The sequence below is a fragment of the Trachypithecus francoisi genome, unplaced genomic scaffold (assembly GCF_009764315.1).
Source record: "Trachypithecus francoisi isolate TF-2019V2 unplaced genomic scaffold, Tfra_2.0 Lachesis_group4, whole genome shotgun sequence".
In the NCBI taxonomy this organism is placed as follows: Eukaryota; Metazoa; Chordata; class Mammalia; order Primates; family Cercopithecidae; genus Trachypithecus; species Trachypithecus francoisi.
This window is the reverse complement of record NW_022681469.1, coordinates 73,342,369-73,406,931: the sequence shown is the minus strand read 5'-3', so window position 1 is coordinate 73,406,931 and position 64,563 is coordinate 73,342,369. Positions and strand designations below refer to the sequence as shown.

Sequence of the window (64,563 nt, the reverse complement as noted above, 5' to 3'; positions counted from 1 at the left end):
AGCCAAACCATATCACTTGTTATCTCATGGTCAGGCACTCAGTCTCTTTTACAGCTCTTTTTCAAACATCAACTTATTTTCTGCACAAAATCCCTGCTATTGCTCCAGAATCCTGGAGAATCTGCAATGTATTTCTCATATCAGGCCTTCCTAGGGACTCTGAACAGCATTTTAATCCACAATAAATACTTTGAGCATCATGGGATCTGCTGCGCCACATGGTCTAAATAGCAGAGCAGCTTACATCACAATTTGAATCTTCTACAAACCTCTTTATTTTTCTGGACTCCACAGACCATAAGATCCCTAAAAACTTCATTGCTGTGATAAATTCCCAGACTTGTTTGGTATATCTTCTAACCCTTTCGCATGTGTTTATCTTACTAAAGAATTCCAAGTACTTGCCACTTCCTGTCCTCTAGTCTAATTAGCATGATGTCATCAACATAGAGGACAGAGAAATAACCATTGTGAGTTTGCAGATGCATTGGACCCACTTGTGAGATAGACTTGTGTTAGAATTCTATTTATCTTCCTCCTCGAAGCACCCTACTACTCTAACCACAGGACTACAGTGGTGTTTTAGATCTTAGGCATCAGAGTCAGCTTGTGACCTATATATAACAGCCCTCAAAAGGTATAGGTAATCCTGTACTTTTGCACACTGAGGCAAATGAGTGCATGTCCCTGTGGGGAAAGATTGGGAAATTATTTATTATATTTACTTGCTGTGACACTGCAGAGGCCTTCCTCAAGAGAAAGCTCTCTTCAATCAATGGACTCTAGATCTATAAACTGGCTGAGATCTTCAAACTGACTGCAGTATCATAATTTTCTAATGTGTTGGCTGAAGTCTGCTCTCCAGCTCTTTGTCTTTTTGATTAGGCAAGTTTGGCTCTACTTGTCATACTGTTTTGGCTGCCTGTGCATCGTATTCCTAGAAACGAACTGTGACCTCTTAAAAATAACCACAGACCCCTGGTCATCATTGTGGTCTTGCTGTTCACTATTATTGTTTCCATCTTGCTTCTTTATATAAATGCTTCCCTTGGGACATTGCATTTCCAGAATGCATTCTCTAATGCAAATATCCATTTGTATGGAGCACAGTTCTTGGGTGTATCTCCTACTCTCTTTTTTATTTTATTATTTCTAACTTTTTTAGAGATGTGGTCTTGCTGTGTTGTCCAGACTTATCTCAAACTCTTGGCCTAAAGTAATCCTCCTGCCTCAGCCTCCCAAAGTGCTAGAATTACAGGCATGAGCTACTTCATCCAGCCATACTTCCTACTCTCAAGCTTGGCCTTCAGCAGATAGCCAGCACTGAGCTTGTCAAAGAGTCCAGGACCCTCTGCATCAGTACATTCCATATAGCCTTAAAGAAAGGAGTGCCCTCTGATCCTTAAACTAAGGAGTGTCTTATTTCTGGGAAAAATATGGAAATAGTGGGTTATCTGGGATCATGTAACAAATTTATTCTAAATTACTCTCTTTCCTGAACTCTGTGACATTCTTCCAAGGCAGTTCAAGCATTTATTTTATTTTAAGATATTATATCAGGGCCAGGATATTAAATCCAGAGTCATGAAAAAGTCTCCACTTAGCAATAAATTTCCCTATTCATATATTCTGCCCATTTTCACATCACTATCCACTATCACATTTGTCACCCTGGTTTCTGATGGTAAATATATAAGACAGGTCTTGCACTTTGTTGGGTATGTTTTCTCTAACTCTATTTTCCTGCTGAATCTATACTGAAAGCTGGCCCCAGTCTTATTGGTCTGAAGGCAACGAGAGAAGATTGAGGCAAATCTCAGAAAAAATAAGTATTGTCTTGTTCCAAGTGAAATCTGTACCAGTTCTCCTTGCAAGGAGAGGCCACCATCTTCTGATATGGGAAGAAGCTTATTCTACCAGTCCATAGGATTCAGGGGAGTACAGGTATGCCAGATTCAGACCTTTCTAGTCATATATCTCCACCCAGGTTCTGGGGTTCCACTGTTTTCCTATCAGAGCCCTGATTGACATCAAATACTTATAGAGGTGGTACACTCATATAAAGTTGACTACGTAGCCCTTCTACCATTAAAATTAGATTCTGTGCCTGATTTTCAGTACAGTCTTGTCCGGGAGCTTCAGAATTTTTTTTTTTTTAATACTACCATGTAGGCCTTCTGATTTCAGAGACAGTCTTGAATTTATAGTTAGCTAATATAAACCTGTCATTTGCTTTTTCAAGGCTGCTATAATCCAGTCCAATTTAGAATTCTTACACTGCTTTCTCAACACCATCTAAATGCTGAAATTACAGCATAAGCCAATGTTTCACTTTCTTTCTGTGCCTCATCCTGATTGCATGTCAGGAATTTTCACCAACAAACCTACCATGACTAATAGAGTCCTTATCACTACCTGACCAGTTCCAGAATCCCATGCTGTGAATCTGCTTTCTGGGCCCATTTTGGTGCCAACTGTATTAGCCTCAGTTTCCTCCCCACCCCCTCCCTATACTCCAGGAAATGGAGCTTGTATGCAGATAGTTTATTTTGGATTTGAGCCCAAGGAAAAGTAGTAGGGCCCTGGGGAAAGTGAAACAGGGAATGCTGGAAAACCAATACAAGAAATGTGTTATTGCTCTGGGCTCAATCTTGCCAGGACCTACTCAGGAGGTGGACAATGCAACTAAGAATTTTTCTGAGCTGTGAAAAGGAGAAAAATTTTCCACCAGCTTCTGTCCTCTATTAGTCAACTGTTGGTTACCCCTGTGACTTTTTATGCTCCTCACATTTCCCAAATGTTCATACATGAATACCACAGGGTTTCAGCAGTTGTCACCTATCATTCCTGGTGCCCGAGAAGCCTGGAACATAAAGTGAGATGTACACGGTCACTAAAGTAAGGTACTGTCAGGTCACATTTGCACAAAACTGGTTGTCACAGCAATGTTTATGATAAAAGATAAGCCAAAAGAAGGTAAAGTGGGGCATGAAATGTCTCTGATACATATAATGTGAATATTGAGAAATATTTTTCCATACCTGGTCCTTCATCTGAATATTCAATATCTTTCTGACTGTGGTTTATATTATAATTGCTGATTTCTGCCACACACAACCCATATTTCCAACATGGTCCCAAGACAATAAATTGGACACTTGCATTGAAAGCTGTAGATAATCTATACTTTTGTTTATTCAGCTAGCTAATGACATATTTTTACAATTTCCGGCCAGGCACTGTGGCTCACACCTGTAATCCCAGCACTTTGGGAGGCCGAGGTGGGCAGATCACTTGAGGTCAGCACCATACCAGCCTGGCCAACATGGTAAAACTCCATCTCTACTAAAAATACAAAAATTAGCAGGGCATGGTGGCACACACCTGTAATCCCAGCTACTCAGAAGGCTGAGGCAAGAGAATTGCTTGAACCCAGGAAGCAGAGGTTGCAGTGAGCCCAGATCATGCCATTGCACTCCAGCCTGGGCAAGAGAACAAGACTCTGCCTCAAAAAATAAAATAAAATAATACAATTTCCTAGTGTTACTGTATTATTTGGTGTGAGTTTGGTCCATGATAATATCAGACTTAAAGATATTCTATCTAAACTTCCCTCTTCCCAGAAGTCATCAGCATATTTACTTTCCTACATTTTCCCGTATTTTAAGAAGTTTCATGGTATAAGCATCAATTTCTTCGGTGTCACTTTTTCCTCCTTTCTCGTCTTGCTTTTACTATGCCAGAAAAGTATACTGAGCCAGAAAACTTTAAGACATTAAGAAGTTAATTTTCACAGATTCCAATTTCACTTAAGAGAACCTATGCTTTTTAGGAGTCTTTGAATTGCAAATAGACATCTGTAGAAGAAATGGCTAACTGTCTCCCAGTTTCTGTTCTCCTATGATATATAGTCATAAAATATTTAGCTGCACTGCTATATGTAACTGTGTGATTCTTAAATTTTTTGTGTCAATTTGAGTGGGGCATACAGTGTCCACATTAAACATTATTTCTAGATGTGTCTGTGATGGTATTTTAGCATCCAGAATAGGTGGACTAAGTAAAGTTGATTGCCCTCCCCAAAAGGGCTGGATATCATCCAGCCTGTTGAGATAATGAATAGAACTAAAAGGAGCAGAAAGAGGAATTCACACCTTTTTTCCTTCCTCACTGTGGGTCTCTGGTTCTCAGGCCTTCAGACTTGCACTGAATTACACCACTAAATTTCCTGGGTCTCCAGCTTACAGACAGCAGACTGTGGGATTTCTCAGCCTTCATAATCACATGAGCCAATATAATAAATCTCCTTATAGATAGATAGATGGATAGATAGATAGAGAGATAAGAGATAGAAAAAATATATATATATAAGATTTCATATATAGATATATACAATATAGCTAGATATAGATATAGATACAGATATAGATACATCCTATTGGTTCTGTTTCTCTGGAGAGCCTGAAGTAATAAAGATTTTGGTACTGAGAGTAGTTCTAGAGGAATAGAATTTTAAGGATAAGTTTTCTGAATTGGTTCTTGGCTTTTAGGACTGAATTGTGTGAAAATGGAAGAGAAGTTTGGAAAAGAAAGAGAAAAAGTCATTCATTTTATTCCAGACATTCTTGCCCTGGTTGTACACTAGAACTACTTGAGGAGCTTTTAAAGATTATTGATGCTTGCCCCTATTCCTAGAGATAATTGATTGTCCAATAGAGTTCCTGAGCACCTGCTTTTTTGAGAGCTCCCCAGGGGTCAACGTGCAATGTGGTTTAAGAATCACTGCTCTATTGTGGGAAAAAATGAGTTTGAAGATCTTGATACTGGAGCATGTGAGAAAACCCATCTGATGGCTTCAATTTTGTCCATTACATAGGAAGACATGTCATCACATGAGAGTGATGGAGGTCAAAACTGACAGGGGATGCACAGTTGAGAATCTCCAAAATATGCTTATTGAGAGAGAAAGACAAAGCTAAATAAAACCTAGATTACCAGGCACTGTACATTGCCTATTTGAAGTTATATGCTTTCGGGCCTGGTAAAGTTTCTCAGATATTAAATTTATATATTTTAAAATACCTATAGAAAAAAAGAAAGGTAGTAAACAATAGGAAATAGATATTGTATTTGGATAACATAGGTTTTCTCCCTTCTTTGAATATTCTGTATTTTTTAAGTTTGAAAATAAACTTGTATTATAGTCACAATTGAAGAAACAATGATATTTAGCTTTACCAAAGTATAATTGATGCAGAAAAACATTGTACACATTTAATATATGCATCCTGATATCTATAACCTCCAAAAAAAGTTTCAGTTTTCAAAAGAAAATGAAACCAATGGTGAATTAGCAAGCAGAAATTTAATGGCACTGTATTAGTTTGCCAGGGCTGCCATAACAAAGTACCACAGATTGAGTAGCTTAAGCCACAGAAATTTGTTTTCTCACAATTCTGGATGCTAGAAATCAAAGATCAAAGTGTCATTGTAACAGGACATGGATCCGGATCTAGACCCCAAGACAGAGTTCTTGGATCTTGTGCAAGAAAGAATTCAGGGTGAGTCTGCAGTGCAAAGTAAAAGCAAGTTTATTAAGACAGTACAGTGGTAAAAGGACAGCTACTCCATAGACAAATGTAGGACGTTCTCAAAAGTAAGAGGAGAAACGCATCCACCCTAAGTACAAGGCTTGTATATATGGGAAGATGTGTTTTGCTACAAAGGTTTCTGATAAAGAATTAATTTTCTTAATTAGTTTATTTTGCAAGGATCGATATTATTATCTTTAAAGCAAAATTAGGAATGACTTTGTTCTCCAGATATTGGGATATCTGGACACTCCCAAATTTGGGTCTGCTTAGTAAACATTATTAATTTGTTCCCTTAACTGTAAACATCTAGAGGCTAGGAATGCCTACCTTTCTGAGAATGCAGCCCAGCAAGTCCCAGCCTCAGTTTCCTAGCCCTCACTCAAAATGGAGTTGCTTTGGTTCAAACATTTCTGACATATCTCCGGCTCTCTTTACAAGAGGACCCTTAATCCTAAGGGTTGCAGAGGGATGAAAATCCATCTTCTGTAACTTCTTCAGCCTGAATGGGGCAATGATATTCCTGACTATTAGGGTCTCTCACATTCAGGGTAGAGAAAAACTCAGTCAGAGAGTGCTGATATGGTGAAGGTCGTTCATAACTCCGAGTTCTGACAAAAGGTGATAATAACCTCCCCCCAAAAAAAAACCTATAACCTCCAAAAAAAAAAAAAAAGTTTTAGTTTTCAAAAGAAAATGAAATCAATGGTGAATAAGCAAGCAGAAATTTAATGGCACTGTATTAATTTGCCAAGGCTGCCATAAAAATGTACAACAGACTGAGTAGCTTAAGCCACAGAAGATTAAGTGGAGATTAGTAAGTGTTCAATTTAAGAAAGCACTGAGTGAGCTTGTCTTGCATTCCTACACAGAAAGTACAACTGCAATATATTCCACAACAGCAAAGCAAAATAAGTAAAATCATTCCAAGCAAACTAAACAGAAAGGCTTTCCAAGAACTGGGAAGTTGTTGGAATCAAGTCAATATAGGGTCGACTGATAGTACATCAGTAGCAGAGATATAAGTGTTTAAAGCTTTCATAGTCTAGGTAATAGTCTGAAACATAATAAAGTCCCCCACAAACTTAAGTTGGCAGATTGAATATGTCAGAGCAACCCAGAAGTGGAGGAAAGTGGCAGTTCTCCACATACCCAACAGTTTGTCTGATTATGTAGAGGCTAAAGTCTGTGCCCACTGAGTAAATAAGTTACTTTCTGCATGATTCCAACTTATACCCAAAAGTAGATTGTCAATCTATATTTTTTTGTAACCCCTCCCTTTCATTTCTTCCAAACAGGAGCCAGAGGTCACTGATTCACTCACAGGAATAAACAGGATCAGTCTCTTGTGTTCCGTAGGTCTGTGTGACTTCGTAAGAGACAGGTTTAATTGGAGGTAAGTGGACCCAGCTGTTTATTCCCAGGAGTTTAACTGTAGTTGGGGTACTAAGGAATTCATAGAGCTGAATATATGTTTTGGGTAATTGTTGCTGTGAAAGATGGGCCATTATCACTCTGTAAGCTCTCAGGCAGCACAAATCTAGGAATTATTTCCTTTAGTAGGAACTTAGAAACCTCAATTGCCTTTCAGACCGGGTAGAAAAAGCCTCAATCCAACCAGTAAAGGTGTCAACGAATATTCATAAATATTTAAACCCTTTACATGGGAGAATCTGAGTACAGTCTATTTGCCAATCTTTACCAAGGTACATTCCCGTATGCTGAACAGGCCTTACTAGAGGAGGAGGTAAAGATTGGTTATTTGGGTTATTCTGGGCACATAGTTCACAGGCCTGAGTTACCTGCTTTGCTGTTTTAAGTAAGTCTTTTCCTACAAAAAGCTGTAACAATGATTGAAATAGGGAATCTCCTCCCAAATGAGTAGAGTCATGCAAATGCTTATTTTCCAGTGATTAGCACCTGGTATCAACAGTTTGTTGTCATTGATAAGCCAGCCAGAAGGATCTTCAATTAGACTCTGACTTTCAATAGACCTTCAGTCCATTCTTGTTCCTCTTTAGTATATCTTGGTTCTGTTATTATCATGGCTGGGGGCTCCTTTAACGCTGCAGCCTTAGCAGCTGCATCTGCAAAGGAGTTTCTCTTATCACAGTAAGGGAAGAGCCTCTTTTCGCAGCTCACTGCAACCTCTACCTCCCAAGCTTAAGCAATTCTTCTGCCTCAGCCTCCTGAGGAGCTGGGATTACAGGCACCTACCACCATGCCCGGCTAATTTTTTTGTATTTTTTAGTAGAGACAGGGTTTCACCATGTTGGCCAGGCTAGTCTTGAACTCCTGACCTCAAGTGATCTACCCCCCTCAAGCCTCCCAAAGTGCTGGGATTACAGGCATGAGCCACCGTGCCTGACCCAGAATTTCTAAGTGATGTTTTATAGGGGAACCCTTAGCAGTTAAGAGTCCCTATTCCTTCCAGATAGCAGCATGAGCATGAAGTATCAGAAAGGCATACTCAGAATCAGTGTAAATGTTAATTCTTAAGTCTGTTCCCAATTGCAGGGCTCTAATAAGAGCTATTAATTCTGCCTTTTGAGCTGAGGTAGAAGCTGGAAAGGCCTGAGATCCAATTACCTCCTGTTAACTGACAACGGCATACCCAGCTTTCCCATCTCCATGGTGCACAAAGCTACTTCCATCTGTAAGCCATTCTACCTCAAGATTATCTAGAGGCTCATCCTTTAAATCTGGACAGCTGGAATAAACTTGCTCCATAAACTTGTATACAAGAATAATGTAGGATGCCTGTGGGTTCAGGCAAATAGGTAGTTGGATTCAACATATGGCATACTTTAAGTGTTATATCAGGATGTTTAGCAACAAAGCCTGATAGTTATTCACAGGAAAGAAGAAGGAGCAATTTTAGTCTGCCTTGTGATTTCCAAAAGATACTACTCTTCGCAGCTGAGTTAACAAATCCCTCCCCAGCAAGGGGTGGTGCATTCAGGAGAAAATCAAGGTCCCTGAAGAGCAGCTTAAAGGATAGGTAAAATGGCATCTATGGGCTTGTCCATCTATTCCCATGACCATACAGTTCTGGAGTGACAGAGGCCCATCATAATGGGTCAGAACAGAATAAGCAATCCAGAAGGAATTAATGTCCTTACCTGCCATGTCAAGGGTTACCCAAGGCTTCTCCAGAGATAATAGCTAGTTGTCTGATGGGAGCTGTGCTGGGAGGTCTCAGACCCTGTCACTCTTGGGCTTGCCTGGCTATTTTGGCCATCACTGGTTTGGGTGCCAATGGCTCCCTTCAGAGTGCTGGGCAATCCCTCCTCCAAAGGCCAGCTTTCTTACAGTGTGCACACTGATTCATGCCCAAGGCACAGTGACTCTGACTTCTCACCTTTCAGCTTCCCTTGTTCAGGCCAAGAACCAGGAGGGCAACCCCATGTTGGAGGTAAGCTTAAGGCTGCAGCCAAGAACTGCACCTTGTGGGAGGTCCTTCCTAGTCTTTCTGCTTCCTCTGCTTTGTCCCTGTTATTAAAAACTAAAAATACCATATACAAAAGCTGTCCCATATGGGAGTCTGGGGACCCATAGCTGCTTTTTCTAGTTTCCTTTGGATATCAGGGGCAAACTGGCTTATAAAATGTACTCCCAAAAGGGTTTGTCCAGCCCTTGAGGCAGGATCAGTGTTAGCATATTTCCTAAGTGCCTCAACTAAATGCCCTTGAAACAAAGCTGGATTCTCATCTTTGTCCTGGAAACTTCCTTAACCTTTTCACAGTTAACAGGCTTTTTCATACATTTCTTCATCCTTTCCAACAAACAAATGACCATATGATCTCTCCTCCCCAAGTTGTCACTGCCCCTTTGATAGTTCCACTCTGGATCTTGATCTGGAACTGCTCTACCTCCTGCCTGATATGTATTATGCTTTGGGTTGTGAGCCAATGCCTCATCTGCATGGGCCCTAGCTGTACCCAAAATGCGTTGTTTCTCTTCCACTGTACAACACAGAGACAACAAAACATGCAGATCCTGCCAAGTTAACTATAGGTCAGAATTAATTTCTCAAACTCATCCATGAATCTTCCTGGGTCTTCAGAGAAATCACCAAACTTCTCTTTACACAGAGCCAATCAGACATAAAAAAGGGAACATGTACTCTCACAGTGCCTCCTTCCCTATTTACCACCTCTCTAAGTGGACAAAGGTTTCCCTTTAGAGGTTGACAGGAGGCTCCACTAGGGGTAGTACTCACCAGGCTAAGTTCCTCAGGGAGAGGTGGGTATAGAGTGGGACTAGATGGGTAAGGAGGAGGGGACGAAGGGTTCTCAAGGGGGATTAGAGGGAGAAAGGACAGACACATCTGAACCTTCAGAGCTGACAGAAAGAGGTTCTGCTCCACCCAAAACTGCCTGCTGAACCAAGGCTACTTGCATTAAAGGATCATCTAGTATGTCTGGCTCTTTTTCCTCTTTTTCTCTCATCAAACATGATTCACATTATCCAGATAACAAGTGAGCTGAGTCATGAATCTCAGATAAACCACAACATAGACTTTGACAAAAATGTTGAATAAGGCAAAGGAAATGAAGAGGATTTAGATGGGAATGACCAGAGCAAGCAGGTCCTGGGCAATAGTGACAGTGTGGAATGAACAAGCAAAGCCAGTTTGCTTGAATGCAAGAAAGGAAAGAAGTGTTTTTAGTGTGCAAAATGAAACAAAACAGCAAGGAGAAGAGTCCCCTGATTTCCATCCTAGTGCTTCTCGATCACACCTAGTCAGCATAGCAGCAACAAAACATAACCACATCTGTCTAATTTTATTGCTCATAGCTGTTGAATACCAAATCTCAATCAGCAATTTTAAAGATGGAGCCTTCAATGCTTTTTGTTCCCAAAGTTTCACGAGCAGACACATGGAAATCAGGAAGCACCTAGGAAAAGAGCAAGTTAAGATCCCTAAGACCATTTAGATAAAGTCTTCTGAAAATGACAGTGAAACACAGACAGCAACCAATAAATTGATTTATGCAGCAAGGAGGACAAGGCAGATTAATACAAAGAGCATAGCCTGCGGTGCCAAACCCGTTTTTAGCAGAGAGGGACTTTACTGAGAGAGGCCTCTAACCCCCTAAATCTTAGAAGGAACTCTAATCCTTTTAAGTTGGTCCTCTAACCCGAGGTCAGTCAAGCATCTTTGCTTTCTATTAAGAGGGGCCTCTAACCCACCGTGTCTTCAGATAGACTCTAATTTTCTTAAGTTAAGCCTCTAACCCAATCCCATTCTTTACCCAGGTACGACACCACTTACCCAAAGTCATTCAATCAGTGCTGTAGTCTATTTCCTTTGGGTTGGTGGGGAGGTTCTTCAGTATGGGTCCCTCATGGTTGCTAGAAATGTTACAGGACCGGGGTCCCAATTCAGACCCCTAGAGAGGGTTCTTGGATCTCGTGCAAGAAAGAATTCAAGGCAAGTCCACAGTGCAAAGTAAAAGCAAGTTTATTAAGAAAGTACAGTGGTAAAAGAATAATGTAGGATGCCTGTGGGTTCAGGCAAATAGGTAGTTGGATTCAACATATGGTGTACTTTAAGTGTTATATCAGGATGTTTAGCAACAAAGCCTGATAGTTATTCACAGGAAAGAAGAAGGAGCAATTTTAGTCTGCCTTGTGATTTCCAAAAGATACTACTATTCACAGCTGAGTTAACCAATCCCTCCCCAACAAGGGGTGGTGCATTCAGGAGAAAATCAAGGTCCCTGAAGAGCAGCTTAAAGGATAGATAAAATGGCATCTATGGGCTTGTCCATCTATCCCCATGACCATACAGTTCTGGGGTGACAGAGACCCATCATAATGTGTCAGAACAGAATAAGCAATCCAGAAGGAATTAATGTTCTTACCTGCCATGTCAAGGGTTACCCAAGGCTTCTCCAGAGATAATAGCTAGTTGTCTGGCTACAGAGTAGGACGTTCCCGAAAGTAAGAGGAGGAACACATCCATCCATACAGTGCTTATATATATGGAGAGATGTGTTTTGCTACAAGAGTTTCTGATAAAGAATTAATTTTCTTAATTAATATACTTTGCAAGAATCGATATTATTTTCTTTAAAGCAAAATTAGGAATGCCTTTGTTCTCCAGATATCAGGATATCTGGACACTCCCAAGTCAGGGTCTGTTTAGTAAATATTATTAATTTGTTCCCTTAATAATAAACATCTAGAGGCTAGGAATGCCTACCTTTCTGAGAATGCAGCCCAACAAGTCTCAGCCTCATTTTCGTAGCCCTCATTCAAAATGGAGTTGCTCTGGTTAGAACATCTCTGACACTATCAGGGTTGGTTTCTTCTGATATCTCTCTCCTTGGCTTGTAGATGGCCATCTTTTCTTTGTGTCTTCACATGATCTTCCCTCTATATGTGTCTGTGTCCCAATCTCCTCTTCTTATAAGGACACAGTCAGATAGAATTACAGTCACTCTAATGACCTCATTTTAATTTAATTACTTCCTGAAAGACCTTATCTCCAAATACAGTAACATTCGGAGGTACTGAGGATTAGGACTTTAACATATGAATGTTTGGGGGACACAATTCAACCGGTAACAGAAACTTAGATTGCACTGACATATTGATTTTCTCCCTGGTATTTCCATTCTCTTTGTCCTGTAGGTAGTTTTTTGAGTAGTTGGGTTTTTGTTTGTTTGTTTGTTTGTTGTTTCCTTATTTCTTAACTCTTATGACTTAAAAACCTGCCTGGTAAACAGTTTCTAAGCAGTGGTTCAAATTTATTGATATTTTTGGTAATGTTATTGATTTAAAAATATTTTAGATCCTTCTAAGCCCAAGAAAAAAGAACGTTCTAAAGTGAAACTGAAACTCTCTATACTTCAACTTCCTCCTGCTTCTGTACTGGCACTCTGACACACCCTCAGAAAGTCAGAGCACTGGGAGAACAGAAGACTTCACAATTTAATGCCTTGATTTTTAAAAAAGAATCCTTACACTCATATCTCCTAGCCATCAGATGAAGAATGAGACGGCAAAAGTTCAAATGGCCTGTTTCAAGTTTCTGATATAAAATAATGACTTTTTCAGAAAATCCCGGTAAGTAAACTGAACCATTAAACCTTTATTTGTTATGCCTTTGAGGCGACAGCTATTTTTTAAAACTTCAGCTGTACTTTTTATATAACTATAGGTTTGTCCATAAACCATTACTTATAAAAATACTAAAGTAACTAGAAAAATCAATGGATTAAATACATGTCAGTATATTTAACTGATAATAACTTTATAAGTGCTCTTCTAAAAAGAAACGTACCATTAAGTGTAATTAGAATGGTGGGAGGGTTTCTGATTGTGGCAGGCAGGCTTTGGAAAAGAGGACAGAGAAACGAAGCAAACAGGGTCAGGAATTTAAGCACTGAAGATTCTAAAGGAAAACCTGTGATCTTGTGTAATTACACAAAATTCTGTCTTCACAATGTAAGACATTAAAAGTTTTACATTTTATCAAAGGTAATACTCTGCAGAGGCTAAATATTATTCTATTAAAGTACTTCATTCACATATATCTTATACAGCAATCTGGTTGAAAACTAAGAAAAAAAATGCAAAGTGTTCTTCAGGAAAAGGAAACTAACTTGCTTGTGTGACTTCTGACTGCCAGACTATGCGAGGAGGGTGTGGGTAGAGCCAATCTGGGCTACAGCCAGATTCTGAAGTGTTTTTCCCCTACATCAGTTCTAAGAATCCTACAGAGCAGAACACCTCCCCAGGGCATGAGGGTCTTTCAAAGATGGGGTGGGCAGCTGTGCTTGTTCCTGCGAGTTTGCTGACTTGGTACTTCTTGCTGAACATAAAGAGAGAAAACGAGTGTTGAGGATGGCAACCTGCAAATCCTTTCTCAGTAACCAACGTTGCAAAAGATAAGATTTGTGCTCACCATTGTTTCAAAACAGGACACTGAGAGCCCCTAGAAAGCCAAGACTTATGTCAAGGCAATCACAAAATTTGTCCACACTAATCATGGTAATTTTGATTGTTACTTAGTTCCAACAGCATATATCCAGATGCTCTTAAAATTGTCCTGGCTAAAACAAAAGAAAAATTCTGGAGTCTGCTTTTTCCATCTTTAGGATTTCCAGAGAGAGAGAGTGACTGGTTAAATTTCTGAAAGAGGACACTGGCTAAAAGAAGGTATTGCATCTCACCTGAGCGGATTGTGTCTGTGGAAAACGTAAGCCCCTTGCCAGAAGAGCAGCTTCCCAGCAAAGGCAGTGGGTGAAAACAGCAGAGGTCTTAAGATACTGGGGACCTGGAGTCAAAAGGGACCTCCTCCAGGTAAAACGCAGTGTGAGAAATGGCCTCATTCGGTGACTGCAAGTGACACAGCAGAAAGTTGGTAAGGTGTATTTTGTAACTAGGGTATCTACAAAAACTGCAGGAGAAGACATATTCATTCATTTTGCTTTCCTTTTGGAAAAAAACTTCCTTTTCATTCTTTGTGACCAGATGATAGAAGCTGGAGTTAGTTCTGGCCTAACGGGTAGCACAGTAAAGCGATTTCCCCAGATTTCTATCTGGAGTTCCAGCCAAGTGAAATAATTTCCCTAGGAAAATGAGGAAGTCCTTTGACCCACAGACATTGGTAGCTCAAGGCCTTTCAAATATTCATTACTTTTAACTACTCTAAGAAAATGTGTTACTCATTTAACAGATTTTTGTTAAGAAGCTATTATGTGCTAGGCAATGCCAGATAATGAACAAAATGTAAAGAAATTTGTCCTTATGGACTGCATAGAATAATGGGTGGGACAGAAAAGAAATAAAGTAAATAGGTCAAAATATATAAAATATTTGCTGCTTGTAAGTCTTAAGTAGATAAAAAATGAAGCCAGAAAAGGGATAGGAAATGTTGGGAGATGGGATAAAGTTTGCAATAGGCTGGCCAAACAGTGCCTTGCTGACAAGGTGACATTTGACAAAAGATCTCAACAAAGTGAGACAGTGAACCCTGCTGGTATCCAAGGACATTCCAGGAAGGGAAAACAATTGTAGTGGCTGGAAACAGGGGCAGGTGCTTCCTTCAGGAAGCAACGATGAGGTCAGGTGACTGGGCCAGATTTAGAGGGAAAAATAAAAGACCTAATATCAGAGGGTTAACAGGGTACCAGACTGTGTGAGGCCTTGTCAGATGGAAAGCCACAGACAGGGTTGGACACAACATTGATATGATGTTATTTTCATTTTAACATGGTCACTCTGGCTGCTTTTTTGAGAAGTTCCTGAAGGGATCAATAACAGCAAGAGGGAACATGGCAAGGAAGCTATTCCTATAATCCAAGAGAGAGAAGAGGAGAGTTTGGACCAGGTGGTAGTGGTGATAGGTAGTCAAATTCTGGGTATATTTTGAAGATACACCCCATAGGATTTGCTCTACATTGAATGTGGAATGCTGGAAGAGAGATAAAGTGTGCCTGCCACATACTTTTTGAGGTTTATTTATTTTCTTAGAAGTATTTAAGTATACAAAGAGATGCTACCTAGGAGAAGGGTATTCTTTTCACTATTCTTTCAAATTTTCTGTGTGTTTGAACATTTTCATAGTAGGAAGTTAGGGGGGGGAAATCTGTTTCATAAACATTTCCTAAGCAGTCCAGTCTATTGCATTTTAATTGGTTGTGATATCATTGTTTTATGCAATACGTTCTCAACAAGTATATCCTCCAGCAAACTGAACAAGGGCCAAGTCTGTTCTGCCTACAGCTCTGCTTCCTCATAGCTGCCTTCCAGAACGTGACTTTGGCAAATCATCAAGAAAGGGGAACTAATCTGAGGAACCCAGATCAAACAGCCTCATGAAGACTTATTTCATGTTTCTAATATAAAGATAGAAGTTTTCAGAAAAGCCCTAGTAAGTTTCTAATCATTAAAGGTTTGTTTAATCAACTCTCCTTAAAAGCTGTCTTTAAAAACTAATTCTAAAAAGTAAAACAGAACTTTGAAAATGAACATATTTGCAAGTGAGCATAAGCTATTTCTTATAAAAGGAATGAGAAATATCACTACTTTTATATAAGAATCAATAGATGTAACTTGTGCTGATTGCAGAATTTTTAAAAAAGAAACTTTCCAGCAAGCATGGCGAGGGTGCAGCATATTTCTACAGGTGGAAAGCTCTGGGGGTGAGGCTAAAAAACCTGGGTAAAACATAGACCAGAAGATCAGGAATCCGAGCATACAAAACCGTGTCGAAAATTGTAGCCATGTGCAGCTATGCCATACTCTGTCCTATAAGTTACATTTAATTAAAGAATAAAACCCTCCAAGGTTTAGCCTTCATTTTATGTAAGACTTTTATGCAAAATAGCTTGTATAGAGACTATGGGAAGAAATATATAATTTGAACATACACTTCAAGAAAATAAAACTAACTTTTGCTCTGCGGTTTCAGTTATACAGAGCATCAGAGCAGAGGTGGGCCTGCTGGGCTGCAGCTGGGATTCTGAGCATCCTTTCCTGGAGGCACGGAAAGTGAGTGAGTGAGTGAGTCCAGTGAGGTGAGTGAGCCCAGGGAGGCCCAGCCTCCTAAACATGAGGGTGAGCACCAGAGCTTGCCAAGGGCAGGCCAGTTTGATCCTTCCTGCTTAGTCTCTAAAGAGAGAAAAATAATAGTCCTTAGGCAGTAGATCCTGAAATTTATTGTCTGTAGGGGATCCAATCCAGGACCTGCACAGATACCAAAACCTGTACATGCTCAAATCCCTGGTGTAAAATGGCAAGGTATTTGTGTATAACCTATACACATCCTCCTGTGTACTTTGAGTCATCTCTAGATTATTTATAATACCTAGTACAATGTCATATTATATGGTTGTTATACCGTATTGTTTAGGGAATAGTGACAACAAAAACAAGTCTGTACATTTTCAGTACAGATGCAATTTTTTTTTCAAATATTTTCAATCTGTGGTTGGTTGAATCCACGATGTGGTACCCACTGATAGGGAGGGCCCAGTGTACAAATAAAGAGAACTTTGTGTTTCAAAATTTTCCCAGAACAGAACAGAGTTAAAGTGAAGGTCTTCTCCCCAGCTCCAACCAGAGCAGCTACACCTTTACCCATGTTAGATACAGCGGTTTCAGGTGCATTTCTTTTGAAGAAGCAGAACAAAAACAAGCAACAACTAAGACAACATTAGTTCTGGTCCGATTTTCATATATTATAAGTGGGAAAACAGGCTCACTGAGAGGAGACATAATTTAATCATGACATCGTTTTTCTGATCACAACTCCTCCACCTTCCTACACACTATGTAGCTTCTTGCTAAACATGAAAGCCCTCATGTTTAGAACTATGCCTGCAGTCTAGGGTGTAAGGTTGAAGTCACAGAAAGAGCCAAAGAGTTATGTCAAAGCATTATGAAAACCTTTTGCCCAAATCATTGTCACCTGAATTAAATAACAGCTCCAACTACATATAGATCGTAGACCATATAAGATACTTATAATTGACAGAGGGCAAAATTCACATGAAAGTAATATTGAGGCCGGGCGCGGTGGCTCAAGCCTGTAATCCCAGCACTTTGGGAGGCCGAGACAGGCGGATCACGAGGTCAGGAGATCGAGACCATCCTGGCTAACATGGTGAAACCCCGTCTCTACTAAAAATACAAAAAACTAGCCGGGCGAGGTGGCGGGCGCCTGTAGTCCCAGCTACTCCAGAGGCTGAGGCAGGAGAATGGCGTAAACCCGGGAGGCGGAGCTTGCAGTGAGCTGAGATCCAGCCACTGCACTCCAGCCTGGGCGACAGAGCAAGACTCCGTCTCAAAAAAAAAAAAAAAAAAGAAAGTAATATTGAATACATAATATCTTCAAGTTGTTATATATCTTCTCAGCTACCAACATGGGGTGGGACATTGTGGAATTCTGGCTGAGAAATATTTTTATGTGATATGTTATCATACCAACATATGATGTAGTAACAGAAGAAAAGTGAAGAAGCAGGTCTGTGGGTAGATGTGGTTTCAGGAGTTTGGAGAAGCTCTCTTTGGATTCCTTCAATTCTGCTGGTTTAAACAGGAAGCAAGGTAACTGTGGTGAGGAGGTGTTGTAGGTTTGATGAGAGAGGAGAAACAATGAAATGATCATTTAGGAGAATAAGAGGGCGACTAAAGCAGAGAAATAGAGTATGGTAGATGAGAGCATTAAGGTGAGACCAGTTATGGTATGGAGGGCCATTATCCAGTCATGCTCCAGTCAGGGTGTGAAGGGCCATTGTCCAGCCATATTCCAGTCAGGGTGTGGAGTTTTTATCTTTGAACCAGTGGGAAACCTCTAAGACAAGGTAAAGATAAAAAGACTCAAGGCTTAAGAAGCACAGATGCCAGTCACCCTGTTTAAGAAGGGTGTTTCCATCTCCCTGGTAGTTCCTGACAGAAGTCAATCAATAAAGAAGAAAGTGAAGGGAAGCTGTCATGCTGTCAGGTAACACAAAGACACAAAGACAAGCCCTCTGCTATCTCCCACGCCACCACCCGGCACACACAGTGTCTCTGGGCATGTAATGGTTGCTAAGCAGGAAATTCTTAAAATGCTGCTTCTTGTAGAGTGCTGGGGTCTATCAGAATTGCTGTAGTCACAGAAGAGAAAAGTCTAAAGTTCTTCCTTACAGTATTTGGGGTGACCCAAAGAAAGGATGGGTAGCTTGAATTACTGAGAGAGGACACTGGCTAGGAGAAGATGCTGCCTCACACCTAAACAGAGCCAGTCTATAGTGCACGGTAAGAGCATCTCCAGAGGAGGGTTTGTTGCCCAGAGCAGCAACAGCAGTTAAAACAGTGGAGGGTGACCCTGAAGCCTTGGGGTTCCGGCTCACTGAGGACCTAGGGTAGAAAGAGATCTCCTCTGGTGAAAACCCTATGTGAGAAAAATGCTCACTCAGGAACTATAAGTGAGACACCAAAACCTGAGGAGAAGTGTCAGGAAACTGGAGCTTACAATAGGACATCAAGTCTCTGTAATTTGCCCGTTAGGTGAAGAATAAAATGTTTACTGACTTTTCTTTTTGAAAAGTAAACTCTTTTCTTACTAATTATGACCGGCTAACCCAGATGCTGGAGTTGGTTTTGGTCTCATCGATGACAACATGAAGATATTTCCCAAATACAATTCAATTGTTTCACTAATCTAAAAACATTAATTTCCTCATTCAACAAATATTTATTGAGTACTTATTTTACGTCAGGCCCTAGTGATTCATGCATGAATGACAGGCAAAAATGCCTCTTCTCATGGAAGTTACATTCCAGTTGCTGACACAGAATGAGGAATATAATTAAGTAAAATGTGTAGTACATAAATCTAAAGTGAAAACTTGAAGCAGGGAAGAGCAATGGAAAGTGCTGGAGTAAGGACTGAAATTTTAAGAAAGATGAGCAAGAAAGTCCTTATTGAATTTGAGTAAAGAGCTAAAAAGGTGAGGGTGTGAGCCATGTTGGCATCTGGAGGAAGAGCATTCCAAGCAGAGGGAACAGGTAATGTAAAGGCCTCGTGCAGCTGCAAGGCTGGCATGTTTGAGGAACAGCAAGACAACTGGGCAGCTGGAGGGAAGTGAGCGGAAGTAATGAGGTCAAAAAGACAGTGGGGTGGACATATCATGTCAGACTTTATTTAAGGACTTTGGCTTTTACTCCATGTGAGATGAGAAGTCAGATAAAAGTTTTGAGCAGAAGACACTGACTAAGAGTCAGTGACATGATCACACTTGCATGTTTGAACAGGATCAGGTTGGCTGTTGTGTTGAAAATAGAGTGAATGGCATGGGGGTGGGGCAAAGCCAGAGTCAGACCAGGTAACAAAAACAATCCAGGAAAGAGATGATGGCCTAGAACAGAGTGGTAGCAGTAGGGATAGTGGGAAAGGGTGGAATTCTGGATATACTGTGAAGGTGTGGTTGAAAGTATTTGCTAATACAATGAGTGAAAAAAAAAGCAGTCAAAAATGCTGCCACGGTTTTTGCTTTGAACAATTGACAAGTTCCATTAACTTATAAGACTGTGGGAGGAGCAAGTTTGGAGTGGGAGGGGCAGATATCAGGAGACCCATTTTGGCCATGTTAGTTTTAGAAGGACTGTCATATATCTAGGTGAACAGAGAGAAGGCAGATACATGGACATCATGGCAGAAGCCAGGGCCGATCGTGTTAATTTGGAAGTCACAGGCATACAGATTGCATTTAAATGCAAGATAGATGAGATTCATAAGGAGAAACTCTAGATAGAACTCTAGATAGAAAAGAGGCTAGGTCTGAGAGGCACTTCAACATTTAGAGGTGGAGAGTTAAGGAAGAACCAGCAGAGGAAACTGAGAAGGACTAGCCGGAAAAGGAGGAGGAAAAATCAGGAAAGGTGGTGTCCCAAAAGCCTGCAAGGAGAGTAATCCAAGGAAAAGAGAGCAACCACTTGTTTCAAGTGCTATTGCTCTGCCAAGAACTGTCTGTAGCAATGCCAAGTGCAATTTCAGTGGAGGAGTGAGGGCAAAACCTGATTGGAGTGACTTCTAAAGTGAGTGGGAGAAGAGAAACAGGAAACAGAAAGTGTAGACAGATCTACTGTGAAGAAAAGCAGAAATGTGGGTAAGAGTAGTTCCAAAGAGTCTTGCTTAACATGAAAAACATAAACGTGCTTGATTGCTGAAGGAGATCTAGCAGATGAGGAAAGGCTGAAGAAGCCAAATAGAGAGGGAATACTTTCTGGAGCAACTTCCTGAATAGGTGAGAGGGATGCAAGGGCTACTGCAAGTGGAGAGTTTGACCTCACTAGGCATATGGGCAGAACATGCAGAGAATAGAAACTAACATATGATGTAGTAACAGAAGAAAAGTGAAGAAGCAGGCTGATGGGTAGATGTGGTTTCAGGAGTTTGGAGAAGCTCTCTTTGGATTCCTTCAATTCTGCCAGTTTAAACAGGAAGCAAGGTGACCATGGTGAGGAGTGTTGTAGGTCTGATGAGAGAGGAGAAACAATGAAATGATCATTTAGGAGAATAAGAGAGTGACTACTGCAAATGGAGAGGTTGACTAAAGCAGAGAAAGAAATAAAGCATGGTAGCTGAGAGCATTAAGGTGAGACCAGTCATGGTATGGAGGGCCATTGTACGGCCATGTTCCAGTCAGGGTGTGGAGGGCCATTTTCCAGCGTGCTCCAGTCAGGGTGTGAAGGACCACTGTCCAGCATGCTCAAGTCAGAGTGTGAAGGGCCACTGTTCAGCATGCTCCAGTCAGTGTGGAGGCCCATTGTCCAACCATGTTCCAGTCAGGGTGTGGAGGACCATTGTCCAGTCATGTTCCAGTCAGGGTGTGGAGGGCCATTGTCCAGCATGCTCCAGTCAGAGTGTGAAGGGCCACTGTTCAGCATGCTCCAGTCAGTGTGGAGGCCCATTGTCCAACCATGTTCCAGTCAGGGTGTGGAGGGCCATTGACCAGCCATGTTCCAGTCAGGGTGTGGAGGGCTATCTCCAGCCATGCTCTGACAAGCTGTTGGCAACTGAGTGGTGGATGTAACTAGCATTGTAGTTTAACCGTGAGAGTGTACCAGAGAGGAGAAAAATAAGTGATGATGATGAATAATCAAAAAAATATTAAACCAGTAAAAGAGGAAAAGTGAAACATGAATGGAGTGAGGAAAAGTGAAACATGAATGGAGTGAGGAAAAGTGAGATGGTAGTAGAATCCATAGATTGAAGGTGTTGGTGTTAAAGAAATACTTACTAGTGTTTGAGCACTAAAGGCAGTGGGCCTGAGGGGCAAGAGATGGTGGGGACAGGGAAGTGTTTGAAACAGAGAGGACGGAGGGCTTGTAGTTCTCAGTAACTGTATTTGTTGGCTAGAGCTGCCATAACAAAGTAGCACAGAGTCCCTTCAACAACAGAAATGTATTATCTCAGAATCCTTGCGACTAGAAGTCCAAGATCAAGGTATTGGCAGGGTGGGTTCCTTCTGAGGGCTACCAGGGAGAATTTCTTCCATGCCTCTCACAGTAGCATGCTGGCAATCTTTGGTGATTCTTGGCTTGTAGAAACATCACACTGACCTCTGCCTTCGTCTTCATATACTGTTCTCCCTGTGTGTAAGCAAGTCTCTGTGCCCAAGTTTCCCCTTTTTACAAAAACCTCAGTCATATTGGATTAGGGTCCACTATAATAACTTCATGTCAATTAATTACATATACAGCAATCCTGTCTCCAAATAAAGTCACATTCTAAGGTGCTGGAGGTTAGGACTTCAGCGCACGAATTTTGGCATGATATAATTCAATCCGTAATAGTAATGGTAAGGTCAAGGATATGACCATGGGAATAGAGGTGGGTTGATGTCAAGATAAAAGTCAATTGGGTGAGAGGCCATTGTACTGGAAGAATCAATGACATGTCTATTGAGCCACCAATAATTATGACAGAAATGGTATCTGAGGACACAAGTGTCCTCTTCCCTTCAGCTTCCTACATTTTAATACAAAATGTATTAAAATGTCTAAAAATGTATAAAATGCATAAAAAATAAGTATTCAGCAAACTTTCAAAGTATGAAATATCTTAAGACTAAGGTTTAAAATACTATGGTAGTTATCTCATATGTAATGACTTCAAAAAAGTTTTCATTAAGGATATTTATTAATAACTGCTTATACTATTGGTTTTATATAATGCTTGTAAACAGGTGAGGCAGGGCCCCTCTGTCAGTCTTACCTGAGATGACACTTAGGGCCTCTGCAGGGCAGATGGGAAGATCAGGGATGAGCTTACCAGGCTCCGAGGCTCCATTTGCCCAGGAATACTCTATGGCAGGCCCAGTGCCCTGGCTCTGGGTGCAGGAGTACGAACTGCCCACTGCTGAAACACTATGTCATACCCCTTAGACCCACTAAAGGAGCCTTTGGTAGGTCCATCAGGTGGACTATTTCTTATTTCCTAACTCTGTCCTCCAGGCTTTCTCCCTCACTTGCCTCCCACATGACTCCAGCAGTTCCCTTAACTTCACCTGCCCAGTGTTCCCACCCTCTTCCTCCTCACATATCCCAGGCCTAGACTCCTTCTTGTGTCTGACAAAAAGCACTACCACACTGTCAGTATAAACTTTTTTGAGTGTGTGTGCATGTGTGTGTGTGACTTATTTCATTTTTTTATCTTCTCCCATGGACAATAAATATCATGAAAGAGCTTCACATCTGTTTTGATTATCACTGTTTTTCCTGAGCATGATGCCTGGTACATAATAGGTGCTCATTAAATACGTGTTGAATGAATGAACAGATTACACTATTTAAGATAAATAACACTTATCTCTAGTTACAATATATGGGCTAATTTTTGTGGGACCTCATAAGACCCACAAGTGACTTCTGTCTACACTGCAGATGAACTGAATTGATTATCTAAAATATGTTTATAGCATTCATTGTGCCAGTTGCTCATGGTTCTGCTAATTGCCCCAGGACTAGTTGTGATCCGCAGACTGAAGCCAGAGTAAGTAAGAGAATTCAAGGCACTAAGACAACCAGGAACAGTTTTATCAAGGCAAGTGGAAGCTGCTAGGCTCAGTGGTTGCATGCCTATAGTTGGGGTAAATCATCCTGGCACAAATATGGTATTCACACCATAAATGTGTAGTGCAAGTTTCCTCTGTGGCCAATCACAGGGCTGCAAGTTGAAGCCCCAGTTTAGCTTATTCTCCATGCATAATTGCAAGGGGACTTTCTGGTGAACTTTTCCAAGAAGCTCCAAGTACAGATGGTTCAAATTTGCAGTTTGGCTTAGACTTTGTGACTGGATGTACATTAAATTGTTTTTAAAAACTTAGGTTCCTTAAACCTAAGGAATCTAAAAATTACAAATCATTTAAAACAGCAGTCCCCAGCCTTTTCGGACCAGGAACTGACTTCATGGGAGACAATTTTTTTTTTTTTTTTTTTTTTTTTTTTTTTTTTGAAGACGGAGTCTCGCTCTGTCACCCAGGCTGGAGTGCAGTGGCCAGACCACAGCTCACTGCAAGCTCCGCCTCCCGGGTTCACGCCATTCTCCTGCCTCAGCCTCCCGAGTAGCTGGGACTACAGGCGCTGCCACCTTGCCTGGCTAGTTTTTTTTTTTTTTTTTTTTTTTTTTTGTATTTTTAGTAGAGACGGGGTTTCACCATGTTAGCCAGGATGGTCTCGATCTCTTGACCTCGTGATCCGCCCGTCTCGGCCTCCCAAAGTGCTGGGATTACGCACCCGGCCGGGAGACAATTTTTCCATGGGGTAGTGAGGGATGGTTTTGAGTTGATTCAAGGGCATTACATTTTGTGTGCATTTTATTTCTATTATTATTACACTGTAACATATAATGAAATTATTATACAACTCACCATAATGTAGACTCAGTGGGAGCCCTAAGCGTGTTTTCCTGCAACTAGATGGTCCCATCTGGGGTGATGGGACAGAGTGACCGATCATCAGGCACCAGATTCTCATAATGAGTGTGCAGCCTGGATCCCTCACATGCACAGTTCACAACAGGGTTTTCACTCCTATAAGAAACTAATGCCACCACTGATCTGATGGGATGTGGAGCTCAGGCAGTAATGCAAGCTATGGGGAGAGGCTGTAAATACAGATGAAGCTTTGCCAGCTCACCCGCCAGCCAGTCACCTCTTGCTGTGCAGCCCAGTTTCTAACAGGTTAGAGACGTACTGGTCCAGGTCACCGGATTTGGGGATCCCTGGTTTAAAATGTTTTATTTTCTCTTTTTATAGTTTAGTGTAGTATTTTTGTTTCATTTGATCTTTAATGTTGTTTTGTCTATCCTTAAAATATTCTCATTTTCTGGGTTTTCTGTTTACTTAAACTAATTAATTGATTTACCTTTTAAATTCTGATTCAGTAGGTCTAAGTAGGGGCCTGAGAATTTACATTTCTAGCCAGCTTCTAAGTGATGCTGATGCTGCTGGTCAGGAGACCATACCTTGAGAACCACTGCTCTTGGTCTTATCTGCACAATAGATGCACCAAGGCAAATTTTTGAAAGTACTAATTCCTGAAAACACCACCCTCACTCCCTCCACCAACTAATGCAGTCTGAGATGTGGAACACCAAGTGATTCTAATGTTTAACTGAGGTTGAGAACCCCTGTTCTAGGAGTCCAAAATAGGCAGCTCTTGCCATTCATCAAAGTACATAATTGTAGGATCTTCATTAGTCTCATATCAATATTTTGGGAGAAAATGGCTCTAACAAAATTAAAAACTCATACTATGTTCCCTATTTAGTTTCAGGGAGCCCAGCTTGAATTACAGCTAGTCTCTTCTGGTACCTCCTGAGAGCACAAGAATTAGCCAATCAAATCAATTATCCTGACATTTTGCTACCAAGTTCCTCCAAACCCTAACCTTGTGGCCTAACAGCTTGAGTTCCAAAAGAAAACAGATGATTATTTAACCAACTGCTCCATTACTATGTAACAAAGATAGCCAGCTGTGGATTTCTCTTCCTCAACCCACCTCTACCTATCCAGTTTCATTATTTTAAAGTATATTTGCAATATTTCTATATGCTATGGGAACCAATTTCTATGTTACTTAAGATTCTGGTTTTAAGTTACGAAAACCCAGCTTTCACCAAGTTAAGCTAAAAGGGAGAATTATTATAAGGCTAAACGGCGTGTCACCTAGTTAGCAGCTACAGCTTATTTCATAATTACAATTAGAGTCACCTAAGAAACAAGGGTATGAATTAGGGTGGTAAAACAGCTAAAGTAAGTATCAAGCAGTTTTAAGAGTCAGCCTTGAGCAATATTATACATATACATATGTATCTTCTGTATGATAATGTATATATAATTGACTATATGATCTTAATAATACGGTATAATTCTAAAATAGTATTATATTGCTTTTTCTCAGGAAGAAGTTGAAGCTTTGATATGAGTAAACAAGTATCTATACCTGAAATTATTAAAGACTGGACCAAAGAGCATGTGAAAAAATGGGTAACTGACGACCTTAAGATTAATGAGCAATATGGACAAATTCTGCTCAGAGAAGAAGTGACAGGATTAGTCCTGCAGGAATTAACTGAGAAGGACCTTATAGAAATGGGGCTACCACGGGGTCCAGCACTTTTGATAAAACGTTCATATAACAAATTGAATAGTAAGTCTCCTGAAAGTGACAATCATGATCCTGGACAATTAGATCATTCAAAACCATCCAAAAGAGAACACCAAAAAAATCCAAAACAGACCAAAAAGGAAGAAGAAAATTCAATGTCATCCAATGTTGATTATGATCCCAGAGAGGTCAGAGATATCAAAGAACGAGAATCAATTCTTGTGAAAGAAAATGTGTTAGAAGAAATAGCAAATGCTAAAGACAAGAAAAATGGTGAGCTAAAACCTGAACAATTGACTTGTATGCCATATCCTTTTGATAAGTTCCATGACAGCCATCGCTATATAGAACATTATACTCTACAACCTGAAACAGGAGCACTCAATCTCATTGATCCAATACATGAGTTCAAAGCTCTCACAAACACAGAAACAGCCACAGAAGTGGACATTAAGATGAAATTCAGCAATGAAGTCTTCCGATTTGCATCCGCTTGTATGAATTCACGCACCAATGGCACCATCCATTTTGGAGTCAAGGACAAACCCCATGGAGAAATTGTTGGTGTGAAAATCACCAGTAAGGATGCCTTCATTGACCACTTCAATCTAATGATCAAAAAGTATTTTGAAGAAAGTGAGATCAATGAAGCCAAGAAGTGTATTCGGGAGCCAAGGTTTGTGGAAGTCCTTCTGCAGAACAATATGCCATCTGACAGATTTGTCATTGAAGTCGATATTATTTCAAAACACTCTATATGTAAAGATAAGTATTTCTACATTCACATGCAAATTTGTAAAGATAAAGTATGGAAACAAAACCAAAATCCTTCACTGTTTGTAAGAGAAGGGGCTAGCTCTAGGGATATCCTGGCCAATTCCAAGCAATGGGATGTAGATTTCAAAGCATTTTTACAAAATTTAAAGTCACTGGTGGCATCCAGAAAAGAGGCTGAAGAAGAGTATGGAATGAAGGCAATGAAGAAGGAGAGTGAAGGACTAAAGCTGGTTAAACTTCTCATAGGAAACCGAGACTCACTGGATAATTCATACTATGACTGGTACATTCTTGTAACAAATAAATGCCATCAGAACCAAATAAAACACTTCGATTTTTTAAAGGAAATTAAATGGTTTGCTGTGTTGGAGTTTGATCCTGAATCTGTGATCAATGGAGTGGTCAAAGCTTACAAAGAAAGCCGAGTGGCAAACCTTCACTTTCCAAATCAGTATGAAGACAAGACAACTAACATGAGGGAGAAGATTTCTGCTCTTAATCTTTACCAACAGCCCAGTTGGATTTTCTGCAATGGCAGATCAGACCTGAAAAGTGAGACATATAAACCTCTAGAACCACATTTATGGCAGAGAGAAAGAGCTTCAGAAGTCAGGAAACTAATTTTATTTCTCACAGATGAAAATATAATGACAAGAGGAAAATTTTTGGTAGTGTTTCTATTACTCTCTTCAGTGGAAAGCCCAGGAGATCCACTCATTGAAACTTTCTGGGCTTTCTATCAAGCTCTCAAAGGAATGGAAAATATGTTGTGTATCTCTGTAAATTCAAATATTTACCAACGATGGAAAGATCTACTACAAACAAGAATGAAGATGGAAGATGAATTAACAAACCACAGTATTTCCACATTAAATATAGAACTGGTAAACAGCACTATCCTTAAACTAAAATCGGTGACTCAGTCATCAAGAAGGTTTTTGCCCGCCCGTGGATCTTCTTCAGTTATCCTAGAGAAAAAGAAAGAGGATGTCTTGACTGCACTAGAAATCCTCTGTGAAAACGAGTGTGGAGAAACAGACATCGAGAAAGATGAATCTAAATTCCTGGAGTTTAAGAAATCAAAAGAAGAACACTTTTATCGAGGTGGCAAAGTATCCTGGTGGAACTTCTATTTTTCTTCTGAAAACCATTCTTCAGATTTTGTTAAAAGGGACAGTTATGAAAAGCTTAAAGATTTAATACAGTGCTGGGCAGAGTCTCCTAAACCAATATTTGCAAAAATCATCAATCTTTATCATCATCCAGGCTGTGGGGGTACCACACTGGCTATGCATGTTCTCTGGGACTTAAAGAAAAACTTCAGATGTGCTGTGTTAAAAAACAAAACAACTGATTTTGCAGAAATTGGAGAGCAAGTGATCAATCTGGTCACCTATAAGGCAAAGAGCCATGAGGATTACATTCCTGTGCTCCTCCTTGTGGATGATTTTGAAGAACAAGAAAATGTCTGCTTTCTACAAAATGCCATCCATTCCGTTTTAGCAGAGAAGGATTTGCGATATGAAAAAACATTGGTAATCATCTTAAACTGCATGAGATCCCGGAATCCAGATGAAAGTGCAAAATTGGCAGACAGTATTGCACTAAATTACCAACTTTCTTCCAAGGAACAAAGAGCTTTTGGGGCCAAACTGAAGGAAATTGAAAAGCAGCACAAGAACTGTGAAAACTTTTATTCCTTCATGATCATGAAAAGCAATTTTGATGAAACATATATAGAAAATGTAGTCAGGAATATCCTAAAAGGACAGGATGTTGACAGCAAGGAAGCACAACTCATTTCCTTCTTGGCTTTACTCAACTCTTATGTCACTGATTCTACAATTTCAGTTTCACAGTGTGAAATATTTTTGGGAATCATATACCCTAATACACCCTGGGAACCTGAAAGGTTAGAAGACAAGATGGGAACTTATTCTACACTTCTAATAAAAACAGAAGTTGCAGAATATGGGAGATACACAGGTGTGCGTGTCATTCACCCTCTGATTGCCCTGTACTGTCTAAAAGAACTGGAAAGAAGCTATCACTTGGATAAATGTCAAATTGCATTGAATATATTAGAAGAGAATTTATTCTATGATTCTGGAATAGGAAGAGACAAATTTCAACATGACGTTCAAACTCTTCTGCTTACAAGACAGCGCAAGGAGTATGGAGATGAAACAGACACTTTGTTTTCCCCATTAATGGAAGCTTTACAGAATAAAGACATTGAAAAGGTCTTGAGTGTAGGAAGCAGACGATTCCCACAAAATGCATTCATTTGTCAAGCCTTAGCAAGACATTTCTACATTAAAGAGAAGGACTTTAACACGGCTCTGGACTGGGCACTTCAGGCCAAAATGAAAGCACCTAAAAATTCCTATATTTCAGATACCCTTGGTCAAGTCTACAAAAGTGAAATCAAATGGTGGTTGGATGGGAACAAAAACTGTAGGAGCATTACTGTTAATGACCTAACACATCTCCTAGAAGCTGCCGAAAAAGCCTCAAGAGCTTTCAAAGAATCCCAAAGGCAAACTGATAGTAAAAACTATGAAACCGAGGAATGGTCACCACAGAAGTCCCAGAGACGATATGACATGTACAATACAGCTTGTTTCTTGGGTGAAATAGAAGTTGGTCTTTACACTATCCAGATTCTTCTGCTCACTCCCTTTTTCCACAAAGAAAATGAATTATCCAAAAAAACTATGGCGCAATTTTTATCAGGAAAATGGACCATTCCTCTTGATCCCAGAAACGAATATTATTTGGCTCTTAGCAAGTTCACATCCCACCTACAAAATTTACAATCAGATCTGAAAAGGTGCTTTGACTTTTTTATTGATTATATGGTTCTTCTGAAAATGAGGTATACCCAAAAAGAAATCGTGGAAATCACGTTAAGCAAGAAAGTCAGTCGTTGTTTCAGGAAATACACAGAACTTTTCTGTCATTTGGATCCATGTCTACTACAAAGTAAAGAGAGTCAATTACTCCAGGAGGAGAATTGCAGGAAAAAGCTAGAAGCTCTGAGAGCAGATAGGTTTGCTGGACTCTTGGAATATCTTAATCCAAACTTCAAAGATGCTGCAACTACCATGGAAATTATAGTGAATGAATATGCCTTCCTACTGAAGCAAAACTCAAATAAGCCCATGACAAATGAGAAACAAAATTCCATTTTGGCCAACATTATTCTCAATTGTCTAAAGCCCAGCTCCAAATTCATTCAACCACTTACCACGCTAAAAAAGCAACTCCGAGAGGTCTTGCGATGTGTAGGACTAAGTCATCAATATCCAGGCCCTTATTTCTTGGCCTGCCTCCTGTTCTGGCCAGAAAATCAAGAGCTAGATCAAGATTCCAAACGAATAGAAAAGTATGTTTCATCCTTAAATAGATCCTTCAGGGGACAGTACAAGCGCATGTGCAGGTCCAAGCAGGCAAGCACACTTTTCTATCTGGGCCAAAGGAAGGGTCTCAACAGTATTGTTCACAAGGCCGAAATAGAGCAGTACTTTAATAAAGTACAAAATACAAATTCCCTCTGGCACAGTGGGGATGTGTGGAAAAAAAATGAAGTCAAACACCTCCTGTGTCGTCTAAGTGGTCAGGCTGAAGGCAAGCTGATCTCTATAGAATACGGAACAGAGGAAAAAATTAAAATACCAGTAATATCTGTTTATTCAGGTCCACTCAGAAGTGGTAGGAACATAGAAAGAGTGTCTTTCTACCTAGGATTTTCCATTGAAGGCCCTCTGGCATATGACATAGAAGTAATTTAAGAAAATACATCAACTGTAGTTCAAATATTTTATTTATATCTTTATGATTTTATTCCCTCTCTCTATTCTCATGGCATTTTCATGACATTATTGGCTAACCTCTAATCACAGATTTTGCTTTTGCCTCCCTGAAAGAATTGTAAGCCTTTTTAAGATATGAAATATGCCTACATGCAGAGCTTGGCACACAGTAGAGTCGATCATTTAATGTTTTAAATATGCATTTTCAGACTCAAATAATGAAGAAGTTTCATTGGTATCCACTGGTCACATCATAACTGGTTATAGGGCAATAAAATCTGTGTTAAATTCAATTGCCTTTATACGTTATCTGAATTATTTCTTCACTGTGACAGCAAAGATTTAAATAAGATGAATGTAAAAGAGAAAGCTTATTGGACTCAAACCCACAGATGCACACCAGAGTTCCACTTAGCTCATCTTGGTATCAATAAAAACTCATGTGGAAGGTAAATATGTTGTTCCCCATCCTCCATATAACACTTTCTCCAACACACACACACACACACACACACACACACACACACTCCTTGTACCCCTTGCCCTTCTCCTAGCTCATGGCTTCAGGAGAGAGAAGAGTTCAAAAAATAAAGTAATCATAAACTTGAACTCTCTCCATTCTCTTCTTCCCATTTACAGGTGAATCTCTTCCTTTAAGCCATTTTTGTCTCTTGTGAATACAGCCTTATCTCCATCTGTTCCTTAGATCCCATCTCCCCTGGCCTCTTTTTTCCATTCATTACCCTCTTTGTTCCCTTTACTTCTCAACCTGTGCTATACACATGCTGTTATCTCTGTTGAGATTGCCTTATTTCCATCTAACATTCTCTCTCCTGCTATTCTGATTTGTCATTCACAACTGAGTTCAAGAGTCATGTCCACCAGGAAGTCTTCCAAGACTACCATCATTCCTGACTGATTAGAGGGCTTCCTCATGGTAATATGTGTTCTCAAGTTTTCAGTGTTAAGGAATGCCATTCCAGACACTCATTCTCAGATGCACAACAGCCAGAAAAGTCTCAAGCAGCATTCGATAGCTTGGAATTTAAGAGCTATGAATTGCCTATAAAGTGAAACATAGGCTAATATAGATTAAATTGAATATTGAAATAACAAATATGTTTACTTATCCACATATTTGTATCTCTTTGTAATGTAACTTAGATATTCTGGACTCCAAACCCAATTCTTCTTATCTTCAAGAAGTCTATGCTCCAACAGGGTTCTTCTGGCCTATATTTCTATGAATCTGGGCAATGCTCACATAGTCCAGAACATGTCCCTCTTTCTGAAAGCTGTGTCTGCTGCTGGTCCTGCTCCAAACAGTTGCCTCCTTCTTCTGCAGTCCACCAGTCCATACAGTAACAGGATCTCCCAAGTGGCTATACTCCTCAAGGTGTTCATCGGCCTGTGAACATAGGCCTGATCCTTATTTCTTTTAAACTTCCCTACTGTACTATAACATTTAGTAAGACATAACTAAAGGCTTGATGTAGAGAAAAAAGTTATAATGAAAGGAGAAAAAATTACTAAATATTCCTGCTAACCATAACCATCTTTACAGTTAATAATTCTGGCCCCATGATGAGGTATCTTAGAGAGCTTCTTCCTCCTTAGCCCCATTTCAGCATCCATGCTATAGAGTGATCTTTTCTCATTCTCCTGAATGAAGCAATCCCTAAACATGAATGCTTGACTCAGAGAGTAGGATGCAAACCCTTTGACACCCCCAGAAAAAAATTCATTCTTCCTGAAAAGAAATATTATGTAATATGCAGAATGTCACCCTACCCTCAATGAGGAGAAGGTCTTACATTACTCTGCAGAGAAGTTTATGAACCTCAAAAATCTCAGACAGGTCTCAGTTAATTTAGAAAGTTTATTTTGCCAAGGTGGAGGATGTGCACCTGTTACACAGCCTCAGAAGGTCCTGATAACATTTTCCCAAGGCGCACAGCTTGGTTTTATATATTTTAGGGAGACTTGAGACATCAATCAATATATGTAAGATGTACATTGGTTCCATCCAGAAAGGAGGGACAACTCAAGAAAGGAGGGGGCTTCAAGTCACAGGTAGGTGAGAGACAAACTATTGCATTCTTTTCAGTTTCTGATTAACCTTTCCAAAGAAGGCAATGAGATATGCATTTTCCTCAGTGAGCAGAGGGATGACTTTGGATAGAATGGAAAGCAGGTTTGCCCTAAGCAGTTCCCAGCTTGACTTTTCCCTTTAGGTTAGTGATTTTGGGGGCCCCAAGATTTTCAAGATTTACTTTCCTTTCACATTTCCCCCCTTTTCTTTTTTAAAATCTTTGGAGAAAGCATTTTAGAAGAAAACCAGTCTCTGGTCTCAGGTTTCATCTGGCCTCTCATGGCTAATATGGTTTATTCCTAGACAGTTAGGTCCCAAGTTATTAGGAAAGCTCATTTTTAGCAAGTTGAGAAGTCTCACATCCTATGCAGAGAAAACAGGGGGAGAGAGAAAAACAAGAAATAAAAGAACAATCCCGGTAAATCGATATAGTCCACATTACTCTGAAGCCCATACATCAGTAGGCAGGTTTGAAAGTGACTTACTTTCAATAGTAAAAAGGTTGCTGTTATTTTCTTCTGAAGTTTAAGTTATCTAGCATCAGTTCACAGGGCTTTACAAAAACACAGCTTAGTTTTCAGTGACTCCAAATGAGGAAAAATAGAGAGAAAAAGAAGGGGAAAAAAATGAAAACATTATTTTGAAGACTTTTAGCCAAGAAACATTAGAATGCAGTCCAAATTGTAGAAAATAATAAAAATTAAAAAACATTAGGCAAGACTAGAATCCAACAATAGTTTTTGAAACATAATTTTTCTCTCTCTAGTTTCCCATTTTTACTAAAGACACATCATGGTAGAACTGATTTGCTTTATTGTACTTAGCCAGATTATTTGTATAAAGTGCAGCAAGAATAATTATTTTTCACATAGGCTTTTTAAATTGGCTTTGATGGAACTATATTCCATAGAAGCCATCTCAAACCAGCCTTTGTTTTTTGTTTTTTGGGTATTTTTTGAGACAGAGTCTCACTCTGTCACCCAGGCTAGAGTCAAATGGTGCAGTCTTGGCTCACTGCAACCTCTGCCTTCTAGATTCAAGTGATTCTCCTGCCTCAAGCTACCCAGCCATGTTTTGTACCATCAAATACCTATGAGTTGGGTGAATTCTTCTCCCCTTGCAGTCCCAAGATAACTTGGGGCCCTGGGCCTGTCATAAAGTGACATTCTTTATTTACCACAGTTCAGGAACCCTGTACAGGGACTGTGTAGACAAGGTATAAGCCCAGTTTTCCCAAAAATCTTTTACTGGCTCTATAGGGCAAGTTTGATTCTTTAAAGGAAAGCACGTCATTCCAGTCAAACCCTTGGTAAAATAACCAGTTTCTCCAATTGTGTCCTGTTACAAACGAAAACAAATTCTTACTGCACTTACATAAATAACTGTATTTCCATAAATTAAGAATACTCACAAATAGTTTCCAAATTCTGGAGAAATAAGTTAGAGAGAAACAAATAGGCTCCAAATTTTGTTCATGGAAGTATACTTATTTGTAAAAAGCTGTCAATAGCCCAAAAGAAAAAGTTTCCTTGCCTCTGAAAAACAAAACAAAGGATCAGCAACATTTTTTAAAATTTTTATTTTTTTCTTTATAATATTTTAAGTTCTGGATACATGTATAGAATGTGCAGGTTTGTTGTGTAGGTATACACATGCCCTGGTGGTTTGCTGCACTCATCAACCTGTCATCTACATTAGGTATTTCTCCTATGCTATCCCTCCCCTAGCACTCCACACCTCAACAGGCCCTGATGTGTGGTGTTCCCTTCCCTGTGTCCATAAGTTCTCATTGTTCAGCTCCTACTTATGAGTGAGAATATGTGGTATTTGGTTTTCTGTTCCTGTGTTAGTTTGCTGAGAATGATGGTTTCCAGCTTCATCCATGTCCCTGCAAAGGACATGAACTCATCCTTTTTATGACTCCAGAGTATTCCATGGTGTATATGTGCCACAGTTTTTAATCCAGTCTATCATTGATGGGCATTTGGGTTGATTCCAAGTCTTTGCAATTGTGAACAATGCTGCAATAAACGTACGTGTGCATGTGTCTTTATAGTAGAATGATTTATAATCCTTTGGGTATATACTCAGTAATGGGATTGCGGGGTCAAATTGTATTTCTGGTTCTAGATCCTTGAGGAATCACCACATTGTCTTCCACAATGGTCGAACTAATTTACACTCCACCGATAGTGTAAAAGTGTTCCTATTTCTCCACATCCTCTCCAGCATCTGTTGTTTCCTGTCTTTTTAATGACTGCCATTCTAACTGGTGTGAGATGGTATGTCATTGTGGTTTTGATCTGCATTTCTTTGATGACCACTGATGATAAGCTTTTATTCATGTTTGTTGGCCACATAAATGTCTTCTTTTGAGAAATGTCTGTTCATATACTTCACCCACTTTTTGACTGGGCTGTTTTGTTTTGTTTTTCTTGTAAATTTGTTTAAGTTCCTTGTAGATTCTGGATATTAGTCCTTTGTCAGATGGATAGATTGCAAAACTTTTCTCCCATTCTGTAGGTTGCCTGTTCACTCTGATGACAGTTTCTTTTTCTGTGTAGAAACTCTTTAGTTTAATTAGATCCCATTTGTCAATTTTGGCTTTTGTTGCCATTGCTTTTGGTGTTTAAGACATGAAATCTTTGCCCATGCCTATGTCCTGAATGCTATTCCCTAGGTTGTCTTCTAGGGATTTTATGATTTTAGGTCTTATGTTTAAGTCTTTAATCCATCTTCAGTTAATTTTTGTATAAGGTGTAAGGAAAGGATCCAGTTTCAGTTTTCTGCATATGGCTAGCAAGTTTTCCCAACACCATTTATTACATAGGGAATCCTTTCCTCATTGCTTGTTTTTGATTGTGTCAGGTTTGTCAAAGATCAGATGGTTGTAGATGTGTGGTGTTATTTCTGAGTCCTCTGTTCTGTTCCGTTGGTCTATATATCTGTTCTGGTACCAGTATCATGCTGTTTTGGTTACTATAGCCTATACTGTAGTATAGTTTGAAGTCAGGTAGTGTGATGCCTCCAGGTTTGTCCTTTTTGCTTAGGATTCTCTTGGCTATATGGGCCCTTTTTTGGTTCCATATGAAATTTAATGTAGTTTTTAGTAATTCTGTGAAGAAAGTCAACGGTAGCTTGATGGGGATATCATTGAATCTATACATTACTTTGAGCAGTATGGCCATTTTCACAATACTGATTCTTCCTATCCATCCTATCCATGAGCATGGAATATTTTTCCATTTGTTTGTGTCCTCTCTTATTTCCTTGAACAGTGGTTTATAGTTCTCCTTGAAGAGGTCCTTCACATCCCTTATAAGTTGTATTCCAGGTATTTTATTCTTTTTGTAGCAATTGTGAATGGGAGTTCACTCATGATTTGGCTCTCTGTCTGTTATTGGTGTATAGGAATGCTTGTGATTTTTGCACATTGACTTTGTATACTGAGACTTTGCTGAAGTTGCTTACCAGTTTAAGGAGAGTTGGGGCTGAAATGATGGGGTTGTCTAAATATACAATCATGTCATCTGCAAACAGAGACAATTCGACTTCCTCTTTTCCTAACCAAATACCCTTTATTTCTTTCTCTTGCCTGATTGCCCTGGCCAGAACTTCCAATACTATGTTGAATAGGAGTGGTGAGAGAGGGCATCCTTGTCTTATGTCAGTTTTCAAAGCAAATGCTTCCAGCTTTGGCCTATTCAGTATAATATTGGCTGTGGGTTTGTCACAAATAGCTCTTATTATTTTGAGATACATTCCATCAATACCTAGCTTATTGGAAGTTTTTAGCATGAAGGGGTGTTGAATTTTATCAAAGGCCTTTTCTGTATCTATTGAGATACAGGTTTTTGTCATGGCTTCTGTTTATGTGATGGATTACACTTATTTATTTGCATATATTGAACTAGCCTTGCATCCCAGGGATGAAGCTAACTCGATCATGGTGGATAAGCTTTTTGATGTGCTGTTGGATTTGGTTTGCATTTTATTGAGGATTTTCCCATCAATGTTCATCAGGGATATTGGCCTGAAGTTTTCTTTTTTTGTTGTGTCTCTGCCAGGTTTTGGTATCAGGATGATGCTGACCTCATAAAACGAGTTAGAGAGGAGTCCCTCATTTTCTATTGATTGGAATAGTTTCAGAAGGAATGGTACCTGCTCTTCTTTGTACCTCTGGTAGAATTTGGCTGTGAATCTGTCTGGTCCTGGGCTTTTCTTTGGTTTGTAGGCTATTAATTACTGCCTCAATTTCAGAAATTATTATCAGTCTATTCAGGGATTCAACTTCTTCCTGGTTTTGTCTTGGGAAGGTGTATGTGTCCAGGAATTTATCCATTTCTTCTAGATTTTCTAGTTTATTTGCGTAGAGGTGTTTATAGTATTCTCTGATGGTAGTTTGCATTTCTGTGGGATCAGTGGTGGTATCCCGTTTATCTCTTTTTTATTGTGTCTATTTGATTATTCTCTCTTTTATTCTCTTTAGTCTGGCTAGTGGTCTATTTTGTTAAACTTTTCAAAAAACCAGCTCCTGGATTCATTGATTCTTTAAAGGGTTTTTATGTCTCTATCTCCTTCAGTTCTGCTCTCATCTTAATTATTTCTTGTCTTCTGCTAGCTCTTGAATTTGTTGCTCTTGCTACTCTAGTTCTTTAATTGTGATGTTGGGTGTCAATTTTAGATTTTCCCACTTTCCCCTGTGGACATTTAGTGCTATAAATTTCCTTTTAAACACTGCTTTAGCTGTGTCTCAGAGTTTCTGGTGTGTTGTGTCTTTGTTCTCATTGGTTTCAGAGAAGTTATTTATTTTGGCCTCTATTTTGTTATTTACCCAGTAGTCATTCAGAAGCAGGTTGTTCAATTTCCATGTAGTTGTGTGGTTTTGAGTCAGTTTCTTAATCTTGAGTTCTAATTTAATTGCACTCTGGTCTGAGAGAGTGTTTGTTATGATCTCCGTTCTTTTGCATTTGCTGAGGAGTGTTTTACTCCCAATTATGTGGTCAATTTTAGAATAAGTGTGATGTGGTGCTGAGAAGAATGGCTGTTGATTTGGGTTGGAGAGTTCTGTAGATGTCTATTAGGTCTGCTTGGCCCAGAGCTGAGTTCAAGCCCTGAATATCCTTGTTAATTTTCTGTCTCATTGATCTGTCTAATACTGAGAGTGGTGTTAAAGTCTCCCATTATTATTGTGTGGGAGTCTTAGTCTATTTGTAGGTCTCTAAGAACTTGCTTTATGAATCTGGGTATTCCTGCACTGGGTGCATATATAGTTAGGATAGTTAGCTCTTCTTGTTGCATTGATCCCTTTACCATTATGTATTGCCCTTCTTTGTCTTTTTTGATCTTTGTTGGTTTAAAGTCTGTTTTATCAGAGACTGGGATTGCAACCTCCGCTTTTTTTTTTCTTTCCATTTGCTTGGTAAATATTCCTCCAATCCTTTATTTTGGGCCTATGTGTGTCTTTGCATGTGAGATGGGTCTCCTCAATGCAGCACACCTATATGTCTTGACTCTTTATCCAATTTGCCCATCTGTGTCTTCTAATTGGGGCTTTTAGTCCATTTACATTTAAGGCTAATATCATTATGTGTGAATTTGATACTGTCATTATGATGCTAGATGGTTATTTTGCCTTTTAGTTGATACAGTTTCTTCTTACTGTTGATGGTCTTTAAAATTTGGTATGTTTTTGCAGTGACTGGTACCAGTTTTTCCTTTCCGTATTTAGTGCTTCCTTCAGGAGCTCTTGTAAGGCAGGCCTGGTGTTGATAAAATCTTTCAGCATTTGCTTGTATGTAAAGGATTGTATTTCTCCTTTGCTTATGAAGCTTAGTTTGGCTGGATATGAAATTCTGGGTTGAAAATTCTTTTCTTTAAGAATGTTAAATATTGGCCCCTACTCTTTTCTGGCTTGTAGGGATCCTGCAGAGAGTTCTGCTTTTAGTCTGATTGGCTTCCCTTTGTGGGTAACCTGACCTTTCTCTCTGGCTGCCCTCAACATTTTTTCCTTCATTTCAACCTGGTGAATTTGATGTATGTGTCTTGGGGTTGCTCTTCTCAAGGAGTATCTTTGTGATGTTCTCTGTATTTCCTGAATTTGAATGTTGGCTTGTCTTGCTAGTTTGGGGAAGTTCGGATAATAGCCTGAAGAGTGTTTTCCAACTTGGTTCCATTCTCCCTGTTACTTTTAGGTACACCAATAAAATGTAGGTTTGGTGCTTTCACATAATCCCATATTTCTTGGAGGCTTTGTTCCTTCCATTTCATTCTTTTTTCTCTAATCTTGTCTTCATGCTTTATTTCATTAAGTTGATCTTCAATCTCTGATATCCTTTCTTCCACTTGGTTGATTCAGCTATTAATACTTGTGTGTGCTTCACAAAGTTCTCATGGTGTCTTTTTCAGCTCCATCAGGTCACTTGTGTTCTTCTCTACTCTGATTATTCTAGTTAGCAATTCCTGTAACCTTTTTTCAAGGTTCTTAGCTTCCTTGCATTGGATTAGAACACGCCCCTTTAGCTCAGAGGAGTTTGTTATTACCCACCTTCTGAAACCTACTTCTGTCAATTCATCAAACTCATTCTCCCTCTCATTTTCTTCCCTTGCTGTTAAGGACTTGTGATCCTTTGGCAGAGAAGAGGCATTCTGGTTTTTGTAATTTTCAGCATTTTTGTGCTGGTTTCTCCCCATCTTCATGGATTTATCTACCTTTGATCTTTGACGTTCGTGACCTTTGGATAGGGTTTTTGTGTGGAAGTCCTTTTTGTTGATGTTGATGCTATTCCTATCTGTCTGTTAGTTTTCCTCCTGACAGTCTGGCCCCTCTGCTGTAGGTCTGCTGGAGTTTGCTGAAGGTCCACTCCAGACTATGTTTGCCTGGATATCACCAGTGGAGGCTACAGAACAGCAAAGACTGCTGGCTGTTCCTTCCTCTGGAAGCTTTGTCCCAGAGGGGCACCTGCCAGATGCCAGCTGGAGCTCTCCTGTATGAGGTATCTGTCAGCCACTGCTGGGAGGTGTCTCCCAGTCAGGAAGCACAGGGGTCAGGGACCCACTTGAGGAGGCAGTCTGCAGTCTGTCCCTTAACAGAGCTCTAGTGCTGCTCTGGGAGATCCGCTGCTCGCTTCAGAGACAGCAGGCAGGAACACTTAAGTCTGCTGAAGCTGTGCCCCCAGCCACCCTTTCCCCCAGGTGCTCTGTCCCAGGGAGATGGGAGTTTTATCTATAAGACCCTGACTGGGGCTGCTATCTTCCTTTCAGAGATGCCCTGCCCAGAAAGGAGAAATCTAGAGAGGCAGTGTGGCTACAGCGGCTTTGTCGAGCTGTGGTGGGTTCCATCCAATTTGAACTTCTTGGTGGCTTTGTTTACAACATGAGGGGAAAACAGCCTACTCAAGCCTCAGTAATGGTGGACACCCCTCTCCCCATCATGCTCTAGCATCACAGATTGACTTCATACTACTGTTCTTGGAGCAAGAATTTCAAGCCAGTGGATCTTAGCTTGCTGGACTCCATGGGTGTAGGAGATCCGTCAGAGTGGTGGGAGAAATGACAGGGAAAGGAGCAGGCCTTCTGAAAGGTCAGAAGGCTCTGCAAAGCTCCAGGGAGAATAGCTGAAGGCAGCTGTTCTATAATTCTGAAGCAGAGGGCAAGGAGTAGGTACAAGTGAGTGTAGGGAAATTTATCTTAAACAGGCTTGTTGGCTGGGCGCAGTGGCTCAAGCCTGTAATCCCAGCACTTTGGGAGGCCGAGACAGGCGGATCACGAGGTCAGGAGATCGAGACCATCCTGGCTAACACAGTGAAACCCTGTCTCTACTAAAAATACAAAAACTAGCCGGGCGAGGTGGCGGGCGCCTGTAGTCCCAGCTACTCGGGAGGCTGAGGCAGGAGAATGGCGTAAACCCGGAAGGCAGAGCTTGCAGTGAGCTGAGATCTGGCCACTGCACTCCAGTCTGGGCAACAGAGCGAGACTCCACCTCAAAAAAAAAAAAAAAAAAAAAAAACAGGCTTGTTTACTTATATTGACCAGGAACTGACCTTTTATTATCCATGCATATGACGTTTTCTGAAAGGGGAACAATAAATGTTAATCACCTACAGGTTGTTTGCTCCAGGTTTTCAGCATTGTGCCTGCATTGAATAAAAGCAAGCAGCTCCAGCTTCTCAGGGCTGCTGCACTTTGGCCACTACAGCCAGGCAGACCCCTAGCTGCTTACATTGCATACCTGTGTCTGAGTACCTCTTTCATCCATTGCTCGGCCAGGGTCTGCAGGACAGACCTGGCATGTGGGGGTAGGATCCACTGAGTTAGACCACTTGGCTCCCTGGCTTCAGCCTCCTTTTCATGGGAGTGAACGGTTCTGTCTTACTGGTGTTCTAGGTACCACTGGGGTATAAAAAAAAAAACTCCTGCAGCTAGCTCGGTGTCTGCCCAAATGGCCACCCAGTTTTGTGCTTGAAACCCTGGGCTTGTGTGGTATAGGCCTCCAAGGGAATCTCTTGGTCTGCAGCTTGTGAAGACCATGGGAAAAGCGTAGTATCTGGGCCAGAATGCACCATTCCTTGTGGCACAGTCCCTCACAACTTCTCTTGGCTACAGGAGGGAGTTCCCCAACCTCTTGCACTTCCTGGGTGAGGAGATGCCCCACCCTGCTTCAGCTCACCCTCCGTGGGCTGCACCCACTGTCTAACCAGTCCCAGTGAGATGAGCTGGGTACCTCAGTTGGAAATGCAGAAATCACCTGCCTTTTGCATTGATCCCACTGGGAGGTGCAGATTGGAGCTGTTCCTATTTAGCCATCTTGCCAACCACTTCCAGTGCATATTTTATTTCTCTAATTGTGTCCTTCATTTTCAGAAGTTGTGATTGTTTTTTATGTATGCTATCTATTTCACTGAGGAATTTTCCTTTCACATCCTGTATCATGTTTGTTGTTTCTTTAAGTTGGAAATCACCTTTCTCTAGTGCCTTTTTGATTAGCTTAATAATCAACCTTCTGAATTATTTTCCTGGCAATTCAGAGATTTTGTCTTGGTCTGGATCTATTGTTGGTGAGCTGGTATGGTATTTTGGGGGTATTGAAGAACCTTGTTTTGTCATATTACCAGAATTGTTTTTCTGGTTCCTTCTCATTTGGGTGATTGTGTCAGAGGGAAGATCTGGGACTCAAGGGCTACTATTCAGATTCTTTTGTCCCACAGGGTGCTCTCTTGATGTGGTGTTCTCCCACTTCCTCTAGGGATGGGGCTTCCTGAGAGCCAAACTGCAGTGATGATTTTTTCTCTTCTGGGCCTAGTCATCCAGCAAAGCTACTGGACTCCAGACTGGTACTGGGAAGTGTCAGCAAAGAGTCCTGTGATATAATACATCTTCAGGTCTTTCAGCTGTGGATACCAACACCTGCTCCAGTGGAGGTAGCAGGGGAGTGAAGTGGACTCTGTAAGGGTCCTTGGTTGTATTTTTGTTAAGTGCACTGGTTATGTGTTGGTTGGCCTCCAGCCAGAAGGTGACATTTTCAAGAGTGCATTACCTGTGGTACTGTAGGAAGGAAGCAAACTTGACCTAGGGTCATCTAGTTATATATTCATGTTTCTGAGGCAGTGGGCAGAGCCATAGAGCTCCCAAGAGATTATGTTCTTTGTCTTTGGCAACCAGAGCAGGTAAAGAAAGACCACCAGGTTGGGGCAGAGACAGGTGTGTTTGAGCTCAGACTCTTATTGGGTGGGGCTTGCTGCAGTTGCTGTGAGGGCAGGGGTGTGGTTCCCAGGCCAATGGAGTTATGTTCTCAGGAGGATTATGGCTGTCTCCACTGAGTGACACAGGACACCAGGGAAGTGGGGAAAAGCCAGCAGTCACAGGCCTCACCCCGCTTCCATACAACCTGCAGTTCTAAAGGCCAGTCTCACTCCCACTGTGCCCCTGCCAACAACACCGAGTCTATTTCCAGGCAGCCGGTGACCAGGGCTGAGAACTTGCCCCTGACTATCAGCCTCCCCACTGAGAAAGCAAGCAGACTCATGGCTTTTTTTTTTTTTTTTTTTTTTTTTTTGCATCTCAGGGAATCTGCGGTGGCGATATAGTTTCTTCACAGGGTCTGTGGATTCTCTTGGCTTTGGCTTTCCTGGTATGTTGCTGCAGTAATTCTTGAAGCAAAACCTCACAATGTGAGTCTCCACATGCTGTCCTGTCTGTCTCAGTGGGAGCTGCAAGCTAGTCCTGCCTCCTCACCCTCACAGAAACAGGAGAATAATGTTTGACCAAATATCTAGGCACTTTGTGGCCCAGTCAAGTTGACACATTAAGTTAACCATCACACTGGTCCCCATGCAAAGTGGAACCCAGGTTTCAGAGCTCAGGCCTAGGGTCCCCTTACGAGGAGGGCTCCTGAGGGTTATGAGTGTAATGACTATATCTAGGCTATTCCTTCACAGCCACTTTCTTTCTTCCTAAACCTCAGGATTTAAGCACACTGGCCTGAAACCTGGGTTCAAATCTCTGCCATGTATTAGTTGTGCAAACTTTAGATATTATTTAGATATTATTTAATATCTCTATGCCTCAGTTTCTTCACCTTTAAAATTGAGATAAAAATAATCTCTACCTCAGGAGATTGTTGTGAAGAGTAATTAAGTTAATATGAAACACTTAGAACAATGCCTGGTACATGGTAAGTGCCCAATAAATATTTTAAAGTAAATGTTTTTAAATATTTTCATCTAAAACCAGTGTGAATCAATTATGGGATGTGGAAACCAAAAGCTAATTGAGCATATACAACAAATATTAGTACTTGCTGTTAGTTTTTAAAATATCAGCTATTTTTGTTGCTCTCACCCAGGCAGTTTTCTACCTGGCCCTGACACTGACCTTAGAAAAGATAAATCTCTACAATGTGACCATCAGGTCTGCTGCAGCCCTGGTCTGCTCTGCAGAACTAAGCCAGAGGCATTTAGCATTTATTGGGGTGCTCAAAGAAGTCCCATCCCTGAAAGACATTCTTTACACTTTAGGAAAACAGAAATGGACCGTAACTCCACCCTTAAAGGCCAGTGAAATACTGACCTAGAGTATCTCCAACCCGGCGCTCCACAAGGCTGGGACTGCAACGTAAACTCATATTCCCAAAGGATCAATTAAGCCAGAATATCCCACAGTTTGTCTGTAACAAGACAATGAGGCTTTTTGCAGCCCTTAAAACTCTCAAGTGAGGAAAAATTGTTAAGCCTTCAGATTTTAACCAAGCAGACCAGAAGGTGGTATAGAGCCACAGCTTATAAAAAGCATTTCAGATAGAAAAGGCCATGCCATAATTTCAGATCTGAGAAATGAAACTGAAACCAAACCTACATTCTTCCTTCCCCCAACCTCCCAGTTGTTAAGCACGCCCTGTTGTTTCTGAGCCAATTAGAGCTTGCTATGAGATAGAAGCAGAGAACACATAGACTTCCATTAAAACCAGAATGAGGAAAATACTTTTCTCTAGCATCATAGGAGGAAGAAAACAAACACATCAGATATTTTCAGCACCAAAAGAGATGGTTTTCCCCACATATATGTAAAAGAAATTTGCAAGACTATCTGAGTAAGTACAATATCTATTAATATTGTTCTTACTATCTATAGCAGCATTTTATTGAATAGAAAGAAATATACTTTTCAATTAGAAGATTTAAATACACCTCGAAACAAAAAATAGTATTCTAAGACTAGAAATTCTAGACTATTTGTTGCTCTGACAGGAGCCTGCTTTGTATTAGTTGAAAAATTAGTCATAACATTTCATAAAAGATGCAGTTGAAAACTACAGACACTTTTATTGATGAAATCTCCCAAGGCATAACAGCATCTTCAGAAAGAACAAACAGGCCAGGTGTGGTAGCCTGTAATTTGAGCACTTTGGAAGGCAAGGACATGAGAATTGTTTAAGGCCAGGAATTCAAAATTAGCTTGGGCAACATAGCAAAACCCTACCTAGCAAGATTCCTACCAAAAAAAAAAAAAAAATAGCTGGATGTGGTGGCACGCAGCTGTAGTCCTAGCTGCTTTGGAGGCTGAGGCAGAAGGATTGCTTGAGCCCGAGAATTTAAGGTTACAGTGAGCTATAATTGCACCACTGCACTCCAGCATAGGCAACAGTGAGACCATGTCTCAAGAAAAAAAAAGAAAAAAGAAAGAAAGAAAGAAAAAGGAAAAATAGATAAAGAACAGGTAATGAAAACCTAAAAGTACTTTACTTTAATCAAATATACCTTCTACCATCTACTCTAAGAAATAAGTAGCTTCCAGAAAACAAAGCTCTCTGAGAATTTCTCAAATACTGTTTTTGGATGACATACATAGGAAGACAGACAGACAGATAGACTACTATGGGAAGTCTTTGGAATTATGGCAGCTTTATGTGCCTGGCAAAAATACTAGGCTTATGTCTAATTTCTCCCTGAAGGAAACACTAAGATAATGCAAGAGGGTTGGGGGATCACATTTCTGAATGAAGGCCTGACCTTCAGCTCCCTTTAGAAAAGTTAACAAACCCTACAGTTTAACACCAACCAGAGTTTAAAAAATGTATGTGGGTTCAATTGGTAACAAATAGTGTTTCCTGCTAAGATTCTCAGAACCAAATTTTCAGGTCAGTTTTGAAAGTATAAAAAGTATACGGTATAGGCCGGGCGCGGTGGCTCAAGCCTGTAATCCCAGCACTTTGGGAGGCCGAGACGGGCGGATCACGAGGTCAGGAGATCGAGACCATCCTGGCTAACACGGCGAAACCCCGTCTCTACTAAAAAAAATACAAAAAATTAGCCGGGCGAGATGGCGGGCGCCTGTAGTCCCAGCTACTCGGGAGGCTGAGGCGAGAGAATGGCGTAAACCCGGGAGGCGGAGCTTGCAGTGAGCTGAGATCCGGCCACTGCACTCCAGCCTGGGCGACAGAGCGAGACTCCGTCTCAAAAAAAAAAAAAAAAAAAAAAAAAAAAAAAAGAAAGTATACGGTATAAAAACCAATAATTTTAGGCACTAATTTTACTCCATGATTTCACCTTTTTTTCCCCTACCATTATTTAGCCTTCCCCATGATTTCTTTACCTAACGGTTTTAATATACGTGTGATCCTGTATTACTTTCTAAATATTTCACCTAAAAAACATTTTGGAATAAGAGAGGATATAAAGAAATCATAAATATGTAAAATATCTATGAACAGTAGCATAAATACCTATGAATGGTGGCATATTATTTTCTCCAAGAGTGACATCATCAACAATTTTTAAAAAATAACTATTGAAAGGCACAGCTATCAATAATCTGACAAAAGCTTTAGGGGAAGAAGCGTGAAAGTGTAACCTGTTCAATGACATTTGAAATATTCATAATCTCTCTAGTAGAGAAAACAGTCAAAAGTCACTTCTTTATTATTTGCTTACTTTCCCAACCAAATGCTCAGGCCCAGTTCTCCATCTCCCACATTTTTATATGAGAACCTGACTTTATGTTTTTACATATAATGGTATGCAGTTCTTGCATAAATCAAATAATCCATCTAATTCACCACTCGTTCTCATAATCTAGTTTATGACATATCACCCAGAGAGTAAGGACTGTGACTGTGTCTGTAAAACTGTGAAAGTTTCAAGTTGATGAAGGAAGTCAGGGAGACCCCAGGAAAAGGGTACTGGTGGGATGGGGCAAGATGGGGGATGAGAGTCATGGGTATGAGGCCTCAGGAGCCAGGGCATACTAGCAGCAGAATAATCAGGGACCCCTGCTTTATGTTAAATAGTGTGGGTGTAACAAAAAGGAGCATACGTTCACAGGGTGGAGTAGATGTGACTCAGCAAATGGATACAAGAAAGTAACTTAGATAGAAGGGTCACTAGACGAGGGTGTAGTCAGCTTTTAGACAACTCTAAAATCAGTATGAATCAACCCTGAGTGGGATGCAGAAGTCAAACGTTCATAATCTGAGGCTGCAATAATAAACACCTAGCAAAACTTTAGGACCTCACATACCATTGAATTTACAATTGTCCTTGGTTCATAACACACTATCATCTTTTTTATGCAAGTGTCTCTTTTATTTTATTCATCCGTTTATTTATTTTCTAATGTATTTTGGAGGCATTATTGGCTTTTTAAATACGGTATAACTTATATACAATGAACAAACTTCAGGGTAAGCCTCTATGAAACTTTTATATGTACTTACCTGTGCAACCACTACTCATATCAAGTTATAAAATATTTCCATCACCCCAGAAGTTTTCCTTGTGTTCCTTCCTAGAAAATATCTACCCCCAACATCATTCTGACTTCTATGACAGATTACTTTTGCCTATTCTTAAATTATATAAGTAGAATTCTACAATATGTTTTCTGTTGTAACTGGCTTATTTCACACAGTATGATGCTCACATTCTTTCACGTTGTTGCCTGTATCAGTACTTTGATCGTTTTCATGAGAATTGCAGATCCAAAGGGTAGGTATATATTTAACTTCACAAAAACTGATAGCTTCTTAAAGTGGCTGAAACAATGTACATTCCAACAGGCAATGTATGAGAGCTCCATTGACTCCACATCTTCACCAACATTTGGCATTACCAGTCTTTAATTTTAGCCATTCTGGTAGGCATGTAATATTATCTTGTTGTAATTTTACTTTGCATATCCATTATAGTAAAGATTTTGGAACACTTCTAATTGCACTTCATTACACCCGCCTCTGTGACTACCAAAATCCCCACTGGTTTCTCCTCCTCCCAGTAGGCCAAGTCTAATCCTTAAACCCAACCCCAAATCAACAAATGCCCCCAAAGCTTACCTAGACAGGAATCTTTTCCTCTCTGGAATTTTAGTTCATCCTGTCCTTGTCATCTGGTCTATTGATGACTTTGTGATTACTTAAAAATATGAGTTTTGCAATTTTTCGGATTTTGTTCTCATTGTTGCAGTGGGTGAGTAGGTGGCCTTTTGTGATCTCCTACATCCTGAAACTGAGACTCCTTCGGTTTCTTCTAGAGTCAGTTTGGTAAGCTATATTTTTTAAGAATTTGCTAATTAATCTCAGTTTTCAATTTATTCAGTTAAAGTTGGTTGGAATAACATCCAAACCCTTTCATTTTTAAAGTATCTAATATTGCCTATTTTATTAATTGAATTATTAATTGAATTATTTAATTAATTAAATTGCTAATTTAATTAATATTGCTTATTTTATTTTTTGGTTAATCATTCCATGGATGTGTCAATTTTATTACTTTTTATCTCTTGGACTTCATTGAGTTTCTCTTGTCATTTTGTTTTCCATTTTATAAATTTCTACTTTTATCTTTATTTTTTTCTTTCTTCTTATTTCAGGTTTATTCTATTGTTCTTCTTTGAATTTATTAAATTGGCATTTAGTTCATACTTTTCAGTCATTCTTCCTTTTTTTAAATTATACTTTAAGTTCTAGGGTACATATGCACAACATGCATGTTTGTTACGTATGTACACATGTGCCATGTTGGTGTGCTGCACCCATTAACTCATCATTTACATTAGGTATATCTCCTAATGCTATCCCTCCCCCCTCCCCCCACCTCACAACAGGCCCCGGTGTGTGATGTTCACCACCCTGTGTCCTAGTATTCTCATTGTTCACTTCCCACCTGTGAGTGTGAACACGTGGTGTTTGGTTTTCTGTCTTTGCAATAGTTTGCTCAGAATGAGTTTCCAGCTTCATCCATGTCCCTACAAAGGACATGAACTAATCCTTTTTTATGGCTGCATAGTATTCCATGGTGTATATGTGCCACATTTACTTAATCCAGTCTATCATTGATGGACATTTGGGTTGGTTCCAAGTCTTTGCTATTGTGAATAGTGCCGCAATAAACATACGTGTGCATGTGTCTTTATAGCAACATGATTTATAATCCTTTGGATATATACCCAATAAAGGGATAGCTCAGACAAATGGTATTTTTAGGTCTAGATCTTTGAGGAATCGCCACACTGTCTTCCACAATGGTTGAACTAGTTTACAGTCCCACCAACCGTGTAAAAGTGTTGCTATTTCTCCACATCCTCTCCAGCACCTGTTGTTTCTTGACTTTTTAATGATCGCCGTTCTAACTGGTGTGAGATGGTATCTCATTGTGGTTTAGATTTGCATTACTCTGATGGCCAGTGATGATGAGCATTTTTTCATGTGTCTGTTGGCTGCATTAATGTCCTCTTTTGAGAAGTGTCTGTTCTTGTCCTTTGCCCACTTTTTGATGGGGTTGTTTGATTTTTTCTTGTAAATTTATTTAAGTTCTTCACAGATTCTAGATATTAGCCCTTTGTGAGATTGGTAGATTGCAAAAATTTTCTCCCATTCTGTAAGTTGCCTGTTTACTCTGATGGTAGTTTCTTTTGCTGTGCAGAAGCTCTTTTGTTTGTCAGTTTTGGCTTTTGTTGTCATTGCTTTTTGTGTTTTAGTTATGAAGTCCTTGCCCATGCCTATGTCCTGAATGGTATTGCCTAGGTTTTCTTCTAGGTTTTTTATGGTTTTAGGCCTAACATTTAAGTCTTTAATCCATCTTGAATTAATTTTTGTATAAGGTGTAAGGAAAGGATCCAGTTTTAGCTTTCTACATATGGCTAGCCATTTATTAAATAGGGAATCCTTTCCCCATTTCTTGTTTTGTCAGGCTTGTCAAAGATCAGATGGTTGTAGATATGTGGTATTATTTCTGAGGGCTCTGTTCTGTTCCATTGGTGTATATCTCTGTTTTGGTACCAGTACCATGCTGTTTTGGTTACTGTAGCCTTGTAGTATAGTTTGAAGTCAGGTAGTGTGATGCCTCCAGGTTTGTTCTTTTGGCTTAGGATTGTCTTGGCATTGTGGGCTCTTATTTTTGGTTCCATATGAACTTTAAGGTAGTTTTTTCCAATTCTGTGAAGAAAGTCATTGGTAGCTTAATGGGGATGGCATTGAATCTATAAATTACCTTGGGCTCTATGGCCATTTTCACAATATTGATTCTTCCTATCCATGAGCATGGTATGTTCTTTTGTTTGTTTGTGTCCTCTTTTATTTCATTTATTTTATTTTATTTTCTCTTACATTTTATTTTATGTTATTCTTTTAATTCTTATTTTATTTTATTCTTTTATTTTATTTTTATTTCACTGAGCAGTGGTTTGTAGTTCTCTTTGAAGAGGTCTTTCACATCCCTTGTAAGTTGGATTCTAGGTATTTTATTCTCTTTAAAGCAATTGTGAATGGGAGTTCACTCATGATTTGGCTGTTTGTCTGTTTTTGGTGTATAGGAATGCTTTTGATTTTTGTATCCTGTGACTTGACTGAAGATGCTTATCAGTTTAAGGAGATTTTGGTCTGAGATGATGGGATTTTCTAAATATACAATCGTGTCATCTGCAAACAGGGACAATTTGACTTCCTTCTTTCCTAACTGAATACCCTTTATTTCTTTCTCCTGCCTGATTGCCCTAGCCAGGACTTCCAACACTATGTTGAATAGGAGTGGTGAGAGAGGACATCCCTGTCTTGTGCCAGTTTTCAAAGGGAATGCTTCCAGTTTTTGCCATTATGATATTGGCTGTGGGTTTGTCATAAATAGCTTTTATTATTTTGAGATATGTCCCATCAATATCTAGTTTATTGAGAGTTTTTAGCATGAAGTGCTGTTGAATATTGTCAAAGGCATTTTCTGCATCTATTGAGAGAATCATGTGGTTTTTATCTTTGGTTCTGTTTATATGATGTATTACATTTATTGATTTGCATATATTGAACCAGCCTTGCATCCCAGGAATGAAGCCAACTTGATCTTGGTGGATAAGCTTTTTGATGTGCTGCTGGATTCGGTTTGCCAATATTTTATTGAGGATTCTTGCATCGATGTTCATCAGGGATATTAGTCTAAAATTCTTTTTTTGTTGTTGTATCTCTGCCAGGCTTTGGTATCAGGATGATGCTGGCCTCATAAAATGCATTAGGGAGGACTCCCTCTTTTTCTATTGATTGGAATAGTTTCAGAAGGAATGGTACCAGCTCATCTTTGTGCCTCTGGTAGAATTTGACTGTGAATCCGTCTGGTCCTAGACTTTTTTTGGTTGGTAGGCTATTAATTGTTGCTTCAATTTCAGAACCTGTTATTGCTCTATTCAGGGATTCAACTTCTTCCTGGTTTAGTCTTGGGAGGGTGTATGTGTCCAGGAATTTTTGCATTTCTTCTAGATTTTCTAGTTTATTTGCATAGAGGTGTTTACAGTATTCTCTGATGGTAGTTTGGATTTCTGTGGGATCGGTGGTCATATCTCCTTTATCATTTGTTATTGCATCTATTTGATTCTTCTCTCTTTTCTTCTTTATTAATCTTGCTAGCGGTCTATCAATTTTGTTGATCTTTTCAAACAACCAACTCCTGGATTCATTGATTTTTTGGAGTTTTTTTTTTGTGTGTCTCTATCTCCTTCAGTTCCGCCCTGATCTTAGTTATTTCTTGCCTTCTGCTAGATTTTGAATGTGTTTGCTCTTGCTTCTGTAGTTAATTGTGATGTTAGGGTGTCAATTTTAGATCTTTCCTGCTTTCTCTTGTGGGCATTTAGTGCTATAAATTTCCCTCTACACACTGCTTTAAATGTGTCCCAGAGATTCTGGTATGTTGTGTCTTTGTTCTCACTGGTTTCAAAGAACATCTTTATTTCTGCTTTCATTTCATTATGGACACAGTAGTCGTTCAGGAGCAGGTTGTTCAGTTTCCATGAAGTTGAGTGGTTTTGAGTGAGTTTCTTAATCCTGAGTTCTAATTTGATTGCACTGTGGTCTGAGAGACAGTTTGTTATAAGTTCTGTTCTTTTACATTTGCTGAGGAGTACTTTACTTCCAATTATGTGGTCAATTTTGGAATAAGTGTGATGTGGTGCTGAGAAGAATATATATTCTGTTGATTTGGGGTGGAGAGTTCTGTAGATGTCTATTAGGTCCACTTGGTGCAGAGATGAGTTCAAGTCCTGGATATCCTTGCTAACTTGCTGTCTCATTGATCTGTCTAATGTTGACAGTGGGGTGTTAAAGTCTCCCATTATTATTGTATGGGAGTCTAAGTCTCTTTGTAGGTCTCTAAGGACTTGCTTTATGAATCTGGGTGCTCCTGTATTGGGTGCATATATATTTAGGATAGTTAGCTCTTCTTGTTGAATTGATCCCTTTAGAGTTATGTAATGGCCTTGTCTCTTCTGATCTTTGTTGGTTTAAAGTGTGTTTTATCAGAGACTAGGATTGCAACCCCTGCTTTTTGTTTTGTTTTGTTTTCCATTTGCTTGGTAGATCTTTCTCCATCCCTTTATTTTGAGCCTATGTGTATCTCTGTGCATGAGATGGGTCTCCTGAATACAGCACACTGATGGGTCTTAACTCTTTATCCAATTTGCCAGTCTGTATCTTTTAATTGGATCATTTATCCCATTTACACTTTAGGTTAACATTGTTATGTGTGAATTTCATCCTGTCATTATGAGGTTAGCTGGTTATTTTGCTCATTAGTTGATGCAGTTTCTTCCTAGCATCAATGGTCTTTACATTTTGGCATGTTTTTGCAATGGCTGGTACCGGTTGTTCCTTTCCATGTTTACTGTTTCCTTCAGGAGCTCTTGTATAATAGGCCTGGTGGTGACAAAATCTCTCAGCATTTGCTTGTCTGTAAAGGATTTTATTTTTCCTTCACTTACGAAACTTAGTTTGGCTGGATATGAAATTCTGGGTTGAAAATTCTTTTCTTTAAGAATGTTGAATATTGGCCCCCACTCTCTTCTGGCTTGTAGATTTTCTGCCAAGAGATCCACTGTTAATCTGATGGGCTTCCCTTTGTGGGTAACCCAATCTTTCTCTCTGGCTGCCCTTAACATTTTTTCCTTCATTTCAACTTTGGTGAATCTGACAATTATGTGTCTTGGAGTTGCTCTTCTCAAGGAGTATCTTTGTGGCATTCTCTGTATTTCCTGAATTGTAATGTCTTCCTGCCTTGCTAGGTTGGGGAAGTTCTACTGGATAATATCCTGAAGAGTGTTTTCCAACTTGGTTCTATTCTCCCCGTCATGTTCAGGTACACCAATCAGATGTAGATTTGGTCTTTTCACATAATCCCATATTTCTTGGAGGCTTTGTTTGTTTCTTTTTACTCTTTTTTCTCTAAACTTCTCTTCTTGCTTAATTTCATTCATTTGATCTTCAATCACTGATACCCTTTCTTCCACTTGATCAAATCGGCTACTGAAGCTTGTGTATGTGACATGTAGTTCTTGTGCCATGGTTTTCAGCTCCATCAGGTCATTTGAGGTCTTCTCTATGCTGTTTATTCTAGTTAGCCATTCGTCTAATCTTTCTTCAATGTTTTTAGCTTCTTTGTGATGGGTTTGAACATCCTCCTTTAGATCAGAGAAGTTTGTTATTGAAGCCTGCTTCTCTCAACTCGTCAAAGTCATTCTCTGTCCAGCTTTGCTCCATTGCTGGTGAGGAGCTGCATTTCTTTGGAGGAGAAGAGGAGCTCTGATTTTTAGAATTTTCAGCTTTTCTGCTCTGGTTTCTCCCCATCTTTGTGGTTTTATCTACCTTTGGTCTTTGATGATGGTGAAGTACAGATGGGGTTTTGGTGTGGATGTCCTTTCTGTTTGTTAGTTTTCCTTCTAACAGTCAGGACCCTCAGCTGCAGGTCTGTTGGAGTTTGCTGGAGGTCCACTCCAGACCCTGTTTGCCTGGGTATCACCAGCGGAGGCTGCAGAACAGCAAATATTGCAGAACAGCAAATGTTGCTGCCTGATCCTTCCTCTGGAAGCTTCATCTCAGAGGGTCACCTGGCTGTATGAGGTGTTGGTAGGCCCCTAATGAGAGGTGTCTCCCAGTCTGCAGGAGTTTCTGTTGCCTTTTGTTCAGCTACGCCCTGCCCACAGAGGTGGAGTCTACAGAGGCGGGCAGGCCTCCTTGAGCTGCAGTGGGCTCCACCCAATTCAAGGTTCCTGGCCACTTTGTTTACCTACTCAATCCTCAGCAATGGCAGATGCCCCTCCCGTCGCCTTGCTGCTGCCTTGCAGTTCGAACTGAGACTGCTGTGCTAGCAGTGAGTGAGGCTCCATGTGTGTGGGACCCTCTGAGCCAGGTGTGGGATATAATCTTCTGGTGTGCCATTTGCTAAGACCATTGGAAAAGTGCAGTATTAGGGTGGGAGTGTCCCGATTTTCCAAGTACCATCTGTCATGGCTTCCCTTGGCTAGGAAAGGGAATTTCCCAACCACTTGCACTTCTGGGTGATGTGATGCCCTCCCCTGCTTCAGCTCACACTCCATGGACTACACCCGCTGTCTGACAAGCCCCAGTGAGATGAACCTGGTACCTCAGTTGAAAATGCAGAAATCACCCATCTTCTTCATTGCTCACACTGGAAGCTATAGACTGGAGCTGTTCCTATTTGGCCATCTTGAAACCCGGCCCTGTGCTTTAGACTTGGCACCCTATGGCTTGAGGAGGTGACACTGTGTCCATGTGCGTGTGAAGGGAGAATGGCTGAAGGTACTTGCGGTCCCCCAGACAAAATCCGTGGACGTGGGTCACACCCATGCACGCATGCAGCAGGGGTCTTAGCCATACAGGTGCACAGCAGGGCACACCCATTCTTCCATTTTTATAAATACATACAAGGCTATACATATTTCTCCAAGTATTGTAGACATTGTTCCTTACAACTTTTTATATGCAGAATTTTTATTACTGCTCAGTTCTAAATATTTTTCTCTGTAATGGATACCATTGCAGTTTTTTATTTTTTGAGTAACATTTTATTTGAGATTATTGTAGATTCATATGTAGTTGCAAGAAATAATTTGATATTCTGTGTACTCTTTACCTAACTTCCCCAATTGTAAAATCTTATAAAATTATAGTACAAAATCACAACCAAGATATTGCCTATCTTTGCCTATTTTGTATTGATATAGCTGTAAGGTATGTTGCTTATTCACTTTCTGTGCATACCACAGTTACATAATGAAAAAAATAATCGCTTAAACCTTGGACCATGGCTCTGACATCTTCATGTCTTGAAAGGAATGTAAATCCTAATCCTGAGTTTGTCTCTGCCACTAGAAAGCAATATTTCTGTGTGTTATTTCATGAACGTGGGCCTATATAATAATTTATCTGCCATCATTCCCCAGGCTGCCTCCATTATTTAATTTGATGCCTCCCATGACAAATGAAAGTTTAGTTCATTAAAATGACTCACAGTTTTGGATCATACTTAAAGCTGACTATTATTATTTGTATTTCATTTTTTCTAACCATTGCTATGTTTGTGTAGCCTAGATTGACATTAATTTTTCGGATAATAGTCTGCAAATTTGCAAACTAAATAATTATGCCATGAGTTATTGCTCAGGAATCAGCTCTTATCAATTATCATGTGAAAAATTACTTTAATACAACAGTAGCCAACAAGTTCACTACTCAGCAAGCAATTCCAGATGACATGGAGCAGAACAGCTCACAGACAAAATTAAGATGCTTGAAGGACATATTTTTTAAAATCAATTAAAATACACAACAAGGCCAGGCGCAGTGGCTCACGCCTGTAATCCCAGCACTTTGGGAGGCGGAGGCAGGAGGATTGCTTGAACCCAGGAGGCAGAGGTTGCAATGAGCCAAGATGGCACCATTGCACTCCACCTGGGCAACAAGAGCAAAACTTCATCTCAAAAAAAAAAAAAAAATTAAAATACCCAACAACAACAACAAAGAGGTGAGCAACACATCTCGGATAAAGAACAAGAAGAGTAGAAGGATCTCATTATCTCAGTTGTGCTAGTTAATATATCTTCTCTCTTCCTCTCTGATGTTTCAGCATTCTCTACTGACTGTACAATTTTGAGAACCAGAGTTGAGGTCTGTTTCAAGGGGCTCGGCAGATGGAAGAGATTGTGGGTCAATGACATACACTTGCTCTAATCAGAAAAATGCAGAGGGATTAGTATGCATGGCCACAGATAAAGGTCATTAGCCTGATAAGCTACTATGGATTTTACTGATGTTTCTTCAATGGAGAACACAAATGATTAGAATGGGTGTCACCAAATAAGTAACCCAATTAAGACCTCAAAAACAGCAAGAGCTTCATGTGTGTCTCATGAATATTTACTATTTGGTTCTTACATCCCTTTCTAACTATGCTTAACACTCATATGCTCTATTTACTTTATCTATGTCTATCATGATGTATCTCACAAACCTGCTTCTAACTCAGTTTCAAATATCCTTCTTTTTCCTTATTTTCTATATCAGAATTGAATGTTCTTAAATAATACAGCAAACACACATTATAGCAAACAATCATTAATAAGGATAAACTATCTCTATATATACTGGCTGGAAGTATTCCCAAAATTTACTGAGTGAATGAAGCCAGAGAATTATGTATAGTATGCCACAATTTATGTGGGAAAAGGGTGATCACGTGGTTGTATTTGGTATTCTTTCTCTGGAGGGATGCAGAGGAAACTGATAACAGTCATGTTCTCTCAAGAGATAATTCATTGGCATATCCTATTTAACTTTTTAAATTTTGAAAATTATGTATATATTATCTACTAAAATTGATTGTGTCAAAATTTTACTTTTAATAATACTAAATAATTTTTCTTTTTCTACATGTAGGTATCAGAATGGCAAAGCAACTGAACCTTCCACAAAATACAGATGATTGGACCAAAGAGGATGTAAATCAGTGGTTAGAAAGTCACAAGATTGACCAAAAACACAGGGAAATTTTGACTGGACAAGATGTGAATGGAGCAGTCTTGAAGTGGTTAAAAAAAGAACATCTTGTTGATATGGGCATCACACATGGACCAGCTATTCAAATAGAAGAACTATTCAAAGAATTTCAGAAAACAGCCATTGAAGGTTCGATTTAGACATCTAAGATGAGAAAGCCCAGTAAAAATGCTCCTAAAGACCAAACCGTGTCTCAAAAGGAAAGAAGAGAAACTTCAAAGCAAAAACAAAAGGCTAAAGAGAACCCAGATATGGTTAATCCGTCTACAATGAGTACAATTGCTAAAGTTTCTGAGTCACTAAAAGTTGAGCTCATAGAAGATAAAATAGATTATACAAAGGAAAGGCAGCCATCCACAGACCTGACATGTGTATCATACCCATTTGATGAATTCAGTAATCCATATCGTTACAAGTTGGATTTCATTCTACAGCCTGAAACAGGACCAGGCAATCTCATTGATCTGATACACGAATTCAAAGCCTTCACAAATACAGAGACAGCCACAGAAGAGGATGTTAAGATGAAATTTAGCAATGAGGTTTTCCGATTTGCTTCACCTTGTATGAATTCACGTACCAATGGCACTATTCATTTTGGAGTCAAAGACAAATCTCATGGGAAAATTGTTGGCATCAAAGTCACCAGTGATACCAAGGAAGCCCTCATTAACCATTTCAATCTGATGATAAATAAGTATTTTGAAGACCATCAGGTCCAACAAGCAAAGAAGTGCTTTCGAGAGCCAAGATTTGTGGAAGTTTTACTGCCAATTAGTACTCTATCTGACAAATTTGTTATTGAAGTGGACATTATTCCACAGTTTTCTGAATGCCAATATGATTATTTCCAGATTAAAATTCAAAATTACAACAACAAAACATGGGAACAAAGTAAAAAATTCTCAGTATTTGTGCGAGATGGGACCAGCTCTAAGGACATTATGAAAAATAAAGCTGATTTCAGAGCATTTAAAGCAGATTTTGAAACACTGGCAGAGTCCAGAAAAGCAGAAGAAGAAAAATTCAGAGCAAAAACAAATAAAAAAGAAAGGGAGGGACCAAAGTTGGTTAAATTATTGACAGGAAATCAAGATTTGTTAGATAATTCATACTATGAACAGTACATTCTTGTAACAAATAAATGTCACTCAGATTAAACAAAACACTTAGATTTCCTGAAGGAAATTATATGGTTTGCTGTGCTGGAGTTCGATCCTGAGTCTAACATCAATGGAGTGGTCCAAGATTACAAAGCAAGCTGAGTAGCAAACCTTCACTTTCCAAGTATATATGTAGAAGGGAAAACCACACCAAATGAGAAGATTTCTACTCTGAATCTTTACCATCAACTGAGCTGGATTTTCTGCAACGGCAGGTCAGACCTTGACAGTGAAAAATATAAACCCTTTGATCCAAGTTCCTGGCAAAGAGAAAGAGCTTCTAATGTCAGGAAACTGATTTCATTTCTTACACATGATGACATAATGCCAAGAGGGAAGTTTTTGGTGGTATTTCTATTACTCTCCTCTGTGGATGACCCAAGAGATCCCCTCATTGAGACTTTCTGTGCTTTCTACGAGGATCTCAAAGGAATAGAAAATATACTGTGTATTTGTGTACAACCACACATATTTCAGGGATGGAAAGATCTACTTGAAGCAAGATTAATAAAACACCAAGATGAAATTTCAAGCCAACGTATTTCTGCTTTAAGCCTTGAAGAGATCAATGGCACTATTCTTAAACTAAAATCTGTGACTCAATCTTCAAAAAGACTTTTGCCATCTATTGGCTTATCGACTGTCCTTCTGAAAAAAGAAGAAGATATCATGACTACTCTGGAAATTATCTGTGAAAATGAATGTGAGGGTACACTGTTAGAGAAGGACAAAAATAAATTCCTTGAATTCAAGGCATCAAAAAAGGAAGACTTCTATCGAGGTGGCAAAGTGTCATGGTGGAACTTCTACTTCTCTTCTGAAAGTTATTCTTCACCTTTTGTCAAAAGGGATAAATATGAAAGACTTGAAACAATGATTCAAAACTGCACAGATTCTTCTAAACCAACATGTACCAAAATTATTCACCTGTATCATCATCCAGGCTGTGGGGGAACCACCTTGGCTATGCACATTCTCTGGGACCTAAGGAAAAAATTCAGATGTGCTGTGCTGAAAAACAACACAGTGGATTTTTCTGAAATTGGAGAATGGGTAACCAATTTAATCACCTATGGGGCAATGAACTGACAGGAATATGTACCAGTACTGCTCCTTGTTGATGATTTTGAAGAACAAGATAATGTTTATCTTCTGAGTACTCTATTCAAACAGCTATAACTAAAAAGTACATTCGATATGAAAAACCTCTGGTGATTATCCTAAATTGTATGAGATCACAAAATCCTGAAAAAAGTGCAAGGATCCCAGACAGCACTGCCGTAATACGGTAACTCTCTCCCAAAGAACAGAGAGCTTTTGAGCTTAAATTGAAAGAAATCAAAGAACAGCATAAAAACTTTGAGGATTTTTATTCCTTTATGATCATGAAAACCAATTTTAATAAAGAATACATAGAAAATGTGGTCCGGAATATCCTGACAGGGCAGAATATTTTTACCAAGGAAGCAAACTCTTTTCTTTTCTGGCTCTTTTTAATTCATATGTGCCTGATACCACCATTTCACTATCACAGTGTGAAAGATTCTTAGGAATTGGAAACAAGAAGGCTTTCTGGGGGACAGAAAAATTTGAAGACAAGATGGGCACCTACTCTACAATTCTGATAAAAACAGAGGTCATCGAATGTGGAAACTACTGTGGAGTATGCATCATTCACTCTTTGATTGCAAAGTTCTCACTGGAAGAATTGAAGAAAAGCTATCACCTGAATAAAAGCCAAATTATGTTGGATATGCTAACTGCGAATTTGTTCTTCGATACTGCTATGGGAAAAAGCAAATTTTTGCAAGATATGCACGCACTCCTACTCACAAGACACCACAATGAACATGAAGGTGAAACAGGAAATTGGTTTTCCCCATTTATTGAAGCATTACATAAAGATGAAGGAAATGAAGCAGTTGAAGCTGTATTACTTGAAGGTATCCATCAATTCAACCCAAATGCATTCATTTGCCAAGCATTGGCAAGACATTTCTACATTAAAAAGAAGGACTTTGGCAATGCTCTAAATTGGGCAAAACAAGCAAAAATCATAGAACCTGACAATTCTTATATCTCAGATACATTGAGTCAAGTCTACAAAAGTAAAATAAAATGGTGGATAGAGGAAAATGGAAGAAACAGGAACATTTCAGTTGATGATCTAATTGCTCTTTTGAATTTAGCAGGACAGGCCTCAAGTGCATTCAAAGAATCTCAACAGCAAAGTGATGATAGAGAGTATGAAGTGAAGGAAAGATTGTATCAGAAGTCAAAAAGGAGGTATGATACTTACAATATTGCTGGTTACAAGGAGAGATAGAAGATGGGCTTTACACAATCCAAATTCTCTAGCTCATTCCTTTTTTGATAATAAAAATGAGCTATCTAAAAGAGATATGGTCAATTTTGTATCAGGAAGTGGTGATATTCCAGGGGATCAAAATGATGAATATAAATTAGCCCTCAAAAACTATATTCCTTATTTAACTAAATTGAAATTTTCTTTGAAAAAGTCCTCTGATTTTTTTTGATGAATACTTTGTCCTGCTAAAACCCAGGAACAACATTAAGCAAAATGAAGAGGCAAAAACTCGGGAAAAGGTGGCTGCATATTTTAAGAAATATACAGATATATTTTGTCTCTTAGAAGAATCACAAGACATAGGTCTTGGATCAAAGTTCAGTGAGCCACTTCAAATAGAGAGATGCCAGAAAAGCCTAGTAGCTTTAAAAGCAGACAAGTTTTCTGGGCTCTTGGAATATCTTATCAAAAGTCAAGAGGATGCTATAAGCACTATGGAATATATAGTGAACAAATATGCTTTTCTCTTAGAACAATGCACTGTCAAAATCCAGTCAAAAGAAAAGTTAAATTTCATCTTGGCCAACATTATTCTCTCCTGTGTCAAACCTACCTCCACATTAGTAAAGCCAGTTGAAAAACTGAAAGATCAGCTTCGAGAAGTCTTGCAACCAATAGGACTGACTTATCGGTTTTCAGAACCTTATTTTCTAGCTTCCCTCTTATTCTGGCCAGAAAATCAACAACTAGATCAACATTCTCAACAAATGAAAGAGTATGCTCAAGCACTGGAAAATTCTTTCAAGGGACAATATAAACATATGCATCGTACAAAGCAACCAATTGCGTATTTCTTTCTTGGAAAAGGTGAAAGACTGAAAAGACTTGTTCACAAAGGAAAAATTGATCAGTACTTTGAAAAGACACCAGATATTAATTCCTTATGGCAGAGTGGAGATGTGTGGAAAGAGCAAAAAATCCAAGAACTTTTGCTTCGTTTACAAGGTTGAGCTGAAAATAATTGTTTATACATAGAGTATGGAATCAATGAAAAAATCACAATACCCATTACTCCCACTTTTTTAGGTCAACTTAGAAGTGGCAGAAGCATAGAAAAAGTGTCTTTTTACCTGGGATTTTCCATTGGAGGCCCACTTGCTTATGACATTGAAATTGTTTAAGGGTCTGATATTGTTCCTTCAAGAATTTGGTCTCAGTACCACCTAATTTTTTTAGACTCAAGATCGACACTTTAAACTGGCAAGGTTATAGATACAGCCCCTAGCTCTTCAGACCTGTACATGCAGTATTTAACTTCCTCTTAAATATATTATGAGTCCTACAAAGACAATAGTGAAAATGGAAGTAGTGAAATATATGAAAAGCAGCAAATATGTTCCTTGGTTTGGTTAACACCATTGATGACAAAATAATAAGGAGCTATGACTGGAGTCAGAAGAAGTTAGTGTAATAAGCTGGCTACACAGAACCCCACTACTTACCAGGCATGGATTGAAGAAGATTGTCTACTCAAATGGCATTTAGACATTAGAATGTCTGGGAAAATATTTCTCAAAGAGAGCAGAAACCTCTCAAACTGAGTAGCAACATTTATTCTTACTAAGCAGATCATCAATGTATCATGTACTTGGCACTCAAGGATCTTCCAAAACAGAGGACCGACCAGTCTTCTGAAGGTCATGCCCACAGAAGTCATCAGACCTTACCAAAGTAGGCTGGAGAATTAGATTGCCTTTTCATGCAGTGAGAGTCAGTTAAGCAAAAATAAAATTTGTCTCTATAGCTAATTAGCTTATCAACTCCCCTCCAAACAAACAATTTAAAAAAAAACCTCACACGCAAATTCCACAACATAATGAACAAAAGGGACTCTTGTGAGAAGACTAATGAGTCTCTCATCCAGAAGATGCCAATGTACTGGCAGATTAACATATAACCTATGTTTTGAACAAAAACAACCAGAGATATGTAATCAAAATGTAATTTTCCCCTAATAAAATTATGGGTATGGGCAGTAATCAATGGCTGCCAAAACCATTAAGTAGAAAGCTGATTAAAAAAAAAAAAACTTTCTAACGGATTTCTCAAACTGTCTCAAATCCTGATAAATATTAACATCACAGAGGAAGACCACACATTATGGGTCTGGAAGTATTATAGGAATGCACATATCACCCATGAGATGGTCTTGCCAAATAATTAAACCTGAATTTGATCAGGTCTCTGGATCTTATTTTCAATTCAAAAGAAATTAAAAAAAAAAAAAACCTACTAACATCACAACAAATATGCAACCAGCAATATCCAGAAAGTAGAAATACACAGGACAAAAACCTGGTTTCTTCAACCAAAAAAGAAAGAAAGAAATTGCAAAGGACCAAAAAAAGGTTAGGGAATCTATACATTATAAGGGAAAACACATAGACTAAGTGAAACACATAGACTTTAGATCTTAATTTGAGCAAAATCTAAAATCAATTATTAGGCAATCAGAAAAATTTGAACACAGACTAGATATCTGAGGATATTAAGGTCCTCTATTATTGATTTGTTAGATGATATAATGATTCCATGGTTATGTTTTTTAAAGAGTTCATGCCTTTCAGAGATACATACTACAGTATTTGTAAATAAATAATATGATCTGGAATTAGTAATTTTGTGTTTGGGGTGTAGGGGTGGTGAAAGGGAAGTAGAACCGAAACAAGATTGGTCCTGAGTTAACAATGGCTGCATGCTGGATACATGTATACTTTTCTTTCTCTTACTGATTGTGCTTTTGAAATTTTCTCTTGTAGAACATTTAGAAAACAAAAACAAAAAAATGTGATTTGTTTCTGTCTTCAAAATCTCATTAGAATTTTTTCACTGGAGGAAGTTTTTCCCTTTCTTCTGCATAAAATTTTAACTCCATAACTTATGAGCTCAATCTTTATTGTTACTTTTTAATTGACAAATAAAAATTGTATATATTTATGGTGTTCAGCCTGGGCATTTTGTTTGGCGTATTTGTTTTGATATGGGCATGCGTATACTGTGAAATGACTAAATGAAAGTAATTAGTATCTCCATGACCTCTCAAGCCCACTTGTGTGTGTGATGAGAACATTTAAAATCAACTCTCTTAACAATTTTCAAGTATACATTTTTATTAACTATAATCATCATGTTGTACAATAGATTTCCAAAATGTATTCTTCCTAACTAAAACTTTGTACCCTTTGACCAAAATCTCATTTCCCACTACCTCCCCCACTGCCCCTGCAACCCTGGAAACACCATTCAACTTTCTGCTTCTATGAGTTTAGCTTTTTTAGATTCCACATCTAAGTGAAATCATGCAGTATTTGTCTTTCTGTGCCTGGCTCATTTCACTTCAGCTCAATTTTTAAAACATGAAAGAAATCCTCTGATCAAACGGAGTTTCAATTAGAATGTCCAGTCACGTTTTTCTCTGAAGCCACTTCCCAGTCTGCCCCAAGTTTCAGTTCACTCTACACAGAATTGTCTCTTCTGGAGTCCTGCCTTCCCGGGTGATTCTTTTGAACTCAAATTAAGCCGGTTTAAGCAGATGTTCTGTCCCCCGTGATCTCCCTTGGGGGAACAAGAAACACTTATGGGTGTTTGTTCTGCCATTGGTAGAGAGTGAAGGTAATTTCCAGTTCGGGGAACAATATATGTTGTAAATTCAGAGGGACACAGGTAAAGCCCTTCAACTGAAACTTTTGAGGGCCCCCTATCTCAAGGCTTGAGAGAAGGTTCTCATAGGGGTATGAGAGAACTTTCTCCAAAAGAACCTCTTGATAAGCCCTCATTTCCTCAGTGCTAGCAGTGGGCAACCTACGACCTGTGGGATAAATCAAGCCTACTGCTTGTCTTTGTAAATAAAGTTTTATTGAAACATAGCTCTGCTCATTTGTTGAAGTATCGCCTGTGGCTGCTTTTAGACTACAACAACAGAGCTGTGTAGCTGCCACAGAAACCCTATGGGCCACAAAGTCTAAAACATTTACTATTTGGCTCTTTACAGGAAGTTTGTTGACCCCTGCTCTATGCAGTTAACTCTTCTATTATGTCTTTATTATAGGTCAATCGTCAAATTGGTTCTTAAACACCCTACTTTGAAAATATGCATTTTGGTTCATCACTTCTTTTGGTATCTAATTTTTATCGTTTTAGAGCCAAAGTTAAATTTTAACATTTTTTAACAGAAAACAAATCAATTTTAATATTGTAATAATTCAGACCCACTTTTCCAAAGAACACCAGTGTAATAAATGTGTGTGAGTTTTCGTTTGGAAAATTTAAAAATTCCTAAATTGTGCAGAATCAATTTAACAGGCACCTTGATCTATCATAATTCTCTTTACCTATTAGTTTTATATTTCCTTAGAACTATGAATTTGAGGGGGACACATTTTGACTCCCTAAATTTATATTCTTCTCATATGCAAAATCGTTCATTCCATCCCAGTAGCCCCAAAAGTCTCACTTGTTCCAGCACCAACTCCAATGTCTAAAGTCCAGAATTCCATCTGTATCAGTTATGTGTGAAACTTAAGGTACAACTCTTCATAAGGCAAATTCCTTTCCAAATGTGAGCCTGTAGAATCAAACAAGTTGTGTGTTTGCAACTACAATGTGGGACAAGCATAGGATAAACATTCCTATTCCAAAAGGGAGAAATAGGAAAGAAGATCCCAGGTCCCAAGTAAGTCCAAAACACAAAGCAAACAATATTAAATTTTGAGGTTTGCAAATAATTTTTGACTCCATGCCATGCCTCATGCACTCACTGGAGTGGAGGTTGGGCCCCCAATCCCTCAGACAGCACTGCCTTCATGGCTTTGCTGGGTGCAGCCC

At 39.4% G+C, this 64,563-nt stretch overlaps 2 protein-coding genes across 10 annotated transcripts; both read left to right on the top strand.

Annotated features, from left to right (window-relative positions):
* Nucleotides 1–12,465: 12,465 nt before the first annotated feature.
* Nucleotides 12,466–31,434, top strand: SAMD9L (sterile alpha motif domain containing 9 like). Of its 9 annotated transcripts, none has more exons than XM_033194386.1 (5): nucleotides 12,466–12,668; nucleotides 13,703–13,907; nucleotides 15,333–15,480; nucleotides 16,021–16,126; nucleotides 25,503–31,434. In XM_033194386.1, the coding sequence occupies exon 5, from the start codon at nucleotides 25,523–25,525 to the stop codon at nucleotides 30,278–30,280; it is 4,758 nt and encodes a 1,585-aa protein (XP_033050277.1). In that variant the 5' UTR covers nucleotides 12,466–12,668; nucleotides 13,703–13,907; nucleotides 15,333–15,480; nucleotides 16,021–16,126; nucleotides 25,503–25,522; the 3' UTR covers nucleotides 30,281–31,434. The 9 variants fall into 9 exon arrangements, with proteins under 9 accessions (XP_033050277.1, XP_033050278.1, XP_033050276.1 ...); XM_033194387.1 differs by having other exon boundaries at nucleotides 15,285–15,480; XM_033194385.1 differs by having other exon boundaries at nucleotides 13,703–13,968.
* A 144-nt stretch (nucleotides 31,435–31,578) lies between these two features.
* SAMD9 (sterile alpha motif domain containing 9) lies at nucleotides 31,579–62,671 on the top strand. Its single transcript, XM_033194382.1, is given in 7 exon segments — nucleotides 31,579–32,374; nucleotides 56,089–58,524; nucleotides 58,527–58,835; nucleotides 58,838–59,683; nucleotides 59,686–59,736; nucleotides 59,739–59,899; nucleotides 59,901–62,671. Coding segments are annotated over 7 exon segments (4,827 nt in total). The 5' UTR covers nucleotides 31,579–32,310; the 3' UTR covers nucleotides 60,861–62,671.
* Nucleotides 62,672–64,563: the final 1,892 nt, after the last annotated feature.

What these genes read in the sequence shown, in the direction of transcription:
- SAMD9L (XM_033194392.1), top strand. Translation starts at nt 25,523, where the DNA reads ATGAGTAAACAAGTATCTATACCTGAAATTATTAAAGACTGGACCAAA.